The sequence below is a fragment of the Carassius gibelio genome, chromosome A18 (assembly GCF_023724105.1).
Source record: "Carassius gibelio isolate Cgi1373 ecotype wild population from Czech Republic chromosome A18, carGib1.2-hapl.c, whole genome shotgun sequence".
In the NCBI taxonomy this organism is placed as follows: domain Eukaryota; kingdom Metazoa; phylum Chordata; class Actinopteri; order Cypriniformes; family Cyprinidae; genus Carassius; species Carassius gibelio.
The window spans coordinates 14,929,766-15,001,854 of record NC_068388.1 but is presented as its reverse complement, the minus strand read 5'-3'; the positions used below and the strand labels follow the sequence as shown (position 1 = coordinate 15,001,854).

Sequence of the window (72,089 nt, the reverse complement as noted above, 5' to 3'; positions counted from 1 at the left end):
CGTCTCCCTTCTCCTCTCGGGACATCCTGGGGAAATGGCAGCCCCCAACCAAATCCCGGTTCGACGGGAGCCCACAGTGGCGATCTCTGCCGGACCTCCTCTCGACCGCTTGCTCCGGAGCGACCTCCCCTGGTCCCCCGGAACACCACTAGGCGAGAGCCCTCAAAACCATTTCTCTCCCTTTTGCTGGCTGGGGAGGAAATGGTAGTAGACATACTGCTGGATCCAATTTGATGGAGTCCTTCTGTGATGGTTGGATTTGGGAAAACTCAAGGAGAGGGTAGGATCCAATTGCAAGTATGGGTTTTATTTACAGAAGGGTAAAAATACAAAATAAACAGTCATGAGAGACAAACCAAACAAAAGAGGGAACCGGATGAAACGGATAGGAAACTCGGAGGAACAAAAAGGTAAAGGGAAAACTCGGGAGACGAGCACAACTCACACATAGGGTAAGGACTCCATACAGACAACAGAGAAAGACAGCTCTATATAGGGAGACTAATGACAAAGGATTGTCAGCACCTGTGCGATTTAATTGGAGTGCAATTACTGTGACGACATGACCAAACTAGCGGAATTAAAGTGCCTATGGTGAAGTGCCTAAGGAGAAGTGAGCTCACTTGGGGACACCCAGGAAAACAGAGACTGACAGCGTGACAGTGACAGGAATTATTTGCAAGAGAGATGGAGGATTAAACCTCCTGCGCCTCTGGAGTAACAGGAAAACTGAATAACGTTTATGGGCGGAGAATGTGGTCACCAGAACGAATCATCAAAGTCTGACACTCAGGAGCGCTGATCAACAACAGGTGTTGTTACTCATCCTACACAACACTTTAACAGAACATGTACTATGATGTAACAACAGGTTTCTCCCTTTGTCCAATAGCTCATGCTGAAATGTTGTCATGTGGGACACATCACACAAGGATGGGTCTAAGCTGCTTGTTACACATTAATCAGAAAAGACTCACCATTTCCAGGCATAAAGATGTTCCCATCAAGAGGCCAAACATGAAGTCTCCACAGCTCTGGCCTGGGGTGCCAAATCATTCTGTTTGCATGTGATAGGAGTGGTATCGGCCACGGGGATGTCAATGACAGCTGAATCAACACGGGGAAGTATACTTGGTTCCTCCAGATTGGGGCCACCAGAAGGACAGAGCATTTCACTTCCCTCACCAGCCTAATGACCTGAGGTAGTAGGAAAATGGGAGGGAAGGCATATAGGCAAACTCTGGGCTAGTTGTGGGCCAGGGCATGTTGCTGTTTGTAAAAATAAATTGGGCAGCGAGCGCTGACTTCTGAGGAAAAGAGATCCACCAACTTCAACACATCCTCCTTAATAATAACTTTGCACCATTTTCCCACTTGGTCCAGAAATACGGCATTGGGAGTAATTGTTTTTTGGAATACTTACAAATCAAATCATCTATTCAATCAAAAATTGACACTCAGACAATTAATCTAGACCTTCCCCCTCCAATCTCAGAGCTAATTAATATAACCTCCCCAAAAAAACTACTCTCCAAAATATATAAAATAATATCCAAATCAGACAATACATTAAGCTTACCCAGTGCTAAATGGGAATCGGATTTATCCATGGCTCCGAATGCCGCTTTCTGGACACAAATCTGTAAAAATATCTACTTCATGACAAAAAACGCCAACTTACAACTTATACAGTATAAAGTACTTCATAGATCTCACCTTACTGGGCAGAAATTATTTAAAATGGGTTTCACTGCAGAAACCTGCTCACATTGCACACAAAACACTCCAGACACCTATTTACACGCTATTTGGGATTGCACCTCAGTTAAAAAATTCTGGGAAAATGTTATTAAGTCAGCAATTCGAAACTAATTTCACTACAGATATACTTTTCAATGTATTAATAATAAAACCAGATATTGTTGTGATTTCTGAAACTTGGCTTAAACCCTCTGTCCCTGATGATGTTATTTGTGTTGGTGGTTATAATGTTTATAGAACAGATCGGAAAGGGCATGCAGGTGGTGTAGCTATTTATGTATCTCAAAAATGTATTGTGTCTGTTTTACTTTCTCAATCAATCCCAAGACAGTTTGAACTTATTGTATTAGACATTAAGGTTGCAAATGCTCCACTTACTATTATTGGGTGCTATAGGCCCCCCTCTGCTTTTAATGAAACATTGTTGACTTTAACTGAAGTGTTGTCTAAGTTAAATAATTCTGATTTGGTGATTTAAATTGGGATTGGCTAAGTGATAAATCAGAGAATTTTAAGTTGTCATGTAATTCCCTGAATTTAGTACTTATCGACAGCCCCACAGACTCAATCCATCTAAACGTAATAGTGCCAACATGTTAGATGTCATTCTCACCAACATGGCTCATAAGTATACAGCTTTAGTTGTGTTTGCGAGTGACCTGAGTGACCATTGCGGAATAAGATGTGTGAGAAACACCAAAATACCTAAATTAAAGGGTCTCACTGTTTCGAGACGCTACTTTAAAGGTCCCCTTCTTCGTGATTCCATGTTTTAAACTTTAGTTAGTGTGTAATGTTGTTGTTAGAGTATAAATAATATCTGTACAATTCTAAAGCTCAAAGTTCAATGCCAAGCGAGATATTTGATTTAACAGAATTTGCCTACAAAAAACGACCCGTTTGGACTACATCCCTCTAGTTCCTGCAGTAATAACGTCACTAGAACAGTTTTTTTGACTAACCACCATGAATTCACAAACAGGGGGGCGTGGCCTTGTTGCGCTCCGACGGAGAAGAAGGAAGAGCTGTTTGTGTTTGTCGCCATGTTGTTGAAACGCAGTTTTTTTCATCTCTGAGTCCAATCATCTTTGTTTGGGCTTCCCAGAAATGCTATACTTTGAGATTAATGGTTACAATTTATGTTTAACTCGGTTCCCGAAAATTATAATGCACATGTAAAACTATGTGCAACTCATTTTGCTGAGGACAGCTTTCTGAGGACAACTTTCTCAATCTCAATCAGTTTAATGCTGGATTTGCACAAAGATTATTCTTGAAAGATGGAGCAGTTCCCTCTTTGTCTGGAGAAGGCGTTGTTTATGGACCACAACCGGTAAGTGTATTTTATTATTTAAGTTGGTGCGTTTAACAGTTTCTGTAACTTATTACACAAAGGGCAACGCTGTTTAGCTTTGTTAACTAGATGTTAGGGCTGTGCAAAAAAACGAATGCGGTTTTAATGCGCATCTCGTCAGTAAAAACGCACCTCCTGTGACTATAAATACATCTCCAGCACGTGCGTTCTAGCCCAATCGCGTTACCAGGAGGGCAGCCTGCTCTCAGCTGCTGTCGAATCACAGCACAGAAACCACTGGCCCAATCAGAACCCGTTACGTATTTCTGAAGGAGAGGCTTCATAGAACAAGGAAGACATTAGCCCGTTTTTGTGACAGTGAAAACAGCAGTATACAGATAAATAATGTGTTTTTTTACACGCGAAACATGAACACATGTTATATTGCTCATTGTAAACACAATCAAAGCTTCAAAAAAGTGCGTAAAACGGGACCTTTAAACACTTTTCTGAGCAGGCCTTTTTATCTGACTTGGCACTTATCTGTCTTGTCACTCCGTGCAGCACTGAGAAGCTGTTTGTCTTTCAAACAGATACAGTAAAACTCTGAACAGGACTGCTCAAAGTTGAGAGTGATGAAGAGCTCACTCCTTATGAGCTCCACAGAGCACCTGTTCTTGCTGTCACTCCATTTGTTGGACATTCTGGAAAAGATCCTTTCCACATTACCAGTGGATGCTGGGATAATTAAGATGTGGCTTATGATGGACAGCATGTTAGGCAGGTTAGCTGCTTGAAAGAGAGCCACCCACCTGGCAGCCACATCTTTGGACTTTCATTCATCATCTGCACCTTCTTTGGAGCCCCTTCAGAATGCTATTTGCTGTGGTGCATTCATCATAACGATGCCATCTCAATGACACTTCACTCTGCCCTCACCCACCTGGACAGTCAGAACACACATGTGAGATTGCTTTTCATTGATTTCCGTTCTGCATTTAATACAGTAATCCCCTCCAAATTGATCTCCAAGCTCTGCCAGCTTGGAATCAGCACACCCACCTGCAGTTGGATTCTACATTCTCTGACTAACAGACCTCAGTCTATAAAGTTAGATAACCTCTCATTCTCCATCTGGCATGCCACATACTAAGCCCTCTCCTGCACTCCTGTACTCGTTCCTGTTTATGGCTCCAACACCATAATCAAATTTTCAGATGACACCACGGTGGTAGATCTGATCAAGGATGATGATGAGTCAGCCTACACGGATGAGGTGCAGCACCTGACTGTGTGGTGTGCCACCAACAATCTAGAACTAAACACCCAGAAGACAAAGGAGATCATTGTCAACTTCAGGCGGACTTCAGGAAGAGCTTCTTCCCCGAGACTGGGACACTTCTGAATGCCTCACCACCAATCTAACCTGCACTGGTCACAGTACTTTACATACATGTATTTGCACTACTTATATTTTGCACAGACTGCACACTGTTCTAGCTTTTACTGTAAACTGTCTAAAGTTGTTACTGTACAAAGCACAGTAAACTATTTCTATAAAAATATCATTGCACTACTGTTATTTTGCATAGAATACATTGTTTAACGATACTTTTGCACACTCATCCTACTGTATTTATTACCACTGTTCTCACGTTGCTGCTGCTCATAATGTGTATATATAATCCTACATTGCTCTGTTCATAATGTACATACAATCCCTACATTGCATTCCTATTTATATTCTGTATATACTCTGCTCATTACTGTATATGGCAAATATACATAAAATATAGCATATATATAGTCCACAATCCACGAGAATAAGTAAGACTTGTGTACTATACTATAGTACTATAGTATTATAGATCTGATCTTAGTATCAGACAAAACTAAAATATCTCAAAGTGGTACTATTACTTACGGTATAAGTGACCATAATATATTTTCTTTGCACAAGAAAAATTAGTAAAAACATTTTTTACTCTCACAAGACTGTACTATCCAGATTATTTAAACATTATTCCCAGGAAACTTTCAGGATGCTGGTTGATGAGGTGGATTGGTCCCCTGTTGTAAATTGTTCATGTGTTAATATAGCATGGTCACAATTTAAAGATATATTTTTAAAAACCATCAATAAAGTGACCCCTCTTAGACAGATCAGAGTCAAACAGCGTTCTAGTGCATGGTTTGACAAAGGTATGCATGATGCTATTAAAACCAGGGAAAAAGCACTTAAACATTTTCATAGAACAAAAAATCATGCTGATTTAATTTTATATAAACAAGCAAGAAATAAGACTCAGGAACTTATTAGAAATGCTAAATCAACCCATTATAAGAATGATATATCAAATAATAAAGATAACCCAAAAAAGTTATGGAAGACTTTAAAGGATTTGGGGACGGCTAAGACAAATACTATGAAACCAAGAAGCACAGGACTAACAATTAAGGGTGTTCTAAATTTCAATAAGAAAGAGGTTGCTAATTATTTTAATATTTATTTCACTTCTATAGCAGAACGGCTGGTCTCAAATCTTTAACATTCCTATGGGTTTTTTTAATATTGATAGGGTGAAATCATTCTACAATAAACTTGGAGCATTGCCAAACTCATTTTCCTTACGGAAGGTTGAGGTAGGGGAGATGGAAAAAAAGCTATTACAGTTAGACTGCTCTAAGGGCCCTGGGTTAGATGGGTTATCTCCTCGGTTTTTACGAGATACTGCTGCCCAAATAGCCCCATACATCTCACTGGTGTTTTCCCGAATGACCTTAAGAGGGCCAAGGTAGTCCCCCTTTTTAAAAGGGGAAATAGCCACGATCCTGGTAACTACAGACCAGTCTCTATTTTATGCACAGTATCAAAAATATTTGAAAGATTGGTCAATGAGCAATTTAATGAATACATGAATAAAAACAACTTAGGGCCCTATTTTAACGATCTGAAACGCAAGTGTCAAAGCGCAAAGCGCAAGTAAGTTTGTGGGCGGGTCTCGGCGCTGTTGCTATTTTCCCGGCGGGATAAATGGCTCTTGCGCCCGGCGCAAATCTAAAATGGGTTGGTCTGAAGTAGCTTCATTATTCATAGGTGTGGTTTGGGCGTAACGTGAAATAAACCAATCAGAGCGTCATCCAACATTCCCTTTAAAAGCAGGTGCGCAAGTTCCATTATGGATTGCTATTATTATGGCGTATTTACCAGGCGCACGCCAGGAGCGGTTCACAGCCGAGGAGACTGATGTTCTTGTAAGAGCAATGAAAGACAGAGAAGTTGTGTTGTATGGGGATGGGAGAAACCCACCCAAAATAGCGTCGGTTAAACAGGCGTGGGAGGAAATAGCCACAATTGTTTCATCGATTTTTTTTTTCCTGGTTCTTGACGGACAAACCAATTTGTCAGATGTCCATAAATACATATATGACCTCAAACAGGTCTGATCCTTAATTACTACAATTAGCCTGAATAATTTGTAAGCTAGATTTATGCCTATTTTTTCACATCTTCGTGGCACACCACAATGATTTCCGTCATCTCATGTGTTAATATTTTTTTTTTAAGTGTAACAATTTATGATTTCCAAAAATAACTGTTGCATCTGTGTAGATTACATGAGCAAAGTGTATGCGCGTTGTGCACGCTATACATTATGGTCAAGCATGCGCCCTTAAAATAGCATAATGAACAACGCGCAACGCGCCACTGACTTTAGACTAGTTTTTTTCTGGTCAGTGGCGCAATTGTTTAATGGTACAGCAAAATAGCACCAGGGATTGTTTGCGCCGGAACACGCCTCCTTTTTTGCGCTGAACCGCCCAGGGAGCGCAAGTTCATTCACTAGTTTAGCGACGTGCTTCTGTGGAGGGAAAAGCGCGCTTTGCGCAGGTGCAAAATAGGAATGACACATGCGTCGGTGTACAAAGTCAATTGCGCTGGGTGCAAGATAGGGCCCTTAATGTTTAAATTCCAATCCGGATTCAGGAAGTCACATTCTACCGAATCATGCCTACTCTATTTATCCGACATCATACACAGGGAAATAGATAATGGAAATCTCTGCGGAATGGTGTTATTGGATCTTCAAAAGGCATTTGATACGGTGAACCATGACAGACTGATTGCCAAACTTGAAGCCTAAGGGGCAGACAGCTCCACCTGTAGATGGTTTAGATCTTACCTATCAGGGAGGGAACAATTAGTGGTCTTAGGGGGAGTATTGTCAGACCCTTGTATAGTTGAATGTGGAGTTACACAAGGAAGTATTCTTGGACTGTCCTTATTTTTAACATATATTAATGATATGACAGACTCCTGTTCATGTGAATTATTTCTTTACACGGATGACTCTGCACTTTTAATGTCTCATAAACAACAATCCACTCTAGAGAGTAACCTGAGCTCTGAGTTATCTTATGTAAACTACTGGCTGATTGATAATATGCTGTCTCTACATTTTGAAAAGACTGAGGCCATTTTGTTTGGCTCAAAATATAAATTAAATAGATGCTCGAAATTTAGGTTTATTTTGAATAATGTTGAGGTCAGTATAAAAACGTCAGTAAGATATCTAGGTTGCATCCTAGAAAACAACTTGGATGGCAGAAAGATGGCCAAAAAGGTTCTGAGTAAAGTCACTGGGCTTACAAAGTTTTTAGCCAGAAATTCTACATTTTTAGATGTAGAATGATAATTTTAGCTAACACTTTAATTTTAAACCAGTTTGAATATGCATGCACTTCCTGGTTTGAAGGCCTAACAAAACGACTTAAAGGGAGGTTGCAAGCAGCACAAAATAAATTAATAAGAGTAATTTTAAACATGGGCCATAGGTCTCATATAGGTAGGTCACAATTTGTTGAGCTTAACTGGCTTGATATTATGTCAAGACTGACCATGACCCATAAAATATTGTATGGTAATGTCCCAAATTACTTGTTGTGTCTTATTAATAAGGTGAAGGACACACACTATTTACACTCGTGGCAGTATATCAGACCTTTGTCCTTATGCATTCAAGACAATGCTAGGGAAAGAAACATATGCCTATATAGGGGCAGTTGAGTGGAACAAGTTAGACCGGCAAATTAAAGTGATTTCAAGTATGAACTCTTATAAAAAGAGGACTAAGGACTGGTTATTAGAGAGGGTAGCGGAATAGGACCAGGGGCCAGTTAATGTCTATATTTTTGCTTACTTAAGGAAAATGTTTGTACAGTATGTTATGTCACTGATTATTACACAATATGCAATTGTCTTGTCCTGATGTTATGTGTTTAGGACCAAAATGGAAATAAGTCCTGGACTTTATTGTGTTTTTATCCTCGATTGTATCTGATGCCTTTTTGTTTTATGTTTACTGTAAGGCTTTCTTGATATAATTAAATTAATCAAATCAAATCAAATCAAATAGAAAAACACACATATATATTTGTATATAGCAACTACACTGTACATTCTGTATGTCATAGCTTCACTTACTCTTCACTTTATATAAAACACTATATTCTTGCACTTCTGGTTAGATGCTAACTGCATTTCATTAGCTCTGTACTTGTACTCTGCATACTGACAATAAAGTTGAATCTAATCTAAAGTTCATCCATGCTGACTTTTTGGATGAGGTTAAGCTTATAAGGGATTATCTCAGTGTCGCTAAAGGAAAGCATGCCATGGTGCATGAGAGAGAGGTTGCAGGGTGAACACTTTTGTTAAGTAACCATAAAACTGGTCATCTCTTCACAGGTGGTTGAATCATTTTCCAGCTTCTTTACAACATCCTCAAAGAGGGAGAGGATGTTATTGGAGAACAGGAGGTAAACTTCCACATTATCAGCATCTTCCTCAGTTGAGGCTTCATTGAGCTTTAACAAAGCTCTGATCTGTCTGGGACGATGTGGCGGAGTGACTGTGACGGGGCGGAACCAAAAATGAGGAAGATTAGTTCCGCAAACACCGCCACTTCCGGGAACGCCGGCGAACCCAAATCGGCGTGTTATTGGGAACGGGTGTCTTGTTGAGCGTGGCGATCACTGATTGGGCAATTCGGTGAAGAGGAGACACATAAATAGGGCATCAGAAACACAGGAAGTGGTTGGTGATTCCCAGTAGTTATTGTGGGTGCAACGGAGCGGAGGAGAGAGTTGGTGTGTGCTGTGTACTGTGTACTGTGTACTGTGTAGCTTGGGCAAAGAGAGATACACACACGGGGCTGAGTATACAAATTTCTTTATTGGAGCATTGTGCTCCGATGCATTGTGTGATGTGAAGTTAACACACATTGAAGATCTGCTAGGATTGCAGGAAGGAGATCGTGCTGCCAGTTGTGTTGGATGTCGGTTATCTGGAAGAGAAGTGGAAAGATCCAGTGTTAATGAAAGTGTGAGTACACTGAAATATTCATCGAGTCAACAGTTATTTTGCAAGTGTGGAATATCCATATACCTCTTGTGAGGACCTGCCACAGGACATGCTGAAACAGTTCTACTCGGCCATCATTGAGTCTGTACTTTAATAACTGTCTGGTTTGGTTCAGCAACAAAATCAGACATCAGAAGACTACAGAGAACTGTTCGGACTGCTGAAAGGATTACTGGTGCTCCCCTGCCCACCCTTCAAGAACTGTATACATCCAGAGTGAGGAAAAGGGCTCAGAAAATCACTCTGGATCCCTCACATCCAAGTCACCCCATCTTTGAACTTTTGCCATCTGGCCGGCGCCTTAGAGCAGCGACACGTACAGCGAGGCACAAAAACAGTTTCTTCCCCCAGGCAATCTACCTCATGAACAGTTAAATGTTCCCTACTTATGCTTATAAACGTGCAATATCCTTATATTTATTTGTTAACCCTCCATCCTAGAACATTCCTGCATCTCACTCAATCCTATTCCATTATCATTTATAGCACAATTGTTTATACATTTATTTATTTGCCAATTCTTAAATCTTTTTTTTTTTTTTTTTTTTGTGTGTTGTTGTTTCTGTGTACTGGAAGCTTATGTCACTAAAACAAATTCTTTGTATGCGTAAGCATACTTGGCAATAAAGCTCTTTCTGATTCTCTGAGTTGTGACCAGTGTGAGTGGCCCCACCGTAATAGAATTGGTGGATGAGCCGGAACCAGCGAAAAAGGAGTCTGGTGCCTTGTCGTGGCTGTGACGTTTCCTCTGGCCGTCTGCTGCATCGGTGCCCCCAACGTCCAGGAACTAATCCCCGGTTCTATGTGGTTTTGACCCTAATTCACTGTGAGTGTGTGGAGTGCAGTGGTTGAGTCCTTTTCTTTGCTGTGTGTACACTTGAAGTCTGCAGTGTCGTGCTGTGTCATGTTGTCAGTAATCACCCTCTAGGCTGGGAGAGAAAACCCTGTGGAGAAGAACATGCACCGGTGTTGTGAGATGACCGTCTTTTATATACATGCCCGCTCGCAGCTTTGGACCCCTACTCCGCCGAGTGGTGACGTGTCAACAATAGCAAGTAAGGAACCGTGTGCATATTGTGCGGGGGGGACGACTGAGCGAAGTGTTGGCTGCTATATGAACATCCAGCTGTGAAGCCCTTGTGTATGAATACCTGTTTGTCTAGTGCTTTCAGAGGTTCGCCCCTGTCTAGATCTCTGGTCCGTTTTCTGGAAGAGAGGAGAGGGAAGCGTTCAAGTCATTCCTGAGGTACATACCCGGTGGCACAAACCTACCTGAAGTCACCCAGTGTGGTGGCACCAGCTGAAGCCGTGGAAGGCCCAACGTGGAGCAACTCCAATCTGTACTTCTATCCACTCTTGGTCAAATTCGAGAGGTGGTGTGTCCTTCTCCATATATTCACTGAAGCGAAGTAAATTTGTGAAGGAACTCTGTCTGTCTGTAACCAGTCCTACAGGTCTGAGCTTGAGGCTATGAGTCGTCGTGAGAGTGTTTCCATGGTTGGAGGTGACCGTGTTGAGTGTTGGTCTGGGAAGTCTGCCCCGGTGAAGAAGACCACAGTTGTCGTGACCTACACCTTCTCTAGACTCCCGAGCTGAAAAGGGCTAAAGCCTGACGTCCACCTCTTCGAGGGTCTGTCAGTTGTATCCATTCAGTATTGTCATTGTATACCCACCTGCATGCCCAGAGCAAAGCTCCAGTTGCCCTTTGTATACTCTTCTGTACGCTCACAGCTAAGAGCCTCTACATTTTGTTTATTGTCCTTGTATACTTGTATGCCCAGAGTCAAGCTCTAGTTGCCCTTGTATACTCACCTGTACGTCCAAAGTAAAGACCCAGTTGTCCTTCTGCATACTTACCTGTACGACCCGAGTGAAATACCAGTGCATCACCCTTGCATATTCACCTTCAAACTCCATCCGTAGGGTTTACCTGGACGAAAATCGAAGTTAAGGATTGTGTATCTTTCTTGCATACTTGCCTATACACCGAAGGCCAAGACCCCAATATATTCGCCTGCATCCTTACCTGTGGACCTTTTAGGCGTTTCCAACCGTGGACCCAGAATCTCGTGGCGAACGGCATCAGGTACGCACCCCACCCAATTCATAAGAATTACTTACCTTCTTTACTCTGCGTGCAGGGACTGGAAGGGCCCCACCGACGGTTCTCCTGCAGGAGAAACACAAAGGCACTACTGAGAAAAACCCTGTTGAGTCACGTGAAGGAAAGGACACAAATTACCTACAGGCTTACCTGAGAGTCCCTGTGACAGAGTCAGAAGCGACTTGGACCTATACTCTCTGGCCCTGAGAGTGGATTTTAGATTCCCTTTTCCCTTCCATTCATACCTTTTAAATAAAGTTTGTTTTAATTATACTCGCTCTATCTCGTGTGTCTGGTCATTGGGGTGTTCTTGGGACCTCCTCGAGGTGGAAACTAGGGAGGGGCGAGACTCCCGACATCTGTGGTCCGCTCCGACCTGTGACAACACTCTTCAATGAATTTCATTTTTCAATGATTTTAGAAATCATCAGAAATTATTTATCAACTTAAAATCTCAAAATTATTTCTTTATAACACATTTTAAAATCAGTCATTGCATTACCTTGTAAATGGTACATCAATATCATGTTACAAAATGTTTTCATGAATTATAAAAATATAAATTTGAATCTTGCACTATAAAGTCTATGTTCAAATGGCTGTTTAATATATCTCCTCCATTGTTATCATTCAACAAGTCAATTTAGAGTTTTGGTGTCTTTTTGCTAATTAAAAGCAACACCTTTACTATATTGTGTTATAATAGCTATTTAACATTACCCCTAAAATTTGACTAGGCTTAATATGTTGCATATTCATTTTCGTAGAAATCTTAAAGCACTGATTGCTTCTTGTGTATGTTATGGCAGTGATATTCCATAATAGTTGGGACCAAACAATGACTTGATCCCAGGGGCCCTCAACCACTAAATCCTTCCTTGTGTGTGGCTCTTGGTGAATACAGACACACTGTTATAACAGAAAGTGTGTTGTACAGCTGGAGTGCTGTTTCAGAAGCAGCTTGAGGTCACACACATAGTAGTCTTGTGTAGCCAGGCTGAAGGTCTGGAATTCATGGCAGTTTTCATTGGCCAAGGCCTGCCCATGAGGCCTTTTGACCGGCATGTCCAACAACCAATCACAGTTAGTTTGTTTAATCATAGCGTTTTAACAGACGTGTAAGCCGCAAACCTTAAATATTTGACATATGTTTTAAAATCTAGCATTTAGATGATCCTGATAAGTGTTGGTCACCATAGTTGTAAGCACAACAGCTTTTTGGGGGCTTCTTTGAGGGGGCTTGGCTCCATGGTATCTTTGTTTCCAGGCGAAACATTAAAGAACAAGACACACACGTCTCAAAGAAATCCTGTAGAATTCAACCAAATCTGATAACGACTTTGACATTCCTGAAGTGTTTCCACTTCTGTGTCCCAAATGCATCAGATATTTAGCCAAAGGTCCGTGGGCGTGATGAGGCTGAGAATACAGACACAAATACTTGAACAATGAGGAGGTGAAAGAATCATATATAATTGAATATTTCATTTTACAATAAAACCACAATGGGGTAAAATATACCCATGGCTGTTTTTCAAATATGTGTAACAGATTTTCAATACAATATCCAAGTCTGTCATTTCATTTTCTCTGTCATATATATATATATATATATATATATATATATATATTTTTTTTTTATTTTTTTTTTTTTTTTTTACATAAAACACTTTACAACTAAAGACTGACATACACTAGGCTCCTAGAAAACCTGTAGAAGTAACCAATCTGATTAGGAATGACTTGGATTCCCCCTGAATCACATCCCGGATGAGCTTGCAGGCCTTGGTGGAGTTTGCATGTTCTCCCACTGCAGAAGTGTTTTATTTTACTTTTCTAAGGGATTTTCCTGGTTGTACTAGCACCGCCAGTAGTAGCTCTTAAGTGGTGTAAGCCGGCCTGTACTGACATCATTTAAGTGACAACAACTGAAGAATGGGGGATGCCGTGGTCAGAGCTGTGTTTTTGTTAGTGAGAATCTTGATCTCATTGTATGTGATAATATGTTTATTATGTCTTCTTTACTTCACATATAATAATAATAACTCTATTTAATAAAAGACAAGATGTATGCCAAGACTATTTTATTTATTTAATTATTTAATTGTATTGACAAAATTTCTGGGTGTTGTATCCCTTTAGGAAATCTTGAGTATTTCCTTTCTCTTTCAGTGATCACATTGTTTGTTTAAGATTTGAACCAAGTGTTTGGGGTTTGGAACCGTCAGGGACAAACAGATAAAAAAAATTCTTGGAAAATTGGTTTTCCCCTAATATTCACAAAGGAGCTAGTGCAAGCCTATGCAATTACTTTTTGACATCACAAGTTCATGGACAGGAATCAGACACTCCAAGCTGACAACAAAAACTGATTCACTACTTTTCCACTGCTGAATCAACATGCTCAGTCAGTCAACCAAAACGTGGCGACCTTCTGTCCTTGCGCAATACAGACCTTCTTTCAGTAACAAAACATAATCAGCAGATCAGATCAAGCTGAGCATATTTCTATCAGTGTTATGTAAACAATCAATTAAACTGAAATATATCCCTGAAGCAGTGAACAAGTAACAAAATGCTTTCCCTGTCTCTGGATTTGGCTGTAATAAGAATGCAAAGGCTGATACTTCAAAATAACAAATAACAGTAAAAACAAAAACCAACTCAAGCAAAGGGGGAATACACGCCTATCTATATATTTAAATATAGGGCTATAAATCCATTTAGTGGTTACACCATTGTATTACAGATGATAAATGATGCAAAATTTAGATGATCATTTACCATACATTCCTGGGCCCCCCAACTGCTTCTTGGTCCCATCTGTGCCAGCTGAGATTTAATCACCTCCATCAAATAGCCATTATTATTGATAATTATTTTATCACTAATATATATGATGATTACATTGAACATGTTTGCATTGGGTGTGCAGGTAGATGCATCCAAGCACAACCACTTCTCTAAAGCACCTTACATTATACTAATAGTAAAAATATTTTTAGAAATAATTACTAAAGTGTGATGATATGGATCTCTGACTTTGCAGTTGACTAATCAACCCTATATGCACTAATGCTATAGGTGTGCCAAACATCTGTAGAATGAATTGATTCACTGTATTATCAGGTCCATACATGTTACTTCTTTCACATGCTTTTTGGCATCACAACCTGTGGTCCCTCCTTACTATGATGCAACCTGAAGAGGCGGAGGAAAAGTTTTATTTTGGGGTACATAAATTCTCATCCTTGGAATCTTCAAGCTCCACTGAATAGGAATACACAATGGAGATCAACAGACCAGCTGCAAGTACGAAAGCACATTTTTAAAGTTCTGGGTTGCATATATTGTAAGTTTATTTGTATTATTTTTAAGTGATATTTTATAACTTTGTATCTTTTTTATAGAAGGTGTAGTGACATTATTGTGTATGTTTGCCACATACTCTGCACAAGGTAAGGAAACATTATAATTATACTTTAGATATTTACTATTACTAGTTTTATGTAGTGTCACCAATTGTTGTAAGTGTCATTACAACTGACAATTGAATGAGCCTAATACTAACAGTAATGTTTTATATAGAGCAGTTTGTTGTTAAATATTTCTATATTTATACCACTGGTGTGGAGTTACAAGTTAGATGAACAAACTCTGTGTGTTTGCATGCAAGGTTTTTTTTTTTTTTTTTTTTTTTTTTACATATACTTTTTTGTTGAATGTACTGCTGAGTTAATTTCTTACACCCTTTTCAAACAATTCATTTTTTTTATCTTTGACAATTATAAACCACCCTTTTACCACAAAAAAGTTAACCAATGCAAAGTTTTTTTTCTTTTAGTTTTTCTCTTATTACCACATTTATTTATTTTTTAATGCAATCTGTTGACTGTTTTTGTTGTTGTTGTTTGTTGTTGTTGTTGTTTTCGTGCTTTTATGTATTAGGCAGTTTTTGCAGTTATGTGGGCCCCATTTGTAGTAGGCCTAAGTTTTGCAAAAGTGGTCTTTAGTAGATAGACGCACTCTCAGAACCATTAAGAAATTGGATTTTTTTTTTTTTTTTTACTAAAAGGGCATAAGGGGAAAGTATACAAATACAAATTCTCATGGTTTTAGGTTAAAGGTAGCTTATAGTTCACCAAAAATTACAATCCCTTTCATAACTTACTTATCGTTGTAAAAAATAAACCCTTATGTCAAACTTCTGTGTAAAATAGTTCAAATTGTTTATTCATTCAATAACTTCCTTTGTATGGATAAAAAAAAAAAAAAAAGTCAAAAATATATTCTTGTGTTCCACAGAAAACAAAAATTCATACACTGTAAAAAGATTCCCCATAAATTTACAGTAAAATACTGGGAGAAGTGGTTCTAGCTATGTACTCTCATTTTACAGTTTAAATACTGTTTTCTGTTTTACGGCTGTGCTTTAATTTCACAGTGAAGTACTGGAAGCAATGGTTCCAGCAATTTCTCATAATTCTACACTTTCGTTACTGTTTTACATTTTAAAACTGTGCTGTAATTTCAGAGTAATGGCTACAGTTATAATTGTGGAATATAATACAAGTTATTTTCTATTTACTCTACTGTCTGATATGCTATCATCTCTAGCATACTTACTCAATGGAAAAAAATAAAGCAGAAATAGACTGATATAGTGCTTTATTTGCCATTTGTTAAAAAAAACTAAAGGAACTGTTAAACTTGCTGTTATTACAATATTTTAACAGTATTAACATTTTACAGTATGTTTAACAATAAAAGCAATGTCACAGGCAAAAAGTGCTATAGTAATTAAAGGAACCACTGGGTAAAAAAAAAGAGAGAGAGAAGAGAAAAAAAACAGCCAACACTCCACTTTTTTCTTTTTTTTTTTTTTTTTTTTTTTTTTTTTAATCTGGCACGACACTAAGTGCAAGTCTGAGAGGAACACGTTAACCAAACCAATAGCTGAAAAAAACCTTTGACGAGGCAAAACATTTCTCACTCCAGCTTCCGATGCCTCTGGCCTGAGAGGACATCTGTGTCTGGAGAGAAAAAACATTTAGAAATGTTAGTGACAAAATATAGCACATGGCAAAAGCTAGTGCTCATACACTCTGGAAAAACTTTGTACAAATTTTTTTGAAAATTAATATGCTAGTTAATTAACTTTTTTTGATATATATATTTTGTTACAGTAAAGGAGGAAAAACTGACAAAACACAATCTTAACAGAACAGCTGGTCAAGACAAGACCAGACAGTTCAGCTGTGTGTAAAAGTGATAGGGTTTTCTAGTTAGCCAGAAAGGAGTGAATAATAAGTGACTGAGAATCTGTGTATTGTAGGTGTGCATATGTGGATAATGCAAGACTGTTGGGGATTGTGCATGAATAAATGTTTATGCTGAGTGGGTACGTTTGAGAGCACAGTGGGAAGTAAAGCCAAGCGAACCCTTCGAAATTAGTTGATTTATTTTTATTTTTTTGCATTGATTGGTCATAAAATGCCATCTGATCTTCATAACAGACACAGGTACAGAGAAAAACAATGTTCACTTAAAGAAATCTCAGAATTTACTCATATGCTCAGTGTATTACTTTTTTTTAAGATAAACACAAAAGCTGTGATGTTCATAAAATGGCTGATACTCGTTTCACATCTAAAAATCATGAACAGTGATCATGACATTAATGTGAAGCAAAACAACAGCAGTGAAAAAATAACTCTTTAACTATTAACTGTATATAATTTCTTCTGATGCAAGTGCCTTGTGACGTTTGTGCCAGTCCTTTGTGCTTGGGATGTAAGCTTCACAATGCATTTACGTCAATTTACAGTAAGTGCTTATTTGACAGTACACCGAAAGCAATAATTTATTGTTAACTTAGTATTTGTAGTTATTTTATTAGTATTTTACTCACACATGCCTATGGTTTGGCTTTGATTTATCTGATGGGGTCACACTTTTTTTTGAAGCACTGAACTAGTGGCAGTCATTTAAAGGTATTTTATGGACTCTCATGGATGGATTATTTCATTAAAAACCCTTATTTATGTCTATCTGGTTGCCATGATGGCATCAGGGTGAGATAATTATGAAATAATTCTCATTATTCTGAACTATGTGAACTATGTCTTTAAGCTTACAACAGACAATCATAATCTACCATGTCTTTACTAAGCTTTACTTTTTAACTGGAAAACGTTAAATTTGTAAGATGTTTTGTTTACTCATTATTTTATTTTTTGTAATAGAGGTTAAGGGGTCATTTGTTATTCTTGACCAGTTAAAGGGATAATTCACCCCAAAACAAAAATGTAATTAATTACTCACCCTAATGTCGTTCTAACCTCATAAGACCTTCATTCATCTTCAGAACACAAATGAAGATATTGGTGATGAAATCCGAGAGGTCTCTGACCCTCCACAGACAGCAAGGTTAATAACACTATCAAGGTCCAAAAAGGTACCAAGAACATCTACAAATTAGTCCATGTGACATCAGTAGTTCAGCCGTAATTTTATGAAGCTACAAGAATACTTTGTGTTGTGCAAAAAAACAAACTTATGTCACATGGACTAATTTGTTGACATTCTTGGTACCTTTCTGGGCCTTGATTGTGGTAGTAACCTTGCTATCTATGGAGGGTCAGTGATTTAATCAAAAATATCTTAATTTGTGTTCCTAAATGAACGAAGGTCTTACGTGTTTTGAACGAAATGAATGTGAGTAAATTATGACAGAATTTTCATTTTTGGGTGAACTATGCCTTTAAACAGAACTGTAAAATTATTCCAGTCCTGACTCATGAACTACTATTACAAAAACAAATAGAAAAAGTTGTGGGTCATCAAGATAACAAGGTAATCATATCTTTCCCATAGCACTCTGAATGTTTAGCTGAAGCACCTAGTGTTTTGTCTATGCTTGTGATCAGATGCAATTTAATTTTAGGTAATATTAATGCAGAAAAACAAACATTTCCAAAGGGTTAATATACACTTATCACTGAAAAAGTAAGTGGTAGGGAGCAATTAAATTTAGTTACCTAGACAAAATCCCATTCGAAATCGATGAGGTTCTTTAAGAGGGATGCAGCTTTGGGGTTGACAGTAGCATTCGAGTTTTCTTCTAAATGACTTTGCCTCTGCTGGTCTTCAAGCCTTTTTCAGGGTTTATCCTGACAAATCGTCTAAGGGTATTAATAAATATACATTTATATGAATAGTAAAATTTAAAAGACAACTTTTTTAGTTTAATTAATGGATTAAATATATACTTGCTGAAATTATGGAGTAATAAAAGGGGGAAAAAAGCAATTTACAGTTCACAGTAAAAGGTGAATAAAATACCTTTGAATGAATTCCAATGTGCCACATGCCTCCTCTGGATACGGAAGGTTAAAGACGTAGTACATTGCAAACATTGTTGCTACTGCAGTCAGAAATCACCCTCACAATTGACGCGGCCCTCAAGGGTAATCATCCATCTTTTTAAATTCTCAGTTAGACTGTATCATAAATAGTTCTCAGGATGTCTTTGTTCCCAGTTATTCTCATTTATGTCTAAACTAATAGTTTAGACATAAATGAAAATTTACTGATAATTCACTTAATTTAATGGTCTTCTTTATGGATTGTTTTATATACAAACAGAGCTTCAAATCAGAAGACATTACCTGATTAACTGGAGACATGTAGCTTATGGTCATTCTACCTTTAATCTCTTGTTTTGACTGTAAATGTGATGGCACCAGATAATGCATCTGCAAAACCCGGATTTCCTTCTCAAAAACAAAAACAAAAACTGTGTTCTGATGAAACATTAAGTCATAGACATCTTTGATGGCCTGAGGGTGAGTAAATTATGAGAACATTTTCAATTTTGAGTCAATCTTTCTTTTAAAAGTCATGCCTTTGCAACCGCCTACCAGCATTAGCTGTGACATACTGACCACGCTGAATAAGTCAAGGGCTGGCAGGTTGATTTTGCATTTTCTCAACATCAGCTGCAGTCGCAAAAACCTAAAAGAGAACATCAAATTCTGAATTACACTCTTAAAGTAAAATTAAACAAACAAAATATTTAAATAAACACTCACATCTGCATGTGCCATCAGTCCACTTTTCACTCTCATCAAAATGTGCCAGAAGAAGCTTGGTGACCAGGTGTGCAATCTCAAGGCTTTTGAAGTACTGAGGAATGGCCTTTCCACATTCTTCCATAGACATATCTAATGAATGCAGTATATCAAATTCAGTAAGCAAATTAAAATGGACACAGATGGACTTTTGGTTAACCTGTTAGCCAGCACCATCCATTATGGGACTCACAGCTGAAAGTGCTCTAGCTAACTTAAAATAAATAGTAAAAGTTATAGACACTGAAGGGCCTTGATTTTTTTTTTTTTTTTTTTTTTTTTACCACACTTAAATATTTTAGTTTTTTACCACACAATATTTTTTATTTGATATAGAAATACATGAAATCAGTCCTGGAGCAATCTAGAAAAGTAATTGGTTGAAAGTCACATGTCTCATGAGTTTCTATTTCAAATCTGAATAAGATATCATGAAAATTGAGCCTGCAAACATTTTTCTGAAAGTATGTCTCCCCCACCCCCCAAATATAAAAAAAATATATATTTACCAACTGTATTGAAGGCTTCTACAAACTATTTAGTCATTAAACATACCACTGTATAGTTTTTTTTTTTTCAATTATAAAACACTAGACAGAAACTTAGACATCATATAAGTGATTTATTTGAGCACTAGAAAAATACAATACGAATAATTTGAAAAAAAAAAAAAAAAAAAAGATTTAACTTGGTATGCCAATTACAGAAAATCCTGAGATTGCTAGAAATGCAGCATTTACAATGAATTACAATGCAAATAACTGCTGCTGTGCTGATGGCCAATTATACAGATGGTAATATTACAAATGTGCCATAAAGTCAATAATCCACTCTCTCTATTCATATAGTCGCGTTCACTTTAATAGCTGTGATTACACAGTGATATCGAGCTGATTTGCATTGAGTTTCACTCAAACATATGGTAAGCATGCAGATACATTCACATTCAACATAAAACACACTCTCACATATATAAAAACTGTTGAAAAATAAAACAAAGAAAAAGGCAATCGCTATAAGTTCCGCCTTTTCTTTAAACTTGAAAAGAAGAAGAACGAGGAGCGTCGCGCAGCACCACATGTAGGACAACTCGAGGTATCGCACACCTGACGCGCACATTCTATGAACAGCAGGATGAATAAGATTTAACTTAATTTATCATTATTATTATTATTATACATATATTATTTTAATTGATAATAGATGTGTTTTGAACGTTATTTAATGAAAAGAATATGTGTTATTAATTTAGACTATCATCTAGATTGCCATTCATCAATTGTTTTGCATTATTATAAGCGATTTCAACATTTCTAATGTTGTAGCTACTAAAATACTGATTTGTTTGCTCAATAAAAACAAAGAAGTCACATATTTTTTATAGGAATGCTTATTTCTTAACACTTTCAAGGACTTTCACTGAACATTTTACCTCAGATCGAAAATGAGACATTCTTACCTGAAAAACCGATGACAAACCCTATCTTCCTCGACGTTTATTGCTTCCTCTTTTTGGCTTTGAAGATTCTATGGTTGGTTGCAAATAATTCTGTTGTTGATTCGTTTTTCATCTTTTGCGGCCCGCTACTCCGCTATTTAAATGACCTGAATTGTGTTGTGATGGTTGTGACCTGGTAAATCCAGTAGGTGGCTGTCGACATCATTGAAAAGATTAAAAGCACTACGTTTATTATACATTTAATTATGTTAACATTTATTCAAGCTGTACAGTTAATGTAAGTAGTATTTTGCAGCAGTGGTATATTGGTATAATGTATGAACAATGGTTTGAAACAAATATGTTATTTAATACAAAATTATGCAGATGACGCTCTGTGGTGCATCAAGAATTTGAACAGCATCGGTAGTCATAGCTGGGTGCCGCGGACAGATGCCGAATGGCGCCGCCGGTGTTTGTAATTTCATAGGCTGCTCAATTATGACAAATCATAATCATGATTATTTTGGTCAATATTGTAATCACGATTATTTATAAAATAAAATACAAATAAAAAGCCTTCGGTTTACCCGCGTTCATAACATTAGCACAGAATCCGTTCAGAATAAATCAACAAAAGAACCAGTTTGGTTCAGATGCGTGAGCAGTAGGTGTGTTCGACTTCATGAAGTACTGCGCAAACCGGTCACAGTCTGACTTGAAGCAGTGCATGCCGGTTAAAAAAAGAAGATCTGGTTACATCGAATGATTCGTTCACAAACCGGATGTCACTAAAATGCAGTGTGCTCACAATAGACCCAGAAAAGAAGACAGTGCTGAATAAAGTCATAGTTTTTGCTATTTTTTAACCAAAATGTATAATTATAACTGACCCTCTAATGTCACATGGACTACTTTGAAGATGTTTTTATTACCTTTCTGGACATGGACAGTATACCATAAATATATTTTCAATGGAGGGACAGAAAGCTCTTGGACTAAATCTAAAATATCTTAAAACTGTGAATGACATGAGGGTGAGTTATTAATGACATAATTTTTATATTTGGGTGAATTAACCCTTTAAGAGCTGCACGGATCCAAATTACCGTAACACATGTATTTTCATTTTCAACTCTTTACGTTCACTTATTACATGACCGATGAAGGTATACATTAATAATCACTAAGCACAGAATTTTAACACATTTTTGCATGTATTTGCGTTTAGGCATGCACCTTGAGCTAAAAGATGACTTTACATGTTCATGTTCTGTTCCATCTCTTAAGTGCATATCTCTTCCTGAGGAGCAGCTAAAATTCTCTTTCAAGCTTTTAAAAACATGAATAAATATACTTTTATAAATAAAGCATGTCCCATTATGCAAATGCCATATTACATGATTTTACTGATTTGCTCTGGAAATTGGGCTTTTATGGAGGAACGATTATTGTATTTCCATGCAAAAATGGGGCAGAATGGGGCACAATAATTGTTTTATCTCGATTATTGTATTTCCATGATCATTTGAGGCTGAAATCGAACCGATTTTTAGATTAATGGCACAGCCATAACTTATAGAGAATAATGTGTTCGAATTTAAAAGAATAATTTTTAAAGATGCGACGCAGCGCTGCGCTTCTCGTCTGGTGTACAACCCCTTGTCTGGCGGAAGTGCTTGCAGGTGGTGTCGAGATCGTAAACAAAGTCGGGGGAAGCATGGAGGTCTAAGAGCTAAGATAAAGTTAACACCGCCCCGGCTCTCTTTACCCAGCATTTTCCTTGCCAATGTGCGGTCACTGGTGAACAAAATTGATGAGTAACGACTTCTCATAACCCACAGTAAGAGACTTTTGGATGGCAAACTCTGTTAGCATGACTCTGGCAAAATAATAGGCGGTGGATTGTGCATTTATGTTAACAAACATTGTCCAAACATTGTCATTGTTGGGAGACACTGATCAGCTAACCTAGAGTTTCTCATGGTTAAATGTAGACGTTTTTATCTGCTGCGTGAATTCACTCCCACCATAATAACTGCAGTCTATATTGCACCAGATGCTAATGACAAGCTTGCTTTGAACAAACTTCACACAGCTATTAGTAAACAACTAGACCGCTCACCCGGAGGCTGCTTTTATTTTAACCGGTGATTTTAATCACTCGTAATTAAAGACAGTGCTCCCCAAATTCCATCAGCATGTTTCCTCCCACACCAGAGGTGACAAAACTTTGGATCATGTTTACACAAACATTAATGTAACTTTCTTTGTTTGTCACCCCTATGTATTCACCCCTCATCAACTGTGTATAGCCATGAGTGAGGAACATCAAAGTGTGGAGGTCGTTCTGGAGGTTTAGGCCTCTTGCCTATAGAAATAGCCGATTGGATCTGTGGTGGCATTTGATCCCTTGGGTCCTGGAAAGTTGTGGGCCATGTGTTGGAAATGATAAAAGTATGTGGAGAGGAGTTACTTGGTTTGGCTGTTTCTGAGGAAAATGCAACCTTGACTGTCACGTGCTGAACTTGACAAATAAGAGGCTGAACTTGGTTCACTGTAACTTGAAAAATGAAAATTCTTTCATTACTCACTCACCATCATGTTGCTGCAAACCCATAAGACCTTTGTTTATCTTCGGAACACAAATTAAGATATGTTTGATGAAATCTGAGAGCTTTCTGACCCTGCATAGACAGTATGGGTCCTACCACAGTCAAGGTCTAGAAACGTTGTAAATACATCATTAAAATAGTGGTACTCATGGCCGTAGCCAGGCTTTGAAAATTAGTGTGGTCCAGGGGGGTTCTATTATGACCCCCTTATTTAAGAATTGTGCTATAATAACCCCTATAAATACAACTAATTAACTACTCTAACACTTGAAAAGAGACAGAAATGTAGATGTTTTTGGAGGGATGCTCATTTTCAAATGATACCCTATTTATTGCATTAGAGTTTGTTAATACTATATTTATGTTGTGGATAATTTTATTAGTTGTTTATTATTCATGCAAACATACATATTACCCAACAAACGTGTTATTTTCGGATAGTCAAGACTACAAAAGACAATGCTTAGTAGTCAGCTCCAGTGGCGCAGAGGGTCAAACAGTTGCCGTGTCTAAAAGTAAACAAATAAATAAGTGAACGGATTTGGATTGTGACCTATACACTGTGCATGAGACTTGGAGCTGTTGCAAAAACATTGCTGCATTAAAAACTGCTCCATTACCTCACACGATACATATGGAAAACATAGGAACAAAGGAATCATTTTTAAGGTTACCGAAATGGACACAGCATTAGTCTGCAGGCTCGTCTGAATCTCATACACCTTGTATTCACACTGTTAATGATTTTAATCTAACCAGGACATTTACATCTTGCAATCGCACATTTAACTACCCTAGCCAACCCAGAACTGGTTGGTCCGCTTTGCAGCCCCCAACACAAAAACCTGTTACAGTATGTATCCTTGGGATAAAATCAAATTACAAATAAATACCTAAACTTACACCAAATGCAATGTAATTACAACACACTAAACGCATCAGAAGAAACTTACCAAGTCCTGCACCCAGCCTCAGCAGAAAGCCTCGTAACTTTCCAAAGACTTGTGGCTTTTAAACTCCTGTATTGTTTAGTAACTTAAACCAAAAAAAAAAGCTAATTCACAATGTCCATATATGTGCGTGGAGGTAAATGGTTCAGGTCTCTGTGCCATTCCGCTGCGGGGAGCTCGAATGGGTTGATATTTTGGATCCCTGAGAGCTTCTCTAAATACCGTTGTTTTGCGCTTGTTGTGAGCTCATTCCTGTAAGGTCTCTATTCTTTTGCCTTACCTTGTTGCATTGCTTTACTTTCCTACTTTTCTTTCTCGTATTTGTAGATCCGTCTCGGTCCCGCCTAAATAATAATGTGCAAAAATTAAAAAGCTCTGGAATGTTAAGTCGCGCCTCTGTCAAGTTCTGAAGGCGTTCCCCCTGGCAACCCATAGCGTATCCTACCATCTTTATTACGGTATGTATTTATTATTTTTATCTGTATCTGTACAGTTCTTTGTCTTAAATACAGTTTACAAAAGGTCACAAAGGAGCTATCGGTTTCCCATCTACTGTAAAAAATTTTGCTGCGTTCACCACTCATCACACTACAGCTGTTTCCTGTAGCAAAAATCTAGCCCTTAACACATATGAATACATACGTTAATTATACTTATTTAAATATGCTTAACTTAATTATACATACTTTATACATAAACTACTGTGCAGAAGTCTTAGTCTTAGGCAGTCTGTTGTCAGACTGCTAGTGCATTCAACAACCTCACTAGATAATTATTAAAGGGGAGGTGAAATGCTCGTTTTCACTCAATATCCTGTTAATCTTGAGTACCTACAGAGTAGTACTGCATCCTTCATAACTCCAAAAAGTCTTTAGTTTTATTATATTCATAAGAGAAAGATAGTCTGTATCAATTTTTCCCGGAAAAACACGACCGGCTGGAGGCGTGACGTGTGGGTGGAGCTAAAGAATCACGAGCGCGAGTAAGCTTTTGCGTTGAGAGCGTTTGGAAGCTGTGACATTGCCGTGAGGAAAAAAACAACCAAAACAAACCATGGCTAACAGTCAGATTCAGCGTATATTTATGATCCAGAATCAGATCCAAAGGCTGAAATTTAACAAGAGCAGCATCAGCAATGACGTCTCTATGTGATATGTACTGAAACTTTATAGATTTGCTTAGCGGTTTTGGAAAATGACTAAGTTCCACTCTATGTCGTCTTGTTTTTTTTTTTTTTAAGCTGTACATGTGGAAAGTGCAGTTTGATGACAACATCGCATGTTTTTTACTTGATGTTCTTACACGCCGATAGCTAAGTTAACAACACAGAGATATTTGAAGCAGTTTTACTCACCGCATGCGGTTCCAACACATGATCGTGACCCTTTTTCATTGGGACTGCATTATCCTTAAGAAATAAACGATGTGCAAATCCGGAGTCAAACTGGGCCTTGTTTGTAAAACAAGCATCTTTGAAATCCAAGGAACAAACAAAAACACTTGCACAACTCCGTTGACGCTCTGTAAAAATAAACTCCATCCACTGGTCCCTTAATGTTGTTTTTTTTTTTTTTGGTAATCTGTGCAGGGTTGTCTTGCCCTAGCAACCAAAAACACACTTCTTTTGTGACATTTTGCGATGCTCTCTCTCTGATCAGTGAATGTCTGTGCTCTCAGTGCTCTGCTATACGGGAGTGCGCGCTCTTCCGGCAGAAGTGCCCTTAGGACCCATATATGGAAATTCCACTCCATCTAACGTCACACAGAGCCATACTCGGAAAAAACTTTCCGAAACTTGTGACAAACCGGAAGGAGTATTTTGGGAACAAAAATACTCCTTCGAACGTACAACTTAATTTTTGAAACTTTGTCCATGTTTAGCATGGGAATCCCCCCCCCCCCCCAAGGAGTGTGTGGAAGCTATGGATTTATTTTAAATATTTTGTAATGTTCTTTAATGTTATCCATAGTTTTGTATGGTATCGGTATAAAGCCTAAACAATACCCAACCCTAGTTATAATCTAACAGATATATTTTTTATTTTCTTTTTGTATTTTGTGCCTCGCAGTATGATATCTTTGGCAACCTCAGTGTTTTCCGCATCAAAATTCAAATTTGAAACTGCCCTCCTGATCTCCTCAATGTATTCCGTAAAATTAAATTCTGTGATTTTTTTCCAGAACATTATCTGGTGGGAAAAAGTTGCCCGCATAAATGTATGCCTGAAGTAGCTGATGCTTCTCTGCCAACGTGTGACAGAGATTCTTGAAATTATGCGATTTTCGAACACACTGTTTGAAATGTGTGTGCTTACTTTCGGATCTCATAGTTTATAAATGGATTAAAGGGCCAAAGTGGAAAATCAGTTCTGGATAATGAAGGATATAGTGCTGATTTGGTTTTAGTGTGTGATCAGGAAAGGCTTTACATCGAGTATGTAAGTACTTATGAATCAATACTTCAAGGTAGGCTTTCTGGCCTGCAGAAATAGCAGGTGCACAAATAAGCTCTACTATTTGTCGAAGCTGTAACACAAGCTGCCATACCTCATTTTCAGCTGGACATTTAATCTTATGTCCAATCAAAACTGGAAGCATCCTAAGTAAACACCAGTTTTGCACTGCATGGCCATTAAGTTTATCCCCACCCGGAGCAACCTCAACAGGTTTGTCATTAGGATCACTACCAAAGTATGAGAACTGACTTATTCTCTGATTATTTCCTGGTAAGTGGACTGCTTATCCACTGTCACAAGGTGTTTTATGTATAAGGCTACATAATATGATGCAACACCTTCAAATATGTCATGGCCAAGACAGTGTGATAATCCGGGAGGGCATACATCAAAGTGACGGAACAAAGAGTCAAATTTGATCTCTTCAACTGCACTTGAAGCACCAGTCATGTGAGCCCAGGTTGTCCCCACAAATTGCAGTTAATGTTCCCAAGAAAACTTGCCCATCAGGCAACATAACATCACCTACCTCAAGAACTTTGAGGTCTTTGATGAGTGATTGGAAAAAAAGTTTCTTGCCCAAAAAACTTGAAATCCTGCTCTCTGCAAATAAGAACAAGTTGCATCTGTTCAGTGCTAGACCTATGATGTGGAGTGATGTCTTTAAGGGTAGGATATACACAGAGCAACTTGTGTTCCTTTTTTTTTTTTTTTTTTTTTTTTTTTACCAGAACCAAGAGGGTTGGAAACTTCTAATGCATCCTGGTAGAGAATTATGCCAAAAGATGAGGGGTCATTTCTAAGCAAACTAATTTCTATTATGCTGTTGCCAACCCAGACGTCCTAAAAAAGATCTTTACAAGGAACGTTATAGTACATTTGTTTGTGATGTTCAATATGTAACAGTGTCTTTATTGTTTCTTTGTTCGGAACATATTGTGCAAAGCATTCTTTGCTGGTCTCATTTTCTCCAAGACAAACCAGAACGTCTCGGTTACGTACGTAACCCTCGTTCCCTGATGGAGAGAACGGAGACGTTATGTCGAACGACATATGGGGTCTCACTTGGGAGGCCAATCATCTCTGAGTTTAAGAGAAAACGCCAATGAAAATTGGCTAGTGGATTTAACATACCTGAGCCACTCCCCATGCCAACGGGCATAAATATGGTGACAGGTGCATCCACTCATTAGGTTTTACGCTGAGGAGCCGAGAACGTGTCCCGTCAACAGCGACCGGTTCAAGGTTGTGGCATGGGGACATAACGTCTCCGTTCCCTCCATCAGGGAATGAGGGTTACGTACATAACCGAGACGTTACCTATCTGTCGGTCACTACGAGTTATGTCGAACGACATATGGGGTCCTATGGAAAACGCCACAACCTGAACATCGTCACAACCCTGTGGCGCTGCAATTGTCAACAAGCCCTGGCATGCCACAAAAGCTACGCTTAAGGTCATAACCTTCCCAAAGCCCCAGCGCAAATTCACTGACCTTGGTACCGAAGGGGCCAAAGGGTGAGTACATCGCTGCTGGAGAAGGCCACGCTGCTGTTCGGCCCACATAAAGTTAATGGAAGGGATTTCAACCTTCAGAGAAAGATTGCTTCAAATCTTCCCTATTTATTCTTTCAGCTTGGCAAGACAAAGGGGAAGCGAGCCTTAGAAAAAGGTCGCTACGGAGACCACATCCTACCCGTAGGGAGGTGACATGTGGAGATACGTGGAGAGACATGTACTTCAATATGTATTACTGCCCCCCAGGGGGCAGTACTACATATAGAAGGGGTCTCTGAGGCAGGTCCTAGAGTAGGCATGGAACGGCTGCCAGAAGAGACTGACAGAGACTGTTAAGGGAAGACACGGGTTTGCCAAGAGGGAAACCTTACCGTGGAAGAATACACATACACATATGTGATTACCCGTAGGGAACCAAGCCATATGAACACCTAGCCCAGGCGAGTTAAGACATGCAACGTGATCGTAGATCTGCTCTCTTAGTTGAAGCGCCCAGGAGAATCGCTGAAAGGGACACCACTGTTTGCACCGTACCGCCAACCAGAACAGCTTCCCGACACAGCCGATGAATGGCTTTGTGGAGTATAACAGCTTTCATACAACCACTCGGCTCCGAAGCAAAAATCTAATGAGTGGATGCACCTGTCGCCCTATTTATACCCGTTGGCACGGGGAGTGGCTCAGGTATGTTAAATCCACTAGCCAATTTTCATTGGCGTTTTCTCTTAAACTCAGAGATGATTGGCCTCCCAAGTGAGACCCCATATGTCGTTCGACATAACTCGTAATGACCGAAAGATAGGGAACTGGTGCTGCATGGTTAAAATTATTTTTGAAGTAAGTTTATCGTTTTTGGTCAGTATTAAGTATGTGTGAATTTTAAGTCTGGAAGAGGTCATCACTACGCAAAACACCATCAATGGCACATACTGTATATGCCTTTCAAGAAGCTGTAATACTGCTAATTTGTCTCTTAACTTGAAAAGCAGATGTTCCTTACTCATGTCATGAATTTCTTGAAATTGACTAATGATTGTTTGAATTACAGATGATGGAAGTAGACATTTAAATTGCAATTTAAGATACAATAAAGCAAGATGTCTCAAAAACAGTGCTTCATCAACACTTTCTGCACTGTCATCTTGTTCCATACTTGGAGCCTCATCTTGTTCCATTGTTACATTGGAAACATGTACGTGTACTTGCATGTGTCTCACAAACGAACAGATAGTAATGTTTGAGTGCATACAAAGTTTGCAAGAATACATGTAGTTAAACTTACCTAATCTTAGCGTTGTTTGCCATGTTGAAAATACAAAATTTAAATTTAAATTTATGCATTTAGCAGACGCTTTTATCCAAAGCGACTTACATTGCATTCAGGCTAACAATGTTCTCCTATCATGTGTTCCCTGAAATATAAATAAAATAATAAAATAAAATACAAACACCATTATATACAGTGAATGATTCCTGTATAAGATAAACAGAATAAAACTATTTATTTCGGGTTATTACCTGTTTGCAGTAAAAAAATATCTGCCACCGCCTTGCATTTCAGTAACGACCTCTTCGACTTTTTGAATATAACTCTTGCATACGTTAGGCCTACATGTAAATCTAGATAAAATACGAGTACCACCATTAAATCAAACTTTTTTTTTTCTTTTTTTTTTTTTTTTGCGTGTATTATATTGCATGGTGTGACTTTAGTGAATAACATTTACATGCATGAATGCAGGGCCGGCCCTGACAAATTTGCTGCCCTAGGCAAGATTTTACCTGGCGCCCCATGCATCACAGCCCATTTCACCCTGTCATTGTGTTCATGATTTAGCATATATATATATATATATATATATATATATATATATATATATATATATATATATATATATATACACACACACACATTACAGCAGAACTGTTTCCAACACATAATAAATCATATTAGAATGATTTCTAAAGGATCATGTGATAGACTGGTTTTCACATGTGACACTGAAGAATGGAGTAATGATGCTGAAAATTCAGCTTTGCATCACAAAAATAAATTTAAAGTATAATAAATTGAAAAAAAAAAAATATTTTAAATTGTAATAATATATCACAAGATTACATTTTTTCTGTATTTTTGATCAAATAAATGCAGGCTTGATGAGCAGAAGAAACTTCTTTCAAAAACATTAAAAATAGTAATGTTTCCAAACTTTTGGCCTGTACTGTATCCCCCCAAAACTGAACAATTGTAGAGTAAATCATTAATAAAAAAGTGATAATAAAAAAATGCGTCTTAAAACTGACATGATTGTACAAAATCACATTCTGTGGACTCAGAATACTGCTAACATTAAGTTTAAGGTAAAAATAACTGCCATGAAATTATAGTATCTTACTCCTATGCAATAAATTGTTCTTTCACTACATCTCTTTACCTCTGTCTTTATCCTCTTCTCTACTTTTTGGCACTGTATCTATCGCAGACTATGCTAATTTAGAATGTGTCATGTAAATTCGGCCTTCCGTCACAATCAGGAAACTTTCACCGTGTCTAGAACTGGCGCGAGCTGCCAGGCCCGTTTCTACGAGCTGTGTGTTAACAAAAGCAGTGCAGTCCACATTGGATGCGGCGTCGGGCACGCTACACAACAAATTACCAACAACTGATCGTGCGCGCGCTCTGTTTCTGACGCACTTCAAGCACTCGATGGGCGGGGGAAGATTGAAGAGCCAGAATTTTTTTTTTTTTTTTTTGCTTTATTTGGTAGTATTTCGAATTAATGGTTTTTAAATAGTAGCCTATTATTTAAAAAAATATATGTAAAAAAAAAAAAAAAATCCCCTACGGATGAGTGGCGCCCTTATTTGCCTATACGGCCTATGCTGCGGGCTGGCCCTGCATGAATGTGGTATCTAAAATTAGCATCATGAATCAGAAATAATATATATAATACAAAGTACTCTTTTTAACCAAGCAAAGTATTCGCTGTAATAATCGAAGGTTGGAGAAAGCTAACTACTGAATAACAGACCCATTAAGAACTGCCTGCAAAAAGCAATTCACATCAATTAGCACAATTACAAATACCTCTTAAAAGACGTGATTTTACAAGTTGGGGGAAACATAGTGAAGTAACAACAAAAAGACAAACTTACCTTGAACCGTGTCCTTTTAATACAACAGAGGTGAAGGCAAGAGGCGAGTTGTGCAGTGATCTTGTTTACCGCTAACGGGTTTACAGTTACATGCTGCAAATTTACTGCAAGTGATTAATCTATGGGCCTTTGTCTGTTAATTTACAGGATTAAACTGTCTATTGAAATAACAGTATTTTACTGTTGGATTTTTTTTGTTGTTGTTTTTTGTTTTTTACAGTGTATATTTGTTAGCTAATTATGATCCTTTAAAGTCAACATGGAATGTGGTTCATAACCTCTTTTTCTTACTAAAGAAAAATTCCTGCATCTCAGGAATTGTGAAAAGTGGGTGTTACATACTAGAATGTAGCCAGATGGAAAGTGAGAAAAAGAATAAATTGTGTGCTCCTAATCTTTTTATTTCAAGTCATTATGATGACATCAGTAAAAATAAAGTGATTTCCTTAGATGAAGGGCAGATCAAGTTATTGAAACATTGCTGCATCATGTCACAAATCAATTTCTCTTTCAGGTCAGAGGTGGTGCGAATGCTTGAATGTTGGAAATAGAGTGGGATGACCAGTTTAGTGTCTGAGATTTGTTGTGCCAATCCGTGCTCTATCCATAACGGACAGAATTGCCAATTGTAATTGGTTCTGTTGTCAAGTCGCTTTACACCACTCACGTCCGGTGTAAACATGGGTTAAAATGAGCAATCATGTCAGTTAAAAACACAGAATGTTTGCTTACTTTGCTACAGATTCATTTTTAAACAAGACCATATAATACAAGTTTTTCAGAACTAGAGACTAGAGTGGATCCAATAGTAATGTCGCAACACATAAGTGTGAGTAAACATGTTACCACTGTTGCATTTTCTGTTACAGACTGTTTGATATATACTTAGTATTAGGGTGACCATATGCGCCGTTCATACGGGACACGTCCCAGCCAGGATTTTAATGTTGCCTAAAATATCCAGGTTTTGGCTATTTGCACTGTGCAGGTTGATTGTTGTTTAACATTCATGAGAGCTATAAAGAGCAGAGCAGACGGCTCCTTATGCTTTCGAATCGCTTTCACGTGTTTGTTCATTCGTTTGACTTGGAGCATTGTGGCGCACTTTGTTTTTGTTTTTTTTTTATTTGTGCGCAGCGACGCTTCAAGTCAATCGAACAAACAAACACGTGCGCATATTTGCATCGATTTGATCATTCCCTTGAGATTTCACCTTCTCACACGCATGGATGTTTTAGGCATGTTTTAGCAGTTCAAATCTGCATGTAAGGAAGTTGAAATGGTAAGTAAGGTATGTAAAACCAGTGTTGCAGAAAAGATATGCTACGCTGCTGCTACTGTGGCAGAACTAGTACTGAGACTTGCTATTACCAATACATCCACAACATGCTTCTGTGAACATGTTAGAAATATTGCTGCTGCACATATAACATACATTAATTAACCCCATAGAATATGTGGAGAGTTTCTGAAGCAAGCTGCACTACTACAGCAAGCTCTAGTCATATATTTTAATGTTGAACAGCGAGCTCATTGGCTGCCAATACAAGAGAGAACCAATGTCAGATTGAGTTAGACTTAAATGTCAGAACTCATAGCTTGCTATCATTTTTGTCCACAGGAGACTAGTAACTACTTGTCATAATGGATCATCTCTTTGTTCCTCAGATTTTTGCCATCACGACAAAGGGAGCCAGTGAGTCTCTCAACACCATTATAAGAGTTTTTGGATTTGTATTATTTTTACATATGCATTTTTATCATAAATCTACATTAACATTAAATTAACAAAATGATTTGGTAAAAGGATCATTTGAGTGATATGTCTTTATAATGTCAGCAGCAATGCAGGTTTCAGTGGAGAGATGGAAGGCAGCCAACATCTGCACTGTTGTGGAAATGTGTCTTACAAGATCTCGGAAAGTTCCTGCTGCAATGGTAGGATATACACTTGAAGCTGTTAGTTTGTGGTTGCTGAGTCACTGAAAGTAGAGGATATGATTCACCGCAAGTTTAGGACTTACGCAATGATTGAACACATATTTCATTGTGTTGCAGGAAATGTTACTCTGGGATTAAGCCAGCTGGTGGCTGACTGCTGTGATTCTGTAGCTTACAATCCCCTTAATGAGATTTGCTGTGGTGGCAGGATTCTGACTCGAAACAGCACTCATGCAAAATGCTGTGGCAAAGGTAGCTGATGTACTTCATGCAGCTTTACAGCCACATTGTTCAGATTTGACACATTTTTGCATGCAAAATTTTGATTTGAGATTTATTGATCTTTATACTATTAGATCAAGGATGACTTCTTTTATGATGAGTTTTCTCTTTCACTTATTTACAGTCATGTACCTGACAACGACTCATTTGTGTTGTGATGACATAATACTTGAATTGAAGGAAAATCATTCTTGTTGTGGCAATAAAACGTTTGACATGACAACTCACTACTGCTACACTGACCTTACACTAGAAATAAAGCCTTATAATGAAACTTGCTGTCCAAAAGTAACAGGTGTGTGTATACAGCTCTTACATTGATTACTAGATAAATAATTAAATAAAAGTGGTGCAAGTGACTAAAAAGTGGAACAAAGACATATTTTACTCTGTAATATATTCATGTGTTTTTAGTTAAACAGTAATAGATTTGCCATTTGTTTTAGTAGGTTATAATGTGGATCTTATTCTCACAGATTCAGATTCAGAATACAAGCAAGGCTCTTGTCCCACCTGGTGAGTCACACACACACACACCTAATGCTATACCTCCAAGGTACAGACAACATAAGTAAACACTTTATCTATTCTCCGCTTTTCTTTAATGCAAAAGTATCAGAATATTGAAAATGTGTCCCCTCTTTTGTGATTGAATGAATAAGCAACCCAAAGTTTACACTGATTAACAGTGGAAATCGAATACTGTGTCACTACACGGTATGGGAAAAAAAAGTATTTTTTCTCAGATACTGAAGCCCTCAATAATACAGTATAAATCCATAGCCATTGGTTCATGTGTGATAATTAAAAACAAACCGATGTCAAGTCAGCAGAGCTCCACAAGCCCAAAGCCATGAAGCCCACCAGAACCTGCCAATATGGTTGGAGCCATCTGGCTCTATAAGGGGAAAGTCTCTGCTTCATGACCGGATGACCTCTGCCTCAGGGGAATGGGCCACGAGGCTGCAACAAGACAGCTCTGAGAGCCAATGTTGGTGCATCCATAGTGGGTTAACCGGAGATAGGAGAACCTTATGTCCTTGCTCCCTGATTCACCTAATAACCTAAGGGGTATCAGGGCAATCGGGAGAAAAGCATAATGGAGGAGGTTGGGCCAGTCATTTTTTAAGAAAATAAATTGGGCAATGAGATTTGTCTTCTCAGGTGAAGAGGTCGACCTCTGCTTTCTCAAAGATCTACCAAATTCTTTAAACTGTTTGCAGACGGAGCATCCACTCTTCTTAGGAGATGTTGCTCCAGGACAGAATGCCTGCTCCTTGGTTCAAACTGCCAGGCACATGTGTTGCAAAACTGAGCAAACTGAGCTGAGCTCATTACAAGAGGCACCAGAATGATGAGGGGTCCCTTACATTTGGAAAATGAGTAGCCTCTAGCCGAGCTGGAGCACTGCTCAGAGAGTTCTTGATCCATTGCAAGGCTTGTCAGCGGTGAAGGCTTTGAGTCTTGTAGAGCAAAGATCGTGGTCGTTGCTGAAGGAGAAGAAATCTAAGGACCCTATGCCGGAATGCCCAACTATATAGCCAGATGGCCCTGCCCATATTGGTGGGATCTGGCGGGCCTCGTGGCCATAGGATTGTGCAGCTCAGCTCCGCGATTGTGAGTTTTTATTTTCACTAAACAAACCAATGGCTGTGCAGTTACACTGAATTATTTAAAAAGGCTTCAGTATCGGAAAAAAAGGTCTTCTTAGCATAGCGTCGATACAACAAGTGTAGTAAGGAAAGGGAACATAAATTAGATTAATTATCTTTGCCCGAACGGTCGGGTTTGGGCATAATTTATATCATCTTACGCGGGCTCAGGCCGGGCTCGGGCTCGCGCTCGGGTTTGCGAGGTAAACGAGCGGTCATGTGATGTGTTTCGATTAGCGTGAGAAAGATGTGAAATGAATGCTGAGTAGGTGTAACGGAGGCTTGCCTCTGGCGATTAAGTTTTGGTTGCACCAGCAACTAAAGCAAAGTCTGAGGTGTGGAAAAGTTTTGACCATGTTTATAATGAGAATAATGAGTGAATAATGATGCACCATCAGTGAGCGCAGGAATGCTCTGAAGCCATCTACAGTGGATTCAATCATTTTCCAAAAACATGTAGGCTTAGCCTAATCGCTGTGAGTAGGTAGCTAATAAAGTTTTTTTTAAATGAAAAATAAATATTCATTGAGTCTTAAATCATTTAAGTTAAATGCATAATGTGGACAGAGTATATACGCTAATATTGGCATTATTCTTTTATTAAATGTCAGCTGCTAGTGGTGAAGCAAATCCGGAGCCTTTATCTTAATTTCGTTATTGCCAAATACCCATCTTAATTTAAAATGTATCTTAATTTGTTAAAAATGACTATTCATAAGCTAAATGAGCCTATGCCTATTTAGAGTGCCGATATGTTATGATGTCACAGAGGAATTACTTTGTTTCTTTATTCCAACTTCCAAGTGGTGTAGTCTACGTTAGTTATTAATAAATTAGGTTAAAACATGAATAAATTACTCATTTTTGACAAAGGCAAAATAGCTGTGTGCGTGTGCACATTTGAATAATGTCAGGCTGTAAACGGGTTCTGGATTTTAAAAAGCTGTCAATCAAAATGTACTTGTTGGGCTCGGGTCCTGTCGGGCCTAACTTTTAAGACCTGATTACAGCTCTAACATGAATGTCACGATCACCAGCTGAAATGCCCTTCATAGCCAACAGAGGGCAATCCATCCCCATACCATTGCCACTTGGGCATGGACTTAATTCCTCATAATCTTTTAGTCATCAGCACTCATTGTTTTCACCTGTGTCTCATTACCCCTGTCTCATTGTTTGCCCATAATAAAAGCCTGGTTCAATCAGTCATTGAATTGTAAGGTCTTGTATATGTCATTGCTACATTTCCAAGCCTTAAATCCTGTTTTTTTTTTGTCCTGAATGACCTTTGACTATTTTTTGGAATACGACTGTACCACTTCAATAAATTCTCTCTCTCTCTCTCTCTCTCTATATATATATATATACACATACCCTTACAGTGGAGGTCTATTTAATAAGAATAATAATAGAGATAATAATAATATAATTTTCTGTTTGTTTGATTTTATATATGACTGGAAATTTCAAGCACACTCCCCAAAGTCTCAGGTAAAGCACTTGTCATCCTTCATTGTATAATAAAATGTATCTCTTTTGATTGGACAGTGATTAGGTTAGTTTCAGTATCCTTTGATAGTCTTTTCACTTCATAACTGCATAACCTGACATTTTTCAGGTATCCAACTTAAATCGTTCTCATCATTATTGGAAATGATGGTAATAGTATGCATATTATAGTAAAAATAACACACTTTTATTCATTCTGTTCTAGAATTTATGTGTGGATCGGAACCTTACAACCCCCAGGAAACTATCTGTTGCTCAGGGAAACTGTATAAAAAGGCATCAACACTTACTAAGGTATTGCTTTTTTGACCTAAGGTTTTTCTTTGCAGGAATAGAAATTCCAATAAATTGGAGATTTCTCTGAACAGTATGACTTTCAGTAAAATGTGCTTATAAAGTTTTAAAGTTGAGATTGCAGAATACAGTATTCATAACTCTGCATACAATAACCTACTGTTTATCTGTGTCCTTCAGTGCTGTGGCAAAGATTTCTACACTCTGTTAGATGACAATGTGCTGTGCTGTAATGGAATTCTTCATCTCAATGTGCCTGAGCAGTCAGAGTGTGTTGGAGGTGTTATATATGCTCCACCAAACACTATTTGCCAAATGTTTGCTCGTCCCCGTCTTGGTGAGCACTGCTGTGGAGGAAAAACTTTTGATCCTCACACACATATTTGCTGTAATGGACACAGGTAGGCCCACACATACCAAACTTTGATATACGTGTGTGTGTGTGCACTTGAATGGAATAAATGCAAAGCACAAATCAGAGTATTGGACACCATACACAGGCCCAGATTAACATAAGGGCTAATCAGGGCTGAAGTACCATGGTCCGAAGAATAGCGAGGGCCTGTGATTGTCTGTGGAGGAAAGAAAAAATATACCTTGATTGATTGACGAGCACCTGAACTTTTCCTGTTGGCCCTATTGACGAAACCAACCATGCCCCCACATTTTACTTTGTTATTAAGGCCAAAGTATACTTAGTTTTTTTTATGGAAAAAAATAGATTACATTACATTAGCCCTCGACAAGTGCACAACACATGCACACTAGAAAGAGTCTTCCTTTGCGGTGCCCATGCTATTATTCTCTAAAAGGTTTGAGCGATATAAATATCTTTGTACTCGTTTACACTAGTGTTACTATCTTTTAATCTTCACAGCTTTACTGGAGCTCAATGGAAACAAACCAATGAAACAATGCTAATTCATTAAACCATGCAGCTGCTTTTACCACTCTTTTGAAGTGATAATCAGCACTTCATCCATTTCAACTCAACAACTTGCATGCAACTCAACTCCAATTCAACTCACGACACTTATAACATTATATTAGACCAATAAAGGCTCTTAAGCTAGCCAGATAAAAATGAATAAACAAGGTTAAATAGCTTTGATCATGTAAATTGAAATGTCTAGGTAAAACAGGTGAATACAAGTATTTCAGTCTACACATCACAACTATTTATCATGCAGTTACTAACACTGTAAAGACCATAGGTTTGTAGGTGCCCATTAGGGCATATACAAATGAGAATTTAATAGTTCTAATACAGTACATGATGTTTTATTAGCAAGGTTCGGGAGGAGAGCATCAGATACTTCAGTTCCTAATCAACACTGGTGGAGCACACCAAGTTATTCAACACCATAGTATAAATACAGCTGACTTACCTCAATCTATTGACGGTTTATCAGGTTTCCTCCTCCACCACATCTCCTTACTTTGAGTTAATTTTACAGTTCAATGGGGAGGGGGGTTCTCTTGGATCGGACCATTCCCAAGCTTGGAGTCCTTCCCCGGACAGCATGCCAAATATGCTCTATCATACTTCAGCTAATTATATGCAAGTGTGAGCATGTGAAACATTAATTGAAAATATTAATTAAATAGAGCCTGTAATATAAAGGAATATTAATAATTTTAAATGCACTTGCAGTATATTCCAAATATATCTATTATTTGTTTCCATCCTTTATTTATTCATAAATTATGTATTCCATGTATTCCTAATATATGCCCCCATAACTTGTAACTTGTATTCTCTCTGTTGCCACCAGCGCCATGTTGTGGAGAAGCTGTTTTTCGTTGTGAATGCACAACTACTTTGTTTGGGCTTACTATGTTGGGTGAATAAGTTGTATTTGCATCACTGTTCTGGAAAAAAAGAAATATGTGTGCAACGCATTTTTCAGAGGATGAGGACTGTTTCATTTGAGAGTAGCCTACAACATTATGTTTTATTAATACATTTTGGGAGGAACATGGGCAGATAATCATTTTGGCCAATTCACTAGCAATAACCACACTATCCATCCAACCAACACTAGACATAACCACTATAAATAATCATACCAGCCTTACATTCGTTCTCTCTAGTTTTTCAGCATCCCTCCACCACCCCGACTCCTCACCATCGACCCATTCTGGGGGAAGTGTGCAGTGTTTGTACGGATACCAAGCAAAGAGCCCCCTCCCCAGCCATAATGAATCAAACGCAAGTTTTGAGTAGTGTAGAGCAGAGCTTGTTGTTTGTCGTTTGTCCAATCACAAATGCTGGTATTATGTTTATGTATCACGATATGCAACACAACATGTAATAACACAGTGCAAGTCATTATAATCAGTAGTTATGTCCCCACTGGATGCAACAAATGCCTTGTTTGTAATGGATTTGATTGTTTTGACGGCATGTTGTGCGGGACCCATGTCATCACAGTATGGTGAGGGGCATAACATTTCCATCAAATGCTTAAGACATTCAGCCAATCACAATGCACTGTATAGTTGGCCAATCAGAGCACACCTCATCATATTCCAGCAGAAACATGAAAAATATTATAATGTGTTCTATGAGAGTGTGTCTATGATATATATATATATATATATATATATATATATATATATATATATATATATATATATATATATATATATATATATATATATATATATATATATTCTGAAAATCTAGTACCTTCAGGCAAAACCATTAAAAAAGAGCTAATAGTCAATATTTGGCCTGTAGTCTGATTTTATGTATGTCTCTGCCCATGCTGTCTTGGTAAACAAGGCTTTATCTTCTCTCTCTCTCTCTCTCTCTCTCTCTATTTAGCCACAACAAAATGAAAGGCAATTTCTGTTGTGGTTCAGAAGTCTATGACCACCACAACCAGTTGTTGAGATGCTGCTCAGGTCATCTCTACAAACTTACACGTTTAAGTGGGGAGTGCTGTGGAAGCCATCTGCTGGAATATAATAACAATCAAACTTGTTGTTCCTCCTCAACCAATTCTATAATTTATGACACCAAACCAAACCACCATTGCTGTGGGCATTACTACTTCAACACATCCCTGTGGAGCTGCTGTGCTGAACATCTCAAACCAACACCAAAGCCTAACAGCTCTCTTGCAGAATACAGGCTTAAACCTCTAACAGACCTGATCCCAGATATGTGCAATAAAACAGGTGATTTCCTTAAACATTTTATTGTGGTGTAACCTAAAATGTATATTTTTTAATTATTATTATAATTGTTATTATTACACATTGATCAAATTATCTTGTCTTTTTGTGTGTTTTCTAGTGTTCTTTGGCAAAGTAGAGAGTTTGGCACTTGAAAATGATCAACGTCACGTGGTGTTGAAAGTTGTGTGGCAGGTCAACGTGAAATCAGAAAAGTTCATCAAAGACCCTTGGCTTCATGTGTCCATGGATCACTGCAGCTCTCCTGACACAGAGAACGGCATGACCTACCTTTGGGAGGAAAACCACGAAAGGAAGTACAAGCTTCTCTCTCACCCTGTTGACCTAACCTCTGACATGCACTTGTTGTATGCTGTATGTTACCAAAAAAAGGGATAAAAATATGGATTGAGGTTTATGGATTATGGATTTTTGTCCTGAATAGTTTTTTTTATCCAACATTAATGCTAAGTGAGCCTTAAGACAAGTTTACCCTTAAGAGAAGCCTCTGTTACTGTACACAGCATTATGGCAGATGCCTCACATCTGTGATTTTTTTTGCCTCATCTGATTTTTTTATTTAATCTCAATGTTTGGAGTAATGGATTTATATATTTATTCAGTCAGGTAAATTTTAAGGTTTGTTAATATAAAAATTTTAAAAAGAGAAATGGAATTAAATAGAGTTACTAAGTTTTCTTAAAAGCTACTTTTTATCAAAAAAAAGTTATATATAAGTATATATATATATATAAGTGGCAATACATTACCTAATAAGATTATTTTGTTTTTAATCATGCTGTATATCATCAGTCTCAGGTCTGTTCCAAATTGAAGTGTTTGTGTTTCATTTTTTTTTTTTTTTTTTTTTTACAATTTGAGGGGTTCAAAGACATTCACATAGTTCAAAGATACTCAAAAAGTAATGAATGGCTTTTATCCAAATCCTTGAAGGTTATTTCAATTTATATATATATATATATACAGTATTGTTCAAAATAATAGCAGTACAATGTGACTAACCAGAATAATCAAGGTTTTTAGTATATTTTTTATTGCTACGTGGCAAACAAGTTACCAGTAGGTTCAGTAGATTGTCAGAAAACAAACAAGACCCAGCATTCATGATATGCACGCTCTTAAGGCTGTGCAATTGGGCAATTAGTTGAAAGGGGTGTGTTCAAAAAAATAGCAGTGTCTACCTTTGACTGTACAAACTCAAAACTATTTTGTACAAACATTTTTTTTTTTTCTGGGATTTAGCAATCCTGTGAATCACTAAACTAATATTTAGTTGTATGACCACAGTTTTTTAAAACTGCTTGACATCTGTGTGGCATGGAGTCAACCAACTTGTGGCACCTCTCAGCTGTTATTCCACTCCATGATTCTTTAACAACATTCCACAATTCATTCACATTTCTTGGTTTTGCTTCAGAAACAGCATTTTTGATATTACCCCACAAGTTCTCAATTGGATTAAGGTCTGGAGATTAGGCTGGCCACTCCATAACATTAATTTTGTTGGTTTGGAACCAAGACTTTGCCCGTTTACTAGTGTGTTTTGGGTCATTGTCTTGTTGAAACAACCATTTCAAGGGCATGTCCTCTTCAGCATAGGGCAACATGACCTCTTCAAGTATTTTAACATATGCAAACTGATCCATGATCCCTGGTATGCGATAAATAGGCCCAACACCATAGTAGGAGAAACATGCCCATATCATGATGCTTGCACCTCCATGCTTCACTGTCTTCACTGTGTACTGTGGCTTGAATTCAGAGTTTGGGGGTCGTCTCACAAACTGCCTGTGGCCCTTGGACCCAAAAAGAACAATTTTACTCTCATCAGTCCACAAAATGTTCCTCCATTTCTCTTTAGGCCAGTTGATGTGTTCTTTGGCTTCTGCACATGCCTTTTTTTTAACAGAGGGACTTTGCGGGGGATTCTTGAAAATAGATTAGCTTCACACAGACGTCTTCTAACTGTCACAGTACTTACAGGTAACTCCAGACTGTCTTTAATCATCCTGGAGGTGATCATTGGCTGAGCCTTTGCCATTCTGGTTATTCTTCTATCCATTTTGATGGTTGTCTTCCGTTTTCTTCCACGTCTCTCTGGTTTTGCTCTCCATTTTAAGGCATTGGAGATCATTTTAGCTGAACAGCCTATCATTTTTTGCACCTCTTTATAGGTTTTCCCCTCTCTAATCAACTTTTTAATCAAAGTACGCTGTTCTTCTGAACAATGTCTTGAACGACCCATTTTCCTCAGCTTTCAAATGCATGTTCAACAAGTGTTGGCTTCATCCTTAAATAGGGGCCACCTGATTCACACCTGTTTCTTCACAAAATTGATGACCTCAGTGATTGAATGCCACACTGCTATTTTTTTGAACACACCCCTTTCAACTAATTCAACTAATTGCCCAATTGCACAGCCTTAAGAGCGTGCATATCATGAATGCTGGGTCTCATTTGTTTTCTGAGAATCTACTGAACCTACTGGTAACTTGTTTGCCACGTAGCAATACAAAAATATACGAAAAACCTTGATTATTCTGGTTAGTCACATTGTACTGCTATTATTTTGAACAATACTGTATATATATATATATATATATATATTATAATGCTAATAACAACATGTCAAATATAAGCTTGATGTAGCTATGCATTTATAAAAAAAAACAAAAAAACAAATATTAATAATTAATTCTTTTGACCCATTTACAGGTTACAACCGAAAGATTATCCTCATTGGTTCACATACACCAAGTTTCTGTAAAATCTGTGTACACACATTATACAGAAATCTTAATTAATCAGTAAATTTGCACTAAAATGTATTCTATCATACATCACTGTGTTAAGATAACATTTCCCTTATCTGTCTATCTCAACTCATCTGTCTAATACATGTAGTATTTTCTGAGTAATAAACTTCTCCAGACTCTTGCATAGTGTCCAGTTTCCATGTCGCTATACAACTTTGTACACACTTTTCATGTTAAATGTTGTTACTTGTTAAAGTTTTATTATGGTATTGCAGAAGAAAAAAAAACTATATGTATATGCTATATGTTGTTGTTTTTTTACATTATTTCTTTTCATTGAATTGGCTATATAATTATAGTCATTTGTGATTTTACATCACATCTGTTATTTCTAAATAAAAATGTTAAGCAGCACAAAACTATGCATATTTCTTTTTTTATCATTACTTTAAAATAAAGCAAGAACTACAAATTTAGATGTTTAAGACATCTCTTAAAAAAAATCTGCAACTGAACAACATCTGCAATGAACCACTGTTATGGAGTAAAGGTGGGAAAGGTACCTTTAGATGAAGTTCAGTTGCAGATTGTTTTCAAAAAGAGATATCTTAAAAACCTACATTTGTAGTCTTAAGGTTATAGTACTCACAGCTTAAAGACCTAAATACCAGGGTGGTCTGTTCTTAGCTTGTTTATGAAAAAATATGAATTATACTGTTATTTAGTGTGGTCATTATTACCAACATTTACAGTTAATTAGATATATACTAAACATTTATGTCAGTTATGTATTCTTGTAGAGTAAATCAACGACATTATACCATATATTTGTAACCCTTATATACAAATAATTACTAATAATTTATTTATACAGTATATTGTACATCATAGTTAAATACACATTTATAGATGTACTTACAGAGACTTTCTCTTTGGATAGTGAATACAGAAAACTCTTTTTCACTGAAAAAAGAGCTCTTCTCTCTTTCTGTTAACTTTGGAATATGCTCATTGCGGCTTGATTGCAGAAGTTAAATTTCTTAAGCAAATATTGAATCTGTGAAGGCAAAAAGATATTCTGTTGAGGAGGGTTTAGTAAAAGGCTGCCACTTAGGTTTGAGCTTATGTAAGCCCCCCACAAAAAAACAACAACAACAACATTCTATGAATTATACATAAAATATGATAAATACATATAATTAAATATAATTAAATATAAAAATATATATAAATAATAATAGTATTCTGCCCTAAAGAATAGCATGATAATTATACTTCAAAATGCAGAGCATGCTTAATGTGAATATTCTGTCATGTAATATTTCATTTAATATTTAATAATATTTAATTAATCTGTATTTGAGTTTACTGAAGGTTATGATAGTCCTGTAATAGGAAAAGGTACTTCTAAAATAATTTTTCTGCTTTGCTTGGACCTCATGTTGTTGGTTATACCTGTATAAACAAAATGTCTGTGAAAGATTTACTGTTAATGATCAGTAAAAGCCATTTTTGGCTTTACTTGCAGGACTTCAGTAAAAGGAAAGGTTCATGTTTATGTTAATGTGCCTTTCTTGGAATATCAGTGAGGTTCCTCAACACTCCAGGACCTACTATGATTTTGTATTCATGTTTATCACACCCACCTTCACCCAGAACTCTAAAGGCACGACACGCATAATTGAGTTTTATTTGTTTTGCTAATTGTCACACAGGCAAGTTACAAGTGCTATATCTTCACAGACATTTTGTTTTTGCCAGCTGACAGTCTTTTCAGGTACCTTAGATTTATTGACACCTCATGATAGCTAGCATGCTTCCAGTCAATCAGTTTGTTTTGAATCTTATTAGCAGAAATGTGTGTTGGAACTACTACTCCACTACTCCTGTAAGGTGGGGGGAAAGTGTTGTAATAGAGGTTTGTAAGGTTATGTTTGCACTAGTCTCACATCGCCAGACTTTCAGACTGACAGCTGCTTTCATTGGCCAAGGCATGTTAAACAACCAATCATAGTTTGTTTTTGTCAGTATCACTTTTCGGGGTGCAGTAATGTCACCACAATAACAGACCGGTGAGTAAAATTCTCGGACGTATTTTCAAAATTTTATGTGGCAACCTTAAATATGACGTCTGAGACTATGTTTTTCCACTGGTGAGACCAGCCACCTCCTGGAAGAGATATGATGCTATATATATTTTTCTAAACGGCACAAAAGTGTTTTCTTATTTGTTGTTGAAATTAGCAGCAATGTCAGAACCAAATTTAGGCTATGTCTCTTTTAACCCAAATAGGTTTTAAACTAGACATATTGTAGCGTGTCATTGACAAATTTTGCTTAAAGGGATAGTTCACTTTCAAATAAAATTTTGGTATGTTTTAGCTTACCTCAAGGGCATCCAAGATGAAGCTGTCTTTGTCTCCGCAGTAGTATCCATTTTGATATTTTTAGGTCAAATGAGCATTCATTACTCAAGTAGAAGTATAGATACTAGGGTTAGAAAATACTTTTGTAGAAGTTGAAGTATAAACTCAAGCATTTTACTCAAGTAAAAGTGTAAAAGTACTGGTTTAAAAAACTACTTAAAGTATAAAAGTAAAAGTAATGTAAGGGGAAAAAAATGCAATTGAGAATAAAAGCTTAGGCCGCGCCATGGGGGCCTATTGTGCACTACCCTACCTCCTAAAAAAAACATTTTTTCTAAAATGCCATAGGCCACAATGACTATAATGTTATATTAAAATTTTCATGTTGAAAAATGTGGGATTCACTAGGCTACCTGTTTCAAACGCATATATGCCCATTAAAAATGAATGCACTTTAGTACAATGCAAATACATTAAAGAACTAGAGATATGATGACTAGTTGCCTATAAGTATTGTAATGGTGCAAAAAGTCAAACTTCAGGGGAATGTCATCAATAACCTTTAATGGAATGTAAATGTACATCCAAGCTTAGCTGCAGGAATCTGCGAGGGCAATGGTAACAATTACTCTTGGTTGTCTATTTACAATAAACATTCTAGTGCTGTCAAAATGAATGATTAATCCAAGTGATTAATCAAATATGAAAAAAGAAAAAATAACTCATAATCCTGATACCTTCTTGATTGATAGCTTCCTGTATTCGGTACATACGTCTGCTATGTCCACTGTGGGGGGATAACAAGTTACAAAGTTGGTATAGTCTACTTATCACAACATTGTCAATCGCGTCGTCAATCGCAAACGATAATTTATTAAAACGTCTCACTACCGAACTACCTACAGTAGCTTAATTTGTGGAGGACGAAGAGAAAGCACCCACTTGGTAAATGAGCCAGTGAGAAGTAATAACTTTTAAGTAGGGTCCAGTGCCTTTTCGATACTTTTAAAACAGTACCAGTGCCTAAACGGTACCTGAACCGATACTTTAAAAAAAAAGAACCACAAAAAAAAAAAAAAAAAACTATGGATAACATTAAAGAACATTACAAATATTAAAAGTAAATCCATAGCTTTCACCTGGGATGCTCTCATTTCATAAATTGTGCTTCCCTTAATCTAAGGCTAATAAATGTATTTCACATTCTGGGTCATTATTTAATACAAAACCACACATGATGTTTCTACTGTATCTCTGTCACTCACACTGATATTTAGTTAAGATGAGTACTGTCTGTCACTGTCTTTAATCAGTCCTGTGAATTACTGTATGCTCATTCTTTATAAAGTAACAACAATGTTGTTTTCAAAATACAGTACTGAGCAAAAGTCTTAGGCAAATTAGTATTTTCACCCCCAAAAAGGGTTTTAAGCCAGTTATTTATAACTTTATTTATATCTTTTATCAGTTCGAAATATCAGTTTGCCATTAATTTTAATAATAGTCTAGTGCGATTTTGAATGCACAAGCAGTCTGACAACGGCAAAATGAATGTTTGGAAATGTAAACTGATATTTTATACTGACACACTGCAGCAAACTATATAAATAACTGGCAGAATACCATGCTTTTAAGTGAAAATACTAACGTGCTTAAGACTTTTGCACAGTAGTGTATGTATAAAGTATGTATGATTAAATTAAGTATATTTAAATAAGTGTAATTAAAGTATGTGTTCATTCATACTGTATTTCTTAAGGGCTAGATTGTCGCTGGAGGAAACTCCTGTGGTGTGATGAGCGGTGACAAGCGAAAACTTAACAGTAAATGAGAAACCGACTGCTCCCCGACTGTTTGTGTTTAAGTGCCCTTGCGCTGCTCCGCCGTGGTTTGCGTGTTGAAGAGGGTGCTGAAAGACGGAGAGGAGACCGGTCTGACGCCGGTTTCATATGAAATTTAAGGGGACTGACTCTGAGGCGATCAGATACCGGTTCCATACCCAACCCTACTTTTAAGAAATATATTTTTTTGATAAACGAACCCAAAACTGGCTATGTCCTTGCTGGAGTGTGATGTGATTTGTGTCCTGTGCAGGTGCGATGGACGTACAAACCAATAGGGTGTCGGAATGGTATATGTTTATACTTCTCATCCAACCACAATCAAATTCATTCCATCTGTATGGAGCGATTTATCTGGTAATTTTTTTTTTTTTTTTTTAATGATGACAAACTAATATGAAAACAAGCTGAAATGAAATAGCAGTAACAAAGCTATTTTTTAAAATGTAAGGAGTAGAAAGTACAGACACTTGCGTGAAAATGGAAGGAGTAGAAGTTAAAAGTCTGCTGAAAAAGAATTACTCAAGTAAAGTAAATTATAGATACCCCAAATTTCTACTTATGTAAGGTAATGAAGTATTTGCACTGTCTGAAATATAATGCAGTAATTGTAATTAATTGAATTGGTTTATAATGCACCCTATAACCGTTGCGATTATAATAAAAATACAACACATTACTCACTCCATTGACATCGTGCCATTGGGTCCCTCTGGCATTGGACGTCGCCTCCAGTTTATACATGGCAAACTAAACACAACGTGCAAAACGCTGCAGCTCAACAGCGAAACAGAGAAAACTCAGGATCTTCAGTCAGGCAGGTGTGTGATGCAATACTGTCAATGTCCTTGTCGTCGTCTTGTAGTTGTGGGATTGATATGTTCCATTCGTGACAACATATGCTCTCAACTTCTGTTGGCATCTCACAACACTTGCTACTAAAACACCACCAATTTTGAAGAGATCTGTCTCTCTGAGGCTTGAAGACGTGCTTGTGCAGCAGATGCTTCCTCCATCACTCTGAGTTCTTGATCTGTGTATTCTGGTTCAAATGAATATGGTTGTGAAAAAAATTCAACACTGTCTGTTGATATATCTTCCATTGTGATTTCCTGTACATCTTAATATGTTTAGATCTTCACAGTGAAAGGTAAAACTTCCGAAATCTCTGTAGACAATGAGTGACATACACGCACAAGAGATCACTTCCGGCTCTTTCCGAGTTAGCGCAGACTAAGCCAGAACGTCACACATGTCACACACCAGGAAGCACGCGCTCTATCAGTTGGACATGGTTGTGTACAAAAGTTAAAAACGCTATAAATACTGTTCGTTTTCTTACTCAAACCACTTGTTGCTTGTCTTAGGTCATTAGTGTGTACTTACATTGGGGAATTGTTTAACTTGGACTTCTCGCTGCATGCTCTTTGAGGTGGTGACCATAGACCTTGATTATTTGAGTCACAGGCAAGAATGGTTTGACCTAAAAATATCAAAATGGAAACTACTGCGGAAACAAAGACACCTACATCTTGGATGTTCTTGAGGTAAGCTAAAACATATCAAAATTTAATTTGAAAGTGAACTATCCCTTTAATTTTGATGTCATGGTTATTAGTATTCCATTGGGGTGGGGGTAGTTCACTGTAAAGACTGATCAGTTATGATCTGTTACAGGCCATAGATAACTTAATAACATAATAAACTTGTTCATCTTCAGTTCTCTCTTCACAGCAGTTCAGTCAGTGTACTGTTTGAGTAAATGAATTACTCCGGGATATTGGTTTGTTTTAACTCAGAGGGAGTATCAGCCACATTAAAAAAGTTAACAGCTTAAGTCATTTGTGGATTAATGAGACGAGAACTGTTTCAAATGATTCAGTTCGATTTGGTGAACTGGTTCAAGAAGATCCGGTTTAATCGAGTGATTCGTTTGCGAACCGGATATCACAAACTGCTGTTTTGAACTCCCTAATAACAGACACGGAAGTGAAGACAATGCTGAATAAAGTCCTAGTTTTTGCTATTTTTGTACCAAAATGTATTTTCGATGCTTCAAAAAATTCTAACTGACCCTCTGATGTCACATGGACTACTTTGATGATGTTTTTCTTACCTTTCTGGACATGGACAGTATAACGTGCACACAGGTTCAATGGAGGGACTGAGAGCTCTCGGATTAAATCTAAAATATCTTAAACTGTGTTCCGAAGATAAACGGAGGTCTCACGGGTTTGGAACGACATGAGGGTGAGTTATTAATGACATAATTTAATGACATTTTTCGGTGAACTAACCTTTAAAGGTAACATAACATTCAACTATGTACAATTCTTACATTCTCAACATAAGAAAAAGAAAAAGAAAAAAAAAAACTTTTTGATAATTTATGAAAAGTTTTAATGTTTTAAGTTTTAATTTATGAATTTAGTTATTTATTTTTATTTTATTTTTTTCCTCTGGTTTATTTATTCTTATTCTTATGTCTATTTAAAATCACTCTGGGTTACAAGAAGTTTTGTTAAAGGGAAAAATACACAGGTCAAACACATACACATGCTAGTGCAACAACATTTAAAATGCAGCACAGTGAAACACACACACACACACACACACACACACACACACACACACACACAAACACAAACACAAAAACAAGGAAAGCGATTAAAAGGAAAATCTATACTTTCCACCCCATGCCATCCAACAAAAAAAAAAAAAAAAACATCTCTCTTAGTTTAATGCAAGTGAATGAGACGTCAAAAAATGAATATGACAGACAGTGACTCATACAACCCCTGTAAATGAATCAGTGTATTCTTAGGTGAAAGGATAAATACATAAAAATAAAAATACTAATATTTTAAATTTGACCTTTGTGTTCACTGTGTGGTTTCTGAAGTGGTCCTGTCCCCTTGCATTATACAGACTAAAGATCTTTTCTTGTGTTCATCTGAAGAAAGAAAGTCTGGGACAACATGAGGGTGAGTAAATGATGAGAGAATTTTCATTTTCATTTTTGGTTGAACTATTCCTTTGAATAGCAAGATTTGATGCAGAGGCTAAAACATACTCCAGACAGAAAATAAGAATGTGTTGCATTAATGAGGAGAGTTGTATATTTTGTATGAATTTATGGATGTTTTTAGAATTTAAAACATACTGTAGAACATTAACATTTTGAAAGGGGTATTAAAGAGATATTTAGAGTTTTTTGAGGTTTTTTTTGCAAATATTGATAAATAATTATTTGTGACTAATTATATTAATTAATAAGAAAATCATAGAATTATTAAGATTTTAAAAAATGCTCACTGACAAGTCTTTATCGTTACTCAATGTGTCATATAATGACTCAATATCCACTAAGTGGTAAGAACATCACTAAATATAAACTACAATTTATTTAAATTACAGTAAAATGTTCATTTAAACACTTTTGAGAGATTTTGTAACATTAAATAAAGTATATATATATATATATATATATATATATATATATATATATATATATATATATATATATATATATATATATATATATACAGTACAGACCAAAAGTTTGGACACACCTTCTCATTCAAAGAGTTTTCTTTATTTTCATGACTATGAAAATTGTAGAGTCACAATGAAGGCATCGAGGGCTATTTGACCTAGAAGGAGAGTGATGGGGTGCTGCGCCAGATGACCTGGCCTCCACAGTCACCGAACCTGAACCCAATCGAGATGGTTTAGGGGTGAGCTGGACCACAGACAGAAGGCAAAAGGACCAACAAGTGCTAAGCATCTCTCGGGGAACTCCTTCAAGACTGTTGGAAGTCCATTTCAGGTGACTACCTCTTGAAGCTCATCAAGAGAATGCCAAGAGTGTGCAAAGCAGTAATCAAAGCAAAAGGTGGCTACTTTGAAGAACCTAGAATATGATATATTTTCAGTTGTTTCACATTTTTTTGTTATGTATATAATTCCATATATAATTCCACATGTGTTAATTCATAGTTTTGATGCCTTCAGTGTGAATCTTCAGTTTTCATAGTCATGAAAATAAAGAAAACTCTTTGAATGAGAAGGTGTGTCCAAACTTTTGATCTGTACTGTATGTGTACACACTAAGCACGGGCTGGCCGGCCACCGCTGAAGCATATTAGAGCATGACTACAAAAGCCACCGCATGACACACATTGGGGAGACGCATCTCCAGAAGACTCCACGCTAATGCCTCTTATACCTTTCTTCCAGAAAGCAGTGTGTGACCGGCCAGCCCCAGCACATGAGCTCGACATGGACACCCAGCCTGCTCTACTGTGCAGGGGTGAGGAGAAAAGGCTGCTCATTGTGCATACTGCTTAAACTCATCATACAGTGATGTCAGGTGGCAATGTATCAACTGGCCAAGTCCTTAAGCATCCTCTGAAAAACTGGATAAGTTTCCGTACATATCAAAAACACTCTGGTTGCGTGCCGTGTCCAGGCTTCCAGCTTGGCTTTAAAACCCAGATTTTTTTTTTTTTTTTTTTTTTTTTTTTTTTTTTTTAATCCACCAACATGAATGTGTCAGCCATCATCCCCTGCATTGTCAGGTTCAAGTCATTCAAGGTCATGAAAATGTTGCTCAGGTAGGCCAGTTTTGCGAGCCAGCTCTTGTCACTGAAGTGTGCTGCTAAGGGTGACTGCTTGACCGACAGTAATTCCTCTCTTAGCTCAAACATTCGTGTTAGGGCTTTCCCTTTGGACAGCCACCGAAGTTTTATATGTAGAAGCAGGCGCTTGGGATCAGCATCCATGTGCTCAAACAATACTTCAAACAAACGCGTATTCAGTGCATGAGCTTTAATGTGGTTGATGACGCATATAGCATTATTAAGGACTGTGTGGAGCTCTGGAGACATATTCTTGCTTGCCAGAATCTCTTGGTGAATCATGCAGTGAGTTGCCTCACATTCTTGCGCAGCTTCTTACACCCTGTTAGTCATCATGGCAGCCTCCGTAGGAATTTTTTGAAGCATCGAAAATACATTTTGGTCCAAAAATAGCAAAAACTACGACTTTATTCAGCATTGTCTTCTCTTCCGTGTCTGTGTGAGAGAGAGTTCAAATCACAGCAGCTGGATTTCCGGTTCGCGAACGAATCATTCAGTTCACCAAATCGAACTGAATCGTTTTAAACGGTTCGCATCTCTAATACGCATTAATCCACAAATGACTTAAGATGTTAACTTTTTTAATGTGGCTGACACTCCCTCTGAGTTCAAACAAACCAATATCCCGGAGTAATTCAAGTACTCAAACAGTACATTGACTGAACTGCTGTGATGAACAACGAGCTGAGCCAGATAACGAACAATAGACTGACTCGTTCACGAGTGAAGAACCGTTTCTGTCAGACGTGTCCGATTCGTGAACCGAGGAGCTGATGATACTGCGCATGTGGGATTCAGCGTGAAGCAGACCCACACACAGAGCGTCTGAACTAAACTGATTCTTTTGGTGATTGATTCTAAACTGATTCTGTGCTAGTGTTATGGGTGCGGGTAAACTGAAGGCTTGAATCAAGGGCAATCATCGCCAATGACACCATTACGTCGAGCGCAAAAGAACTGGTGAACCGTTTTTTTCAACCGGTTTATTGAATCAAACTGCCCGAAAGAACTACTGGTGATCCGAACACCGATGCAACCGTTTCTTCACTCGTGAAAGAGTCAGTCTATTGTTCGTTATCTGGCTCGGCTCGGTGTTCATCACAGCAGTTCAGTCAATGTACTGTTTGAGTACATGAATTACTCCGGGATATTGGTTTGTTTGAACTCAGAGGGAGTGTCAGCCACATTAAAAAAGTTAACAGCTTAAGTTATTTGTGGATTAATTCGTATTAGAGATGCGAACCGTTTAAAACGATTCAGTTCAATTTGGTGAACTGAATGATTCGTTCGCGAACCGGAAATCCAGCTGCTTTGATTTGAACTCTCTCTCACACAGACACGAAAAAGAAGACAATGCTGAATAAAGTCGTAGTTTTTGCTATTTTTGGACCAAAATGTATTTTCCATGCTTCAAAAAATTCCTACGGACCCTCTGATGTCACATGGACTACTTTGATGATGTTTTTCTTACCTTTCTGGACATGGACAGTATACCGTACACACAGCTTCAATGGAGGGACTGAGAGCTCTCGTACTAAATCTAAAATATCTTAAACTGTGTTCCGAAGATAAAAGGAGGCCTTACATGTTTGGAACAGCATAATGGTGAGTTATTAATGACATAATTTTCAGTTTTGGGCGAACTAACCCTTTAACTCTTTCGCACGTGAGTTTAAAATATACTAGCTGAGACCTCATCGTGAGTTTTTTTTAGATGCCGTTATTTTAGAATCTGTCGCCTTATTGTTTCCATGGCGATGCGTCATGCTACACAGCCACAATAGATCTGTATGACACATGGATCGCTTTTATTTAGTTTTTCCCATTTTATTAAAAATTTTCCCAAAACATGCTCACTATGTTATGAAATATTTTAGATTCTGATTCTGAAATATGTGCAAGTAAATATATTTGATAGCTTAAACACTTTTATATCGACCTTGTTCGTTGATCTAGACCGGGTGATGGGTGCCGCCATGTTAGTTCACGCTGAAACGAGCTGTGAGATTTACACAGAGAAAATGTATGCACATTCATCCTTTCCTCCCGAAAACACACAAAAGTAAGTCGTCAGGGAGAACTGGGAGAAGAGCAGAGTAAACTTTAGTTACCTACACAGTCTGTATATGATATTAATAAAAACATGTCGTCATATTAGATTTGTAAGGATCATTATTGTCATTTCCACAGACATCAGCGAATATTTTACAAACTGTAAATGTATGTTTTTGCTTGTACTCGTGTATTTTAATGTCTGAATCTTTAAATAAGCATTAAATGGTTGAAAACACTGAATATCTGTGATAATATGACCAGTGCTCAGCGTGTTCAATCTGGCTCTGCATCAGTCAAAGCGCAAAAGTGGATTTAAATTCAGCAGTTGATGACATGATGCACTGAAAGTTCTAATCACACGGGTGTGATCATACGCTTCAGGGGCCAGTCAAGACTGATCACACCGGTGTGACTGTACGTGTCAAAGGGCCCCAAATGTACATAAAAGTTTCTACATATTTAATAGGGGTGTAACGGTTCACAAAATTAACGGTTCGGTTCGATACGATACACTGATGTCACGGTTCGGTTCGGTTCGATACGTTTTAGATACAGCAAAATGTAAAAACATCTCAACTTTTCAGAATGCCGCAAGCGCACCGCGGGTCATGTGACAAGAACCAACCAATCAGCTTCATCCTTTCTCGTAACAACGTTGAGAGCTCAGCCAAGATGAAGGATCAGCTGATCATAGTTGTATATGGATTGCAATTTTGAAATAAATTTAGTAGCAGAGCTACTCGAAGCGATTTTTAGAGCTTGCAAATCCATTTATCCTTCGCAGAAATTTCCGCGTCTCATGGAGAGAGCACGTCATTGTTGCTTAGCAAAGACAGACGCCTCATGAGCGCTTCTGCCCGAGCGCTTTGGAAAGGAGGAGAAAGACATACCGTTGTTTTTTTATCCACCACTCTCTTGCCATCACCATTATAGCTTAAAGGGAATCCAAAGTGCACCCAAACACCAGACCTGTTGGTTATTGGAGGATCTTCTCATTTCTAGTCTGTTAAACGCATTGGCTATTTTGCAACGAGCCTTCAGCGCGTACTGAGTGAGCGAGCGCCTGCTGAGTAGCCTAACATAAACATATAAGATGGTGTTTTTTTCTTCTTCGGGAGTGTCAGGGGCGTTGCCTGTTACGTTGTTTGGGTTATTGGGCTACCTTGTTGAACGCATATCATTATATTTCTCTCTCTCTCTTTTTTTTTTTTTTTTTCAAATATAATTAAATACTCCAACGAACCGTTCGGTATACATAATGCGTACCGCGTACCGAACCGAAAGCGTCGTACCGAACGGTTCAATACGAATACGCGTATCGTTACACCCCTAATATTTAATAATTTTATAATAGGCATGCTCAATTCTAAGTGTTATTCTATTAAAAGTGAAAATAATTAATTGAACCAAATACACTGTACAACTAAATGAAAAACTATTCCAACCTCTGTATAGAAGGCATAACCCACCCCTACAGAAGGATCAATGTGCACCATGTATCTGTTCATGGCCATTGCCCCATGTACAATCCTCCACTGAAGGTCGCCTGTAATTTAATTAATTGGGTTCTTCAATAAGGACAAAGCATCTAGGGGAAAAACAGTTCCAAAAATATCAGTCCATTTTGTTGAAGGAAGTCCACTACAAAAATAAGATTAGATGCTTTTTACACAGGAAATATATAGGGATTTTTTTCCATAATTCCTCAAAAACTCCAAGCTGAGGGGTTTAATAAACAAAAGACTTCCCATCATCTTGCCCTTCTCCCAAATAAATAGTTACATTAAGAGAGGGGAAAACATAAGGAATCCCCTTTCTTCATTGATCAATTGCTACGGAGTCATTTGTCAAAGTTTTATAATCCCCATGCAAAGACTTAAATAATTCAGTATTTGCTTGTTTCACCAGTCACCAAATTTGACCCCAGTCATTTTACTCAACTCCTCTGTACTTTTATTCAAAATATTTCCCAACTTTGTGCATCCAGCAGCAGTTAAACATTCATGCAGACTGAGACCAGACATAAGTCTAGAAGGTAGAAAATCATCAAGAAAATGTGGCTCTTCAAAAAGCAATAATCCACTATGTGTATCTGATGAACATGAAATGGTAAACACTTTCTATGCCTCCAGAACTGACTTATAGAAAGGTGTAAAATTCAGACGATCATCATTCTGGAGCTCCATTAAGAACAATATTTGTCAAATCCCATACTTCTGACCAGCCTGAGATTAGCAGAATCTGTCTTTAGCCATGATACATCCATGTGATATGACTACAGTCTCTGAGCTGCTGGTTACCAGAAAGCCATAATTTTGGATCTGATGTCTATCAATCCTTGATACTCCTCTTGAAAAGGAAGGTATAAAACAGCAGCAGGAATACAAAGTTATACAGATAGATAAAAAAATAACAAGTTTTCATTTAATTTCTTCATTAAATCCAGCATGTGGTTGTTACACAGTTATGCCACAAAGTAGAGGTGACCAAATTATTGGTCACTAAAATCCTTCCCATATAGGACAACTTAGGTAGCAAAATTTCCATTTCGAAACCATGATCAACAGATTGCATCACTCTCCACAAGATTAACGGAGATGGAAGACAGGAACTGCCACTCAAATGTGAGGCTAGTGGGCACACCAGAATCTGAAAAAGGATCAGATCCGATTGGGTTTCTCAAAAAGTTTTTACCTTTGTGGATACCCTCCCTGGCTTATCATGAGATCAAAACTGAGAGATCACATCGCATTTACAACAGGAGGCAAACTGAATCGTCGCACTTGCACTTTGACTTTCAAACTTCTGGACTACACTGATTGTCAGGCAATTCTGAAATGTGTGTGGGAAGCTTATCCTGTGAATCACAAGGAAAGAATTCAACCAAGTTCGAAAGAAGATGATCGTCCTTGGTCTCAGGCCATTCCTTGTTTGCCCAGCTGAGCTCAAATTGAAACGCGGAGGTCAATCTCTGATCTTTAAAACACCACAAGAAGCAGAGCATTCTGGTAACTCCATTAAAGAAACCATCAGTAACAGCTTCGATGATGGGCCATCGATGCAATTCCTGGGAAGATGATTACCTAGGTTGGAAGTTAAGTTATAATGTCTGGTCACATGGAGATATGCTTTCAAAATCGCATTCTGTATAATGTACATTACTCTCTTTGACTGAATGGTGGGGCTCTATATTATTAGTTGTAATGTACACAGGCTGAATTTGTCACGCTGTCTAGTCTCTGTTTCCCTGGGTGTCCACTAGTGGGCTCAGTTTCCCTTAGGCACTTCACCGTAGGCACTAGAATTCCTCTAGTCTGGTCCTGTCTTCACAGTAATTGCACTCCTTTTAATTGCACCAGGTGCAGGAACTCTATTGTCATTAGCCTCCCTATATAATCCAGTCTTTTCCTGTTGTTTGTATGGAGTCCTTACCCTTCGTGTTATCAGCCTTCTCGTCATCCATGATTTCCCTTCATCTTCTCGTCTCCCGAGATTGACCCTAATCTCTCGTCTTCCGAGTTCCCTTTCCTGTTCCCTCCTTGTTTATTTGTTTGTTTATTTTTGGACTGTCTGTTTGGCTTTGACCTCTGCTTGTTCGACCAAGCTTTGGATTACCCTTATACTTAATAAATACCTGCGATTGGATCTACTATCTCCTAGTATCTCACGATTCCACACAGAATTCTCCTATCAAGCGCACAAGATGCTTGGAATTTTTATAGATAAATCTGTATCCATAGCATAAATTCAGTTGCATTTAAAATGTGTCTATGTCCCTTATTTTAAAAACAGACAATTCAAGTTGGTGGCACACTCCTGTGCTGACAGTAAAACAAAGGGATTTATAATCTTAGTACGTAAGAAATTACAGATATCAATAGACCAGTGGTTCCCAACCTTTTTCAACTCGCGGCCCACACAACCAAATGCATATGTTTGCGTGGCCCACTGCAAAAACATTTACTCACCCCGCTGTTGTTGGGTTAATAACTTAGTACTCAGAAGCTAGATGGTTAACTGTATTTATTGGACAAACTAGGGCTGTGCGATATGAAAAAAAAAAAAAAAAACTATTGCGATTTCTTGTGAAATTGTGATAAATTTTGCGATTTCGATTTTAATCACGATTTTGACAAACTCAGATATGCTTTAAAGTCATGAATGCATTCAGGATGAATTTGAAACATATTTCCAAAAGAAAACCAGTTAAAGTTGTCAAAGAGTTGTAACATCTCTAGAACAGACATAAGTCAAAATTGTTAAATTATCATTTAAGAACAAAAGGAGACAGCGTGCGTGTAACATATGACTTTACTAAAACTCTCTCTTCTGCCCCATTTCCACGCATGCGCACATTCATAACATCCTATCAGTACATCTCCCTCTTTTAGCTAAAGAACTCCTTGAAACCAATGCATAAACACAACATAGCGTTGCCTATTAAATTCTCATTCAGTCCACTCTTCTCCTTTCTCTTTTTTTCCCAAAATAAATAAATAAATAAATCAGTGTCTGTGGGGAGAAAAACACAAAAACAAATATTATTAAATTATTACTATTTTCAACAGAATCAGGCGAGACAAAATGAGAATAGAAAGAAACAAGTCACTACACTAAAGTTTCAGTTTTAACGGTGCAAAGCACTTAGTGATGCCTTGATGTCTCTGATGCACCTTCTCAAGGACATCCTTCTGCAAACTGCCAGGTATCACAAGCCTATTTCCTTTCATTAGCAAACCCTCTGCAATGAGCAGATCATGTCAGTATTGCCAGAATAATGCTAAATGCGGTGGAACAGACTTTTTCTCCTCCCATCCTCTGCGTACGAGAGAACTTAGCTGTCTACACACTTTGTCCTCTTCCTGAGCTTTCTTTATTTGAGCAAGTTTATCTGTGTTGCAGGCAGTGTTAATTTTGACACGAAATTTTAATTTAGTTTTAGTCTTAGTCTTTTGACTATAATTCTTTTTAGTTTTAGTCAAGTTTTAGTCATCTGATTTGTTTTAATTTTAGTCTTATTTTAGTCGACTAAAATTGCTTGGTATTTTAGTCGACTAAAATTGCTTGGTATTTTAGTCGACTAAAATAAGACTAAAATCAATAACAGATTTACTAGACAATTTTTTACAGCTGGTATAAGAAACAAACTTAACCAAAATATATAAAACACAAATTCAACTTTATTTCAACACAACTGTGTCTTTATTTCGATTCAAAAGCTTTTATGCAGCAACAAACACTGTCATGATAATGTAAACAATAACTAGCTGCCAATTGACCATGCATCAATAAAAGAAAAATAAAGTTAGGTCCAGGACCTTAAAGCTTACAACTGAGCTGAACAATAAGTGCATACATTTAAAGTAAATATTTAATAAGTTGGCAGCTAGGTGGATAAAAAAAGTAACAAGATTTTATAAGGTATTAATTTGTCTAGCAATATTGTATGTTTTAAATACTACAATATTGCTAGATTTGTATGTATAATGATAGGATGTGAACATTCATGTTTCACATGACTAATATAGAAATATTTGTGATATTGTCAGCAAGTAGAACATTATAAAATATACTAAACATTAGTATTAATCAAATGTATTTATCATGATATTACGTATTAGTATTGTGCTCTCATCTAATTTGAAGAAGGGGCTATTTTACAGTACTTTCAGTTCGTAATATTTAATGCTACAACATCTAAGCACTGCACTATTCCAATTTTGCTTAGCTCAATAAACAAAAGAACATCGTTGTGAAATTACATTTGAGAAAATGTCCGGGTGGCTCGTCTGTAAATGTCTTTTCAAATTGGTTGTGTTCTTGCCACGAATGAGCGCTCCGCGTGCTTTACACTTTGTTTTGTTTTGTTCGTCGTCAAACGTGAAGTGAGCTGTGGACATTTTGTCGCTCTTTTAGACATCACCTCTTCGAATGCCGACTTCCCGGGAGCTCATTTAAAACTGAAAACCTTCGCTTCACGTCTCAATAAGTCAGGCTCTGATTGGTTCTCTTCTCTCATGCAGTCTGTTCTGTTTTGCCAGTTCTTTTGCTCATTCCTCGCATCACTCCCGTCTGCTGATTTGATTTTCGTCACAGTCTATTTTCGTCTCGTCCTTTATTCGTTGACGATAATGTCAATCAATTTAGTCATAGTTTTAGTCTCCATCAGTGCCTTCTATTTTAGTTTTCGTTTCGTTTTCGTCCGCAAAAATATATTCGTGACGAAAATAATGACGAAAATATTTAGTCAACGAAATTAACACTGGTTGCAGGCAATTGTTGAATGACATGATCAACACACACGTTAACCTCTTCTTCTCTTTTTAGGTCTGCCTCAGATGGATTTTCTTCGAGTGGAGCCCTGGAGAGCGTGTCTGCCGTGATTAGATTTTTTCCAGCGACGTGCATGAAGGAACTTGAACTTGAAGGAGAACCGCAGAAGACGTAGACGAAATCTCCGTATACGCGGAGGTAGTTCATCCAGCAATCTCGAGCCCAATAGACTGACCAATGGCTTGTGATCAGTCTTGACCAAAAAAAAACCAACCCAAGAAGGTAGGTTTTAAATCTTTCACAGACTCAAGTAATTGCCAGTGCCTCCTTCTCAATTTGTGCGTATCTTTTCTCCGTAGGTGTCATGCTTCTTGAAATGAAAGCAACAGGTCTCCATTCCCCTGCAGGCTGCAGCTGTGATAGAACTCACCTTAATCCAAAGAAAGAAGCATCCACTGAGACTCTTGTCTGTCGATCTGGACAATACTGTGCTAAAACTGCCGGAGAACTGAGCTCTTGTTTAAATTTTTCAAATGCTTGCTGTTGTTGTATCCCCCTTGTCCAGTCATTTTCAGCTTTAAGCAGGTCTCTGATCGGTCCCGTCAGCTCTGCAATGTTGGAAGAGAACTTTCCAATGTAATTCACCATGCCGAGGAATCTTTTAACATCGCCAACACTTTTGGCCACTGGCATCTTTTTTATGGCTTTTATTTTGTCAAGGTCTGCTCGTATGCCCTCTGCGTTAATGATATGTCCCAGGAACCTAACTTGAGGCATTGCAAATTCACATTTTTCGTTCAATGTCAGACCAGTCCGTTCCAGCCTGTTCAAGACCTTGAGAAGTCTTGCATCATTTTCTTTATGTGTAGCACCGAACACCAGGATGTCATTTGCATGGCACAATGTGCCCTCCAGGCCCTCAAGCATTTGTGTTAGCCATTTTTGAAAGTGTTCTGGTGCCGAGGATATGCCAAATGGAAAACGGTGAAAGCAGTATCTCCCATAAAGTGTAATGAAAGTAGTGAGGGGGACTGAGTCTTTATGTAGGGGGATCTGCCAGAATCCAGCAGTAGCATCCAACTTAGAGAACACTGTAGCAGTCTCATCAACTGCGTTAAATCAACACAGATTCAGATTTTGCCATTTTGTTTCAGCACTATCCCCATACCTGAACACCACTCTGTTGTTTCTTCAATGGGAGCTATTACACCAAGTTCTTCCATCCTTTTCAGCTGTTCTTTGACTTTGTTCATCATAGGCAATGGCACTCGACGAGGGACCGACAGAGCAACTGGGGTAGAAGACTCTTTGAGCTTAATTTTCAGTTTATGTTTATTGTCCCCTAAGGGAAACTTGTCTTACAGCCAGGTAAACACACAGGTAGCACAACAGGTAAACACCACATACACGTACAAATAACAATACAAACTACTAATTAAAAACACTTTACACTACTACTCTTCTAGATCAAGAATTATGCAAGTTTAGCAACCGAATTGCACTTGGTATAAAAGAGTTCTTTGTCCTATTGGATTTAAAACGAGGGACTCTGAACCTCCGGCCTAAGGGGAGGACCTCAAAAGAACAATAAAGGGGGTGATTTACACAGTCCAATATGGCATCTGCTTTCCTCATAACCTGCCTCTCATATATATTTGTCAAGGAAACCTGTGGGCAGTCTATTGACTTACCAGCCATCTTTACAATATAGCTGAGGTTATTTTTCTCCCTCAGGTTGATGCCCCCATACAAGGCAATAAAAGCAAAAGTAAGGACAGATTCAATAAAAGATAAATAAAATAAAGACAGGATAACATTATCAACAATAAAAGAGTTAAGCTTCCTTAGGAAGTACAATCGTTGTTGTCCCTTTTTACAGATCATCTCTGCATTTATGTTAAATTTAAGTTTATTGTCTATCACAGTGCCCAGATATTTGTACTGCTCTACCACCTCTATGCTGATTCCTTTTAAATAGGTGGGTGGAGGACAACCAGATTGTTTTCTCCTAAAATCTATGAGCATATCCTTACTTTTAGAGGTGTTAAGATGGAGAAAAGACCTGTCACACCAACTAACAAACTCATCGACCACTGGCCCATGCTGAGATTCATGTTTCTGCAGTAAACTGACAATAACTGTATCATCCGCATATTTCAGAATGTGTCTATTACTATACTGACTCCTACAATCGTTAGTGTAGAGGATGTATAGTAAAGGTCAAAGAACACAACCTGCGGGGAGCCAGTGGAAGAGACACGCCTTCGAGAGAGACAACCATTCACCTTAACTTGCTCTGTTCTGTTAGTTAAAAAGTCCATAATCCAGCACACAAGATTACTCTCAATGTTAAATTCTGATAATAATTTACTGACTAAAACATGTGGCTGGATAGTATTCTGTAGGCTCCTTGAAGTTTTCCAAGTCCTGTAAAGACTTTTGGGAACAGCTTTTTGTGACTAAGTATTGCTTCAAACTGCCCTCTCACCTGTATTCAATTCAAGTTTATTTGTATAGCGCTTTTTACAATACAAATCGTTACAAAGCAACTTTACAGAAAATTATGTTTCTACAATATTTAGTAGTAGCTATTAGTTTGTGCACGTTTGACAGGATTTTATAAAAAAAAATAATAATAATAATACAAGACGTAGTCAGCTAGACGATGAACTATCAATATTAGTAATTAATAGTTATTATATGATGCAGTCACACATTTAGCAACAATTGTTAGTTCTGTTTGTTTATTCAAGGCTAGCATCATCTGGGGTCCTCTGAGGGTCAGCATCATCTCTTCTCAGGTGTTCTGGATCCAGACTGGAGCTTGTGTAAACCCTAGTTAGGCAAAACATAGAAACACAATAGAGACATCATTAGCATAGCTGCTGATCCAAAAAAGTTAAATTAGTTTAACCAAAGCTAATGAATAAAAGTGCACATTTGATCAGATGCAACTACACTCACAATTTAAAAGATACAATATTTGTATGCTTGGTGAAAGAGATTTTTTAATCTAGATTTAAACAGAGAGAGTGTGTCTGAACCCCAAACATTATCAGGAAGGCTATCCCAGAGTTTGGGAGCCAAATGTGAGAAAGCTCTACCTCCTTTAGTGGACTTTGCTATCCTAGGAACTACCAAAAGTCTAGCGTTTTGTGACCTTAGGGTGCGTGATGGGTTGTAGCGTGGTAGAAGGCTAGTTAGGTACGCAGGAGCTAAACCATTTAGGGCCTTATAGGTAAGTAATGATAATTTGTAACTGATACGGAACTTAATAGGTAGACAGTGCAGAGACTGTAAAATTGGGTTAATATGATCAAATTTTCTTGACCTCGTAAGGACTCTAGCTGCTGCATTTTGGACTACCTGTAGCTTGTTTATAGACGAAGCAGGACAACCACCTATAAGTCCATTACAATAGTCCAGTCTAGAGGTCATAAATGCATGAACTAGCTTTTCTGCATCAGAAACAGATAACATGTTTCGTAGCTTGGCAATGTTTCTAAGATGGAAGAATGCAGTTTTTGTAACATTGGAAATATGATTTTCAAAAGACAAATTGCTGTCTAATATAACACCCAGATTTCTGACTGTAGAGGAAGTAAAAGTACATCCGTCTAGTTGCAGATTGTAATCTATAAGATTCTGTGTAGTGTTTTTTGGTCCAATAATTAAAGTGAAAGTGAAAGTGAAAGTGAAAGTGAAAGTGACGTGACGTGACATTCAGCCAAGTATGGTGACCCACACAGAGCAGTGAACACACACACACACACTGTGAACACACACCCGGAGCAGTGGGCAGCCATTTATGCTGCGGCGCCCGGGGAGCAGTTGGGGGTTCGATGCCTTGCTCAAGGGCACCTAAGACGTGGTATTGCAGGTGGAGAGAGAACTGTACATGCAATCCCCAATATCTCTGTCTTATCCGAATTTAATTGGAGAAAATTATTTGTCATCCAATCTTTTACATTTTTAACACACTCTGTTAGCTTAGATAATTGGGAAGTTTCATCTGGTCTTGTTGAGATATATAGCTGAGTATCATCAGCATAAAAGTGGAAGCTAATTCCGTATTTTCTAATAATATTACCAAGGGGCAATATGTATATTGAAAATAGAAGAGGGCATAGGACGGATCCTTGTGGCACTCCATATTTTACTGATGATAAATGAGATGACACCCCATTTAAGTAAACAAAATGGTAGCGATCGGACAGGTAGGATCTAAACCATCTTAGAGCTTGCCCTTGAATACCTGTATAGTTTTGTAATCGATCTATGCGTATGTCATGATCTATGGTGTCGAACGCAGCACTAAAATCAAGTAAGACTAGAAATGAGATGCAGCCTTGATCTGACGCAAGGAGCAGGTCATTTGTAATTTTAACAAGTGCAGTTTCTGTGCTATGGTGGGGCCTAAAACCTGACTGAAATTCTTCATACAGATCATTTTTATGCAGGAAGGTGCTCAATTTAGCAGACACAACTTTTTCTAAAATTTTTGACATAAATGGAAGATTTGAAATAGGCCTTTAATTTGCCAGTACACTAGGATCTAGTTTTGGTTTCTTAATAAGAGGCTTGATAACCGCCAGCTTGAATGGTTTTGGGATGTGACCTAAAGATAACGCCGAGTTAATGATATTGAGAAGCGGTTCTTCGGCTACAGGTAACAGCTCTTTCAGTAATTTAGTGGGTACAGGATCTAATAAACATGTTGTTGGTTTAGATACAGTGATAAGTTTATTTAGCTCTTCCTGTCCTATATTTGTAAAGCACTACAGTTTATCTTTGGGTGCAATGGATGAAACTTAAGTGTTAGACGCTGTAGAATCTACATTCGCTATTGTATTTCTAATGTTATCTATTTTATCAGTGAAGAAATTCATAAAGTCATTACTATTTAACGTTGGTGGAATATTTGAATCAGGTGGCATCTGGTAATTTGTTAACTTAGCCACTGTGCTAAATAAAAACCTTGGATTGTTTTGGTTCTTTTCAATGAGTTTGTGTATATGCTCTGCCCTAGCAGTTTTTAGAGCCTGTCTATAGCTGGACATACTGTTTTTCCATGCAATTCTAAAAACTTCTAAGTTAGTTTTTCTCCATTTGCGTTCAAGACTACGAGTTACTTTCTTGAGAGAGTGAGTATTACTGTTATACCATGGTACAGTACGTTTTGTATTGTATTGTATTGTTTTGTATTGACATGTTGCTTGGACCACACAGCTTTTTCCTCGCCTGGCTGACAGCACCATGTTTCCTCTCTGAGTACATGCTATCTGGTATGGCTGTCACTGCTGCTCCTGTGTCCAGTTTTAAAAAAAATCTGTTCGCCATTCACTGCAATGGACTTTTGCCAAACAGTTGAATTCTCAGACATTACAACTCCCAGGAACTCGGTCTCTATGCTATCTGTGTCTTCACAATGATATATTTCATTCAGCCTTTTCTTTGTTTTGCAGACTGCTGTGAAGTGCCCTTTTTTCTTTCACTTCCTGCACTCTGCATCCCTTTTTGGACAGCTGATCAGTGAGTGTGCTTGTGGCTTACCACATCTGCTGCATCCCTTGCTGGCTTCATTATATTTTGCCCCGTCTGGTCGCCTTTGTGGCCACTTTTGTGCATATTTTGATTTTACTTTCCATTTTAGAATGTCCATATTTACCTCCTTTGAGGCACCGCTTGTTTGTCTTAAAATCGTCTGCTGCTTTTTTATTTCTTCATTTTGTCTTACCTTTGTGACTGCTTTGCACTAAAAAAAAAGATTTTTCAGTTTTGTTCACTTTACCTGAACAATTCGTGTTGAATAAATGCCATTTTGGCTATTTTCATTTCAACATGATTGTGTCATGTTAAACTGACTTAAAACTGTCACTCGTTGGTTTAACATAAAGTTTTCATTTTGAAAGAACATGTTTTAATCAAGTACCTCAAAATAAGTTTTACACTTCTCATCATGCTTTGCACAGGACTGGATATGGTGAGAGAAATTGTTGAAATAAAGTTATTTTATGCAGTTTTTAGTAAAATGTGATTATAAGGAGACTTTTTCATGTCTAATGCTCTATTATGTGGGCATTTTAAAAGATGTGTATTTTGTGCGAGTTACCATTGTGGTAAAGTGTGGAGCTTGTGGTTGGGTTGAGGACCTGGTTAAAAGAGAGTTAATTTAAAATACTTAATTTAAAAAAAGCAACTTTAATGAGAGTGCTAGTGCATGATATACACATAGTAACATCCTTAAACTGCAAACAACTAACATCATGTGTAAAGCAGTGCTTTAAGTGGGCCGGTACGCACCGGTACTCAGTACCGCCACTTCCAAATATAGCTCTTGAGCGTACCGCCACCTCTCCGTGCGTCCAGAACGTGCTTTTAGCGTACCGGTACGCTCATTTGGACATCTGTTTTAATAGAGGATTTAATCTTACACCTGCACTGCCGATTTAATGCAAGCTTCCTAATTCATCCCACCTGGAGCAGAAAGTACATTACCCAATTACCCATTCACCCTCAAGTTATACAAGAGAATAGCGCATGTGTCGCTTTTCCCACTGTTAAGTGTCGACAACTCAACGTGGCCGGAGAAAGTGTGTGAATCCCGCTGACTGACACCTCACCAAGTCTGTATGCTATAACTGCAGGTCAGACTCAAACTAATGAAGTAATGCAGCTCTTTCAGGTAGGGTGACCAGACGTCCCGAAAAATTCGGGACAGCCCCGAAATCTAAACTGTTTTCCCGACTCCTGAATCTGGCCCTAATTGTCCCGAAAATTATACTAAAGCAAAATACTGAGTATTTATTGTCTGATAAACATTAAAAACTGTCCGCGGAGGTTGAGCATCTTTTTTCTAAATTCTAAAAAAATACCGTAGGCGGCTAGGCACAAATTTAGATATTCATTTATCTAATTAATCTATAGCCTATGCACAAAGACAATATGATATTTTTGTCCCCTTTTTGTTTTAAAGCTTGATGAAGAGAGCGCAAGTTTCTGCAGCTGCGAGGAGGACAGTGATGCACGCGTACAGGAGTGATTGACAGTTCGCGGCACTGTGTACAAAAAATACTCCGCTACACAATTATTTCGTTATTTTCGTTTAAGCTTATTAACGTTAAGTGTTACAGAAAGGTCTGATTTACGCACTGTTACAACAGTCATTGTTTTTTTTTTATTGTTTTTTTTTTTTACAATGACATTTCAGTTCATGATTTTAATGTTGCTGTTTCTTGTTCCAGACTAAAGAGTAATGACAGACGGTTGATCTTTGAATAAAAATGTGTTTCACTAGCTAGGACCACGCCACAAACCAGCTATGCATCTGGGGAAGAGTAGAAAGAGGATGAAGGGGTCGAGGTAATGGGATGATGGTCAGGTTGATCAGGGAATCTTGAATTGATGGCTCAGGGAGACTCAGGGTGGGGGTACCGTCTGTAGCGTATATTTAGGCCAGACAATGAGGACCCCCTGATACAACCTGATAGAAATATAATGTGGGTTAATGTTGGTTGAATGGATGAGAAAGGGAGGGAAGGGTGGGTTCTCGAGAACGAGACTAGCAGAGTGGTGTGAGGTGGCCCGGTATATATGGAGGTTTGAAAGGTGATTGTTTGAGGCGTGGCCCTGCTCCCAAACTTTAGTTAACCTCACTTAACCCCATTTCACTAGCTAGGACCATGCCACAAACCAGCTATGCAACTGGGGAAGAGTAGAAAGAGGATGAAGGGGTCGAGGGAATGGGATGATGGTCAGGTTGATCAGGGAATCTTGAATTGATGGCTCAGGGAGACTCAGGGTGGGGGTACCGTCTCTAGCGTATATTTAGGCCAGACAATGAGGACCCCCAAAGTTGGGAAGAGTTGAGATATGTGAGCCCAGTAAGCCTGTTCGTACGGAGAGGATGCAAAGGCTGATTAGTTCAGGCATTAGATGGTTAACGTGGGTTTCTGTTTTTCAAAAGCCTTTAAATATGAATGTGTTGGAAAGAGAGAAGCTGGGCAATCGCAGCCAGTGGTTATTTGAAGGAATAGTTGATCCCTCAAGTAGGTTTAAATGCATGTGGGGATCTGAGGAAGGAATGAGAGTGAGATGTTAAGTTGAAGATATACAGTGGGTTAGTTGATGGGAAGGTAGCTTTGAGACAGTTCCGGCCGGAGAGGTATCGTGAAGATCATGCTTGGAGCAAGGTGATTAAGAATCGCTTCTTGGGAAGCCTATTTGGTGTTTGGTCAGTGGTATGACCGGCGAGAGATGCATGATTTATTCCAGAGCCAAGTATAACTTCTGGAATGGGAAACGAGACGAGAGTCGGTTTACGAGATTAAGGAGTTGTGGTATATGAGTTGCTCGGAGTAGGAGTTGTTGTTGAGTAGATTAAGTTGGTCTATGCATGAATTGCATAACTGCCAAACATAATCGTCCCTTGTTTATGCTTCCAATTTCTACTGCATCGTCTGAGCAGATCAGTAGAATCGGACTATTCAAACCCCCAAGGATGTTATATTATGACTATGGGACACATTTCATAATGCTGTGGAGACTGCTCTTGACTGTGAATTGTAGGAACTGAATTCCGGAGGCTCTTCAGAATCAACCGGGCAACCACTATATTAACTGCTGAAGTCTACATAGGGTATTGCATCCGTATACAGCTCTTATAGCTAGTGGCCTGTCGACTATGTCAGGTTCTTGAAAGGAGTGCGGAGGTGCTTTGCAAGTCAGCCTGCTGGTATCGTAGGGTTATGAGAGCAGGAGTTTCTCACGTGGCTCCATCACGGAATGCACAGATGTGGAGGCGCCTCTAGAAGAGAGGCGGCCCTGACAGTGGTTGAAGAAAGGATGATGGGATGAAAGGATGTCTTGAGTGGGGGAGGGGTTGAGGATGAGAGGGTATGGGAGGGGGAGGGGGTAGGGAAGGTAGGGAAAGAGGAAGGGGGAAGAAGGGATGTTGGGATGAGAGGATAGGAGGGGGAGGAGGTAGGGAAGGTAGGGAGAGAGGAAGGGTGGAAGAAGGGATGTTGGGATGAGAGGATAGGAGGGTGGAGGAGGTAGGGGAAGGTAGGGAGTGAGGAAGGTTGGAAGAAGGGATGTTGGGATGAAAGGATGTTTGTGAGTGGGGTGTGTTGCAAGATGCAGGGAGGGGTTGAAATGGAAAGAGGTTTGGAAATGGAATTGGAGGTTGAAGAAGACCGGCTGGTCTGTGTGAGCAACAGTAAAGAACATGCAATGCTCAATAGGTCGCTTAATCACAGGAAGCCCCACCTTCTGAATGAAAGAGCCAAACACTGCACGTCACTGGAGTTGCTATTAGAAGCTTCCTGGTTGCTATAGAAACAGTCAGCAGTGTTACACATGCACTTAGGACTGTGTGCTCTCACTGACTAATCTTAGCCTGAATAAGGTAACAATGCTGTTGTTGGAGCATGTTCGTCCACTTGAGGCACTGCTGTGGTGGTGCAGATGGCTGCGGGCCCTTCCGCTGAGGTCTAGGTGGAGCGGTTGTTAACTGTGTGATCGTTCACCTGAGGCTCTGCTGTGGTGGTGTTGCTGCTGTAGCGGAATGATCATTTTATGTGAGGCGCTGCTGTTGAAGCTGTATGATCGTTTCACCTGAGGCGCTGCTGGCGGTGCTGTTGAAGCTGTATGATCGTTTCGCCTGAAGCGCTGATGGCAGTGCTTTTGTAGCTGTATGATCGTTTCACCCAAGGTACTGCTGGCAGAGCTGTAGTTGCTGTATGATAATTTCACCTGAGGCACTGCTGGCGGTGCTGTTATAGCTGAATGATAATTTCACCTGAGGCGCTGCTGGTGGAGCTGTTGTAGCTGTATGATCATTCCACCTGAGGCGCTGGTGGTGGTGCTGTTGTAGCTGTATGATCATTCCACCTGAGGCGCTGATAGCGGTGCTGTTATAGCTGAGTGATCGTTTCACCTGAGGCACTGGTGGCGGTGCTGTTGTAGCTGTATGATCATTCCACCTGAGGCGCTGATGGTGGTGCTGCTGGAACTGTATGATCGTTTCGCCTGAGGCGCAGGTGGCGGTGCTGTTGTAGCTTTATGATCGTTCCACCTGAGGCGCTGATGGCGGTGCTGTTGTAGCTAAATGATCACTTCACCTGAGGCGCTTCTGGTGGTGCTGTAGTTAACTGCAGGCTCGACCACTGTAGAGGTGGTGCTGTTGTTAGTTGTGAGGTCATCCACCTGAGGTACCGCTGTGGTGGTGGCGGTGGTGATTCCTGTAACCAGCTGAAGTTAGGGGATGAAAGGATGTTTGTGAGTATGGCTTGTTGCAAGATGTGGGGAGGAAGGGAGGTTGGGAGGTAGAGAATGAAAAGAAGATTTAAATGGAAATTTGGAGGTTGAAGGGAGACCGGCTGATCTGCATGAGTGAAGACTAAAGAATACAGAAGACATGTCACTCCTTTAGTTTTGGGTGGCGTGAGGGACAGTGAATGGGCATCTGGAATTTAGAAGTAGATGTAGAAAATTATTAGAAAACATGGAGCCGTATTTCTGATAGTTTCTATTTACTTATTAAGCCATACCAGCATATGAGGCTATATGTCATGGCAAAATCAGTTCATACATAAAATCAATCCGTGCACAAGTCTTTAATAGCCTACATACGAGTCAAGGGGGGAACAATTTAGACTGTTCAATTTGACCAGCATGTCTTTGGGCTGTGAGCCGTATTGCTTTAATCAGCTGAAAGGAAGGGTATAGGAATGGATGTTGGGATTAAAGGATGTTTGTGAGAGGAGTTATGAACGAAATGTGAGCATAGAGAAGAGAGATCGATTGAATGAGAGTAGGTGGAATTACGTCTTGCCTGCCGCAAGGGGGCGCTGTGGTTTGATGCTGTGGAGGAGAATTCAAGTGACATCACGTGACAGAGAGTAGAGTTGCCGGAAGTGCTGGGGGGCTCAAAGTTTGTTATGACAGAAGTTTAATTGAACTCAATATAGTTGAAATAACTGTTTGTTATCTGCACGATTGAACTGGATACCTTGGATTTAAGAGCGTGTTGAAGGCGACCTGTGGTTCAGTTGTCCTCGGCTCTGGATTCTAGAAGACTTGCAATGAGAGCGCTGAGGAAGCGTGAGCGAGCGGCCGCGACGGGAGCGGGAATTCAGTTTCGGCGTTCACCGCGCTAATGAAGATGGCAAATTCGGCCCGCGGATCTCACTGACGGAGAGCAAGGAGGTTGGGCTCAGGATCCGCCTGAGATGAGTGTGTGAGTGGGCGCTCGAGGCCCAGAATGTGGATGATCGAACGCGAACGCTCTGAAAGAGACTGTGATCAGAATGATGAGATGTGATCGTAGAGTGTCGTCAGTGACGATGAATCAAACAGCGCGCCGTTCAGACCAGGCAAGTACACCTGTCCTTCTCGAGAATGAGACTAGCAGAGTGGTGTGAGGTG

At 38.3% G+C, this 72,089-nt stretch overlaps 1 protein-coding gene across 2 annotated transcripts; it reads left to right on the top strand.

Annotated features, from left to right (window-relative positions):
• Positions 1-14,680: 14,680 nt before the first annotated feature.
• Positions 14,681-41,586, top strand: LOC127934035 (galaxin-like). 2 transcript variants are annotated; one of them, XM_052531219.1, is made up of 12 exons: positions 14,681-14,895; positions 14,994-15,041; positions 33,518-33,545; positions 33,693-33,787; positions 33,908-34,042; positions 34,197-34,367; positions 34,549-34,588; positions 37,196-37,215; positions 37,439-37,527; positions 37,708-37,928; positions 40,358-40,713; positions 40,832-41,586. In XM_052531219.1, the coding sequence occupies exons 1-12, from the start codon at positions 14,871-14,873 to the stop codon at positions 41,107-41,109; spliced, it is 1,506 nt and encodes a 501-aa protein (XP_052387179.1). In that variant the 5' UTR covers positions 14,681-14,870; the 3' UTR covers positions 41,110-41,586. The 2 variants fall into 2 exon arrangements, with proteins under 2 accessions (XP_052387179.1, XP_052387178.1); XM_052531218.1 differs by having other exon boundaries at positions 33,690-33,787.
• The last annotated feature ends 30,503 nt before the right edge of the window (positions 41,587-72,089 follow it).

Excerpts from the sequence above, each read along its gene's own strand:
- LOC127934035 (XM_052531218.1), top strand. The coding sequence starts at position 14,871 with ATGGAGATCAACAGACCAGCTGCAA. Across the intron at positions 34,368-34,548 it reads TTGCTGTCCAAAAGTAACAG|ATTCAGATTCAGAATACAAG; the intron begins GTGTGTGTATAC and ends TTATTCTCACAG. Across the intron at positions 34,589-37,195 it reads CAAGGCTCTTGTCCCACCTG|CACACTCCCCAAAGTCTCAG; the intron begins GTGAGTCACACA and ends GGAAATTTCAAG.